Raw genomic sequence first — 72,089 nt, forward strand, 5'->3', positions numbered from 1 at the left:
AAAATGTAAAACATCACACTTAGCTATTACATACTCCAATCCAGAACTTTATGTATTATAGTCCAATCCATCACTTGAGAAGAAAAAAACACATCCCACTTCAATCCAATCAACTAGTTTGTGTTATTCCTCAACCCACTGACCTATTTATAATGCACTATCCGGTTTCACAACGTTCATTTCACTCCAGACCTTGTTTACATTATACTCCACTTCCTTAAACAGCTCACAATCCACTTCCACTCCATCACTTCTCAGCCGGGCTCGTCACGCAGTTTTTCGACAAGGTTCAATTTCATAACATGACCTGTGGGCACGGATACATGCAGGGAATTGTAACTGTGGAGTCACGATAGCACAGTGACAAAAGCACAACATCGATCTAACCAATACTGTACTTCCACTGTGTCAGTAATGGTTCCACTCTCAGTCCCGTACAGACGGTAAATGGCATGCATTTGGGTTTATGGAAAGCCATTTGGCGAGTTGTACTTCTAAAGTTGATTATGGTGAATTCTGATTCTCTATCCTATTACCAGGCAGGGAGGGCTTGGCTGTGGCCTCTATCTCATCCTTCAGCTTTCAGGAAAGGGAAAAACACTAAAATAAAAACAAACAAACACTCGGACCCCAAAAATGAAAGAATTAGTATGAAATGAGGAGAGAGATTTCCAAGCACAGCTTCTGCCCTCGGGGGAATCGATCTTGCAGAACAAGTTGCGAATCGGCAGAATAACAAAATCGCTTTCCTCGCAGGAAATATTTTCAGTCTAACTCTTGCCTTTTCTATTATTTTCTCAAGGAGACCTCCCCCCTTTTTGAATGGAAAGTTGAAGGGGGGGAAAAAACGGGGGAAGTTAAGTTATTTTTCTTTCCTTTTTTGAAACAATGTGCCGCTGGAGCCATTAGATTGCTGGGCAATCTTGGAGAAAGCTCAGCCATGTCTCGACCGAGGACTTCCTGTAGCTACAGCTGAAGGATTTCTCCACCAAGATATTGTGAGCTAGAGCGTCTCTGCGTCACTAGAAATGCACGTGCTGGGCCCTGCGTGAGGAACGTTTGCTTGGAGTCTAGTTTGTGTGTATTTTTCATGTCTTGGCGGTTAGTGTAGCATCTATTTCCCAATGAGGAACCTTAGCTGACGTGTCAAAGTTTGTGGGTGGTGATTGTACTCGGTTTGTTTGGCCACGACTCTTTAGCTTAACTGGAATTCTGCTAATTTGTTCGTTAGATTATTTATTATCTTGTTTTCTACAAACTCCTCACAGCACAGAGATCAATTTTCAGAAATGAAAAATTGGGCCCCGTTATTCTCCCGAGGGGGGAAATCATAAGCTCTCTAAACAGAAAGCCCCTTAAGAGGTCAGTAAACGGTTAACAAATATATAGAGGGGTTTATCTTGCTTAAACTCAACAGAACACAAAATACAAAAACAAACATGCATGGTTTCCTGATTGACTTAAAAGTTGAACTTGTTTTAAAAAGAGAGAAAATTACTCTTGTTTCATGTTTGTTTTCCATTTTGCTACAGACTAAACTATGAATCAAGTTCAAGTCATAATAATGGGGGGTTTTTGAGTGTTTTTTTTTTTTTTTTATTTTATTTCGCATGTGTTGACTAAAATAACAACCAAAATAGCATCACTCGGGACTCAAAGAGCCACAACCGTTAAAGAGTATTAAGTGCTTCCCTGGTTAACTAATAAAACCTCTCAGTGATTAAGCCATCGCTGGCATCATTTCCTTGACTTACTGAAAATAATGCGATCCCTTCATGTTTCAGTTGTGCGTCAGTCTGTTACCACAACTTCTAACCTTTCCACTTTGCAAGCAGGGAATGCTCCAAAGCCCCTGAACTGTAACCCTTCGATTTCCGACTGCTCCGCCACACTTCATATCTCAGAGCAAGAACCACCCTGAGCCCCACTACTGATCCCTTGCACCAAGCCTAAAACTTCCCATGGGCCTTTGGGGCAAACTCACTCTGTAACATGTCCACTTCAGTCATTATATATATATATATATATATATATATATATATATATATATATATATATATATATATATATATATATATATATATATATATAATATATACACTCACCTAAAGGATTATTAGGAATACCATACTAATACTGTGTTTGACCCCCTTTTGCCTTCAGAACTGCCTTAATTCTACGTGGCATTGATTCAACAAGGTGCTGAAAGCATTCTTTAGAAATGTTGGCCCATATTGATAGGATAGCATCTTGCAGTTGATGGAGATTTGTGGGATGCACATCCAGGGCACGAAGCTCCCGTTCCACCACATCCCAAAGATGCTCTAATGGGTTGAGTTCTGGTGACTGTGGGGGCCAGTTTAGTACAGTGAACTCATTGTCATGTTCAAGAAACCAATTTGAAATGATTTGACCTTTGCGACATGGTGCATTATCCTGCTGGAAGTAGCCATCAGAGGATGGGTACATGGTGGTCATAAAGGGATGGACATGGTCAGAAACAATGCTCAGGTAGGCCGTGGCATTTAAACGATGCCCAACTGGCACTAAGGGGCCTAAAGTGTGCCAAGAAAACATCCCCCACACCATTACCATTACCATTGCTTTGCTGCATACCTCGGTTGTAACGAGTGCTTATTTCAGTCAAAGTTGCTCTTCTATCAGCTTGAATCAGTCGGCCCATTCTCCTCTGACCTCTAGCATCAACAAGGCATTTTCGCCCACAGGACTGCCGCATACTGGATGTTTTTCCCTTTTCACACCATTCTTTGTAAACCCTAGAAATGGTTGTGCGTGAAAATCCCAGTAACTGAACAGATTGTGAAACACTCAGACCAGCCCGTCTGGCACCAACAACCATGCCACGCTCAAAATTGCTTAAATCACCTTTCTTTCCCATTCAGACATTCAGTTTGGAGTTCAGGAGATTGTCTTGACCAGGACCACACCCCTAAATGCATTGAAGCAACTGCCATGTGATTGGTTGGTTAGATAATTGCATTAATGAGAAATTGAACAGGTGTTCCTAATAATCCTTTAGGTGAGTGTATATATAGCGCTATGTATAAGAGTTATAAAATTGCTGGCGCTACAACGGTGTTAACAATTCACTTAAAATGCCTTGTCCTGGGAAGTAATTAATGAATGAATAGATATATTCTGGTCTACATATTCTGAATAAATAAATAAATCACAAACAGATCAATGTTTCGATCGATTCATCAGGATTCATCAGGAGTTGACACGCAATAACGTTTAAATACAAGCCAATAACACTAGTACTCCTAAACCAATTAAAACTTAAATTAACTCCAAGGCAAGTCCTAAACTGATTAAATCTACAACATTCAAAATGAGCAAAACATTTTCTCTCTCTCTCTCCTGTTGGAGGCTGCCAAGCTTTGCAAAACAGCGTGGGGATCAAGGGCGAGGCATGCCAGCTTTTTCATGGGTCCAGAGAGCGGCCACACTGATGGATGGCCGAGCTGTGAAAGAAGGAGGGTGGAGAGGCGGGAAACTGATAAGGCCTCTCTCGGTCATGACACAATACGCACGCGTGATAACCTTGATAAGGGGGGTTACAAGTACCGAGTATCAAAGGAGAGGGGCTGCACACTACTACATCACTACTTGTCTGAGAATGTAGAAAAAGGACTTGGGCTGCTTTATGCTGCAATCATTCAAGAATAAGGCTTTGAACTACTGTATGGCTCTGTGGCGAATTAGCGATCCTTCACGGGCTGTATTAATATCTTTCCAAATGTTTAAGGAGTGGCTTAGTTCTTCTATTTAAAAAAAAATATCTCCTCCACCTCCCACTCCTCTCTCTGTGTCACGTCTTTCTCTCCCTTGGTACAGAATAGGCAAATATATTTAAAATAAAATCATCAAGTTAAGCCACATGGGACCAAATAATGATGTTTGGATGATTTTCATCAAAGACGCTACACATTTTCTCCATCCTCCTTCCGTGAGAACCTCCGGCTTCAGTCTAAAAGCAAAATTGAATTTGTTAGGAGTGCACATGAGGAGACATGGGGAGGGCACCAGCTTAGGAAAAGACACTGGACTATTTGAAGGGAGTTCAAATGACATTAGACTTTCATAAGAGCTGGGATCATGCCTGTGACGCATGTTGGGTGTGTATGATGCCCGACACACAGCACGCCCGCCGTCTGTCAGAATTTCAGAAAGGTCTCGTTGCACAGACGATGCTCAGTTTGGGCAGAGCGTTCAGCTGGTGCCATCTATTGCCCACGCTCCCAAGTTTGAATTGAATCACACGTAACAAAACTTGCTTACTACTACTGAATTGAGCATGTGGATTAGTGCAGTTGTTTTATAGGAGCACAATAAACGGAGAAACACCTCCCTGAAACGACAGGACAGTTGAGTGTGGTTTTCTCAGCAGTGTGGCTGCTGGACACTAGCTTCACCTATAGGCTGAAATACATCATTGCAGCTCTCGAGAAAGTAAACGCCAGCCTCCCAGGGCAACTGTCAAAGTGCCTTTTTTTGTTTTGTTTGTTTGTTTGTTTTGTTTTGCTCTGCTGTAAAATTTGTGCCATTTTTTCCTCTCTCTAAATATCTCACTTCCTCTATTTAAAATTGCAGAGCATTCTTAGGTGGAAAAAAGAAAAGGATTTCCCTCACTCTAACTTTCATTGTGTTAACAGATTTCAGCTTTTACAATTACCTTCGGAAATACAGACCAATAATTGCAGAGCTGACATTTTTACAAAGTCACCCTGTCAGACCCCCTTTTTAATCCAATAGCTTCAGTAAAGGCCACTGCATCTCAGAGATGAAAATAGGGAGGTTCTTTTTGGCTACCTTCGTGCTGCAGTCTTTTACATGTAATTGCTGTAATTACATTTTCAGGACCTTTTCAACCTCCAGATCTATCTTTGTACCAGTTGGTAGACATAGTTCTCTCTCCCCTGGTGGTGTGCATGTAGCCAAACCATTTTATGTCTGGGACATGTAAGCACTTCTGTTTCTAGGTTTTTAGCGTCTTTCAGCCTGTATATGAGCGCCTAAATCCTTCAAATATGATGTTCTTAACCTTTTTGGATTCTACCAGGACCTTGCTTAGCGAAAGGTCATCACATTTTGGCAGTGGCATGACTTTCTGCGACCAACCAGTTAGTCCAGTCCGGTCTAGTTGTTGGGGAACAAGTATAAAACACCCGCAAATGTTGCCGTGACTTAACGGAGGCTTGTGAAATCAACTGCACAGTGTGGAGAAAATGGGAGGGGGGGTGATTGTGCGGTTTAGCCAAGACAGTTGAATGAACACAGATAGGAATGAAAAGCCACATTACAGTACTGTGCTATCTCAGAGCTGCATACAGTTGATGGAAAGAAAAAAGAAAAAGCAAGAAAGATAGAAAGAAAGAAGTGGGTGAGAACTCGGATTCTCAAATCTTGGAAAATACTGAAGATTTCCTCTAGACTGATTTTGTCGAGATCCCAAAGCGGTACTGGGAGCACAGTGCCTGTGCGGTGGAGACGCATGGTCTCCAAGCTGGCATTATTGGAAGGCTTTAAACCCCTTGCCCGTGCAGAAAAAGTGTAGCGGTGCCAACCCAATACTGCCACATCGCCAACCTCTGCCATTATGGTATGTTTCCCTAACACAAAAGCAGACACACAGCAGCACTCTGCGGTATTGAAACGACACACAAACACTGTGCCACTCAGCTGGACCATGCGTATGCCTTCAAATCCCCTACATTTCACTTGGAAACAATATAGTCTGGAAGATCTCTGTTTCGTAACCCAGGTGAGGTAACCTGTCACGAAATATATAATCATAATACACATTTGTGGGTGTAGTTTCTGTGCCGAATAAGTAAAATAAAATAAAAATCCAGATTCCTACTCCTTAACCTCATGAAATCCACACACAGAGTAGTATATTCCCGACATGTGGATTTCTTTGGGCCGGTGCTGCTGTTCAGTGTGCGATATGCGTGCACCTCTTTCTATAAATAATCAGAGCCCTGAGCCCCTCTCTCTTCTGTCTATCAGAGCTCCTGTACTCCTCTTAAAGACTTTTTAATCAGACGTTGGTGCTCGTTCTTAATATGAAGACTGACAACCTTCTCAAAAAGTGGCGTGTCCTAAACTGACCCCGATAAACAGGCGTGCATGCTTCACGATTCTCTCGTTATAAAGGCATTTCTGTTAATCTGTGTTTTAATTGTTTTTATTATTAAACATGCTCTGCAAGGAAGCAGGAGATCAAATATATTAATTTTCAGAGTCTAAACTGTCAAGACCCCTTCACTAGGTGATTATAATACAATAAAACACCTACAGTCATGTTCCTTTTTTTATTCGGCTCTGTCAAACTGGATTTGAGACTTGTGAACGATAAGCACATGAAAAAAAGGAATCTGTTTGGTAGGTTTCTCAACAAGGGGCTAGTGTAACATGACCCTCGAGTTCAAGGAAATGGGTCAAAAACAAATAAACAAAAATAAAGAATCCAGAAACTTCTGATTAATTCAATGAAAAGAAAAGAAATAACATCTTTCTGGCCCGTCCACAATAATTGTCTGTAAATGTTAAGTAATGGAGTAAGAATGTTGTTGAAACTTGAAGCACAGACGACATCTGCAGCGTTTGGGATCACAATTTCCAAGATGCTTCGCCAGTAAAATGTTAGATCAAAGTTTCCTAAAGAGCATTAAAATAAATAAATAACTGGGGGGGGGGGTAATACTGCATTAATAAGATGATGACATCACACAGCCAAAAGTAAACAGAAAATACGCGCGCTTGAGTTTGATGTTTTTTGACATTGAGAAACTGATGTCATCTGCAGGCGAAGGAGATGTAGCCGTGCCCAACATACCTAACTGTGTGCACAAAAGCAATCGCAATCAGGAATGGAAAGCTAAGAAGCTGGCAATAAAGACCTCTAGATTTTAAAGAGCAAAACAAAATCCATGCACACTTTTAATCCAAATATTTATCTTCACATCAGTAGAATAGGCCCTTCTACATTTTTTTTAAACCGCAGACCTGGATTCAAGTACAGTTGTCTAATTTGTAATTCATATAATTGACACATTACATAGAGGTCAGTTATAATCCAATTACAACACACACTAGATTTGCTTACTGTCAATTACAGTATCACAAAACCCATTAATATAGCTTTGTTTGTTACCTTGCTTGGCATTGTAATTCTGACACCTAATTGTAATTGAACAAAAATCAAACCACAACCGCCACCAAAACTGTGGTTATTTAAATTTGTAGAATAATTGACACAGAGTCTCGTACACCTTGTAAGTTGTCTTGGATGAAAGTGTGCGCCAAATAAATGAAAAGTAATAGAAAACGGGGTGAAGAAATTGCCCTGTTCGGTCACCTTTAGTTGGCTATGCCACAGCATGATATTTTGAAACCATTTCCCTGCCCTCGTCCTGTATCTGTGCAATAATCCTTTGTCATCTCAGTCAGGGTAACGGACAAGCGCATCCATCTGTGCTCACGGGCTTATCTGAACGAGCAGCGTGGCCCTTCATGTGATTGCTGACAATTAACTGTCGTCTCTGGCTAACTGAATGGATCCACTGATAAGTTTGCAGTGGCTCTTCGTTCTTGAAAGAAAAAAAAAGGAAAAGAAAAAAACAAAATATATGCAAAAAAAAAAGGCAAATTTGGTTCATTTTGTACAGTCTGATTCATGAAAGTCAACCCCCATGTTGCTTCAGGAGGAGAGGTACAGAGGGCCACACTGCATCGTACAAATCCACACAAAATTAAGTAAATGCTCCCCTATCTTAACAAGAGTGCCATAAGAAAATAGAAGTGTCTGAATTCAGATGCGCCTGTGATAGTGGTTAATGTATTCAGTAGATGTCACTTATTAGCGCCAATCCTGAGAGAGATTACTTTCAGTTATTAACAAACATTGTTACAAGAACCAAATCCTCTCGGATACATGGGTAGTTTTTCGCTCATTAAAAAAGTTTGGATCATGCCAACTTCGTCATGGCTTCCAAGTGGTTATTAATCACCCTGGAACAGAGGAGACTTACGTGGGGACTTGATTCAAGTCTTCAAAATCATGAAAGGCATCGACCGCTTTAAACCAGAGGAGCTTTTCCAGATCAGCAGGGACACACGCACCCGGGGACACAAATGGAAATTGGGCTTCAAGGCATTCGATACAGAAAACAGGAGACACTTCTTCACACAGAGAGGCGTCACAATCTGAACAAACTCCCCAGTGATGTGGTTGAAGCTGAAAATTTAGGAACATTTAAAATTAGACTGGATAGGATCCTTGGATCACTTAGTTATTAATGGACACCAAACGAGCACGATGGGTCGAACGGCCTCCTCTCGTTTGTGAACTTTGGTTTCTAATAAACAGCATGGTGCATCGAGCTTCGTGCAGGAGTGTCTGTCAGCTCTGCACATTGCTCAAGGCCTTAACCAAGCTAACACTACTGTTTCTTGGTATTTTATCAGAGTTTATCGCATCTCCATTTCAACTAGGCTGGTTTTAATGAGGTGCGGGTCATAAATTCCACACGATATAAATTGGCGAAAATATGATTAAAAATGGAGTGAAACTGGCTTAAGGCGAATTAAAATTGCCAGTGGTGTAGGTGACAACATAGCACAGTGTGACCTACATTCAAAAGCATCCACGTCATGGCATGGATGGAGTATCACATGAGATAATCTGCAGGGACTGGGAGACAGATGTTTCACGCACATTGAAGCTATAGATGTCGTAGTACAATATGACCATTATCCAACCAACCCTCCTGCATTACTGAAGGGCACACATTACACACTGACTTTGCCATTTTTCCCCCAAATATACAAGGCTCAAAAGTTGGTGTCAGCACAACAGAATCAAGTGCCAATCCAGGAATCTGTGTGCTGGTCTCGCAAATGACCACGTTTACAGAAGAAAGGGTTGCAAAAGGAAAGAAACCAAGTTTGCTCACCTCAGTTGTGTGGAATATCTCAATACAGTCTTGGGGTGTCCATTGGTGTCCAGTGCTGCAGGACAAGAGGATCAGGGCTGTTTCAGCTCAACTGGACACGCCTAGAAAGAGCAGCGCAGGCAACCATAGTGGTCCACATGGATGATGCTATATCTTTGCTCCTGTTACTACGATTATTAATTATTATTACTACACATTTATTTTCATAATCTATCAAAAGCATGCATATACAGAAAACAAAAGCATCTCAGTGTAAGCTGTTCAGTAAAAAGAGAACTAATAGGATGCTATCAACATTTGTACTACATATTAGCCAAAAGATAAATACTATGTTTGCGGTTTTGGTTTTGCTGGATTTGAAAAATGACACTGAAGAGAGGATTTAGGCCTCTTTATCACTTGATGTTGAAACAAGTTAGCTGGCGTCGTTCGAAGCGTTACATTGTGAAAGATTGCGTTAAGGAAACTATAAAAGTTGTTTTTTTGTTGTCGTTTTTTTGTTCGCGGCAGGAAAATTGCCTCCAGTCAATATGTTGAGTGTGTAAATATGCACCGTTATCTGCTCCGGTGCAGCTCCCGTCGCCGTGTCGGGCGCAGATTCGGTGCTCGCGTTCTTGTTGCGCAGATTTCCGCAGTTCTGCGCAGATTTGCGGGATCCCTCTGATCCCATTGGCGGAGCGGCGCAACACGAACGTGGCCTCTGTGACGCGAGTTACATTTCCACACTTTTCTTACCCAAAATAGCGAAAGCAGCCAGTTCGCTGGGAGAGCATGCGTAGATATATGATCGAAATTAATCCAGAAACCAAAAGAAGAATTGATGAATGAGCCTTTTCTAAGCATCGTCGAAAGACATAGATGTCATTGTCCATTGAACCCAGTGTTAACAGATTGGGGGATCTGTAAGTGGACAGGGGGAACTTTGGGGGTAATTATTTAACCTGGGGGGGGGGATGTGCACAGTGGATTGGCAACTCTTTCACCGTTGACTTACAATGGTCTCTGGGAAGCTGAACATAAGTCTTATTGATATTGATATTCATTATTTCATTTGTTTGCAATGCATATGTAGGACACAGTCAGTAGTCATAGTTATTCAGTTACTACCGTTAACAAAGTGCGACAAATCTTGCAAAATCTCCAGTGTTAAAAAATACAACAACAAAGAAACTAATCTGCAACTATCATTTTCTCATGAAATGTGTTACGCAGCGATTTCAGCAAGTATTCACACCACTATTGATTAAAGCGCATGTTAATATCCTCTTTTTAGAAAGGAACAAAAGCAGAAGCAATGCATACTATCAGTAGTAGACATAAAAGGTTGTGTTTGCCACCCATACAGTTTTTTTTTGTTAATTACAAGGAAAGCAATATATATATATTACTTGGACAACCTGTCGGAGTCAAACTGCAGGTTTCCCTCATTTGTGAAGGTGATAATGTTAGGAAATGACCAAGGCACAAGTCAATGTGTTCAACTTTATTAAAGAACTGTTATAAACATATATTTTGGGAATTATTCCGTGGTTCCCGTCAGTTTTTCCAAATAGGCCAAAGGCTGTTTATCTGGGATGTAGCCAAAGCGATGCCAGTGGTTAGAAAGCCGCGGTAATTATGTGCTTGTTTACAGATCTGGACATGCTAATATGGCACTGGATGCTAGAAATGTTGTGGGGAAACCATATCAAGTCTTTAAATAGTCTTATGTACTCCCTACATATCCTGTTATTCTCTCTCCTTTTAGATTTTTGGGACCTTCTCCTGATCAGACCTGTTCACTAATACCAGCTCTTAAACAGGAGAAGTACAGGAGTGTTACAATCACTGAATGACTCAGAAGTGTTTTTCTAATCTTTGCACAATGCTAAACTGCATCTGCTGCTAACTTCTTGACTACCTGCTTTGAGGCTTAATTTTCTGCCAGCTATTTTACTGGAATAATTTGTAAGCATCCATTTCCAAGCAGAAATGCAAAAGAGAGCAACAGTAAACGCCCAGTGGGGAATGAAACGCAAGCAATCAATTAGAACAATGCATAATACACCAAATCAAATACTTTAAATACTTTTTTTTTTTATTTAGCATTTTGACTACATCATTTCATGTTTTAATTATATCAGCCAAGCGGGAAAATGAGCTCATATCCGTCTTATTTTTTCAATGTAATTGAATCTAGGATATAACAGAGAAACACATGTGAATGAAACACTTTATGGCCATATACTCAACTATATTGTTGTCCCAATTGTCTTTCCAGAATTGACAGCATGGTCTTGCAACAGACATGACAAGAATCTGCTTCACATCAGCTCAGACAAACCCTTAATGGACTGGACAGACCAAAATTGAGCCTCACCCTTCCCACTGCCCTCCACTCACTCACCCAGTGCTGTCGTTTCCACTCACCAAAATCAGCCGGTAGTAAATCAGGAGCAGGGATCTGACACGGCTGGAGTATGGCAGAGAATCTTGAACATGCTGGTAAAGCCTGGCACCATGTGGAACAAAACTGCAACTACACCCCCGTGAACCAAGCCGTGACCCACACCGAATGAGCGGCACTATAGAAAACTGTGAAACACACTTTTTACAGGAATGTAATTTAAAAAAAAAAAAAAAAAAAGTTAATTCCAAATAATTTTCCACCAACAGACGTTTACAGTGATCGACACAGTACGTACAAGTTTTTATTTGAATTTGTCAATTTTGTTTTACTACTTACAGTACACAGAATCAAATGTACAAGGCAACAAAGACAAACAGGACAACACTGAGCATTGCAATAATACTATCAATTATAATCGGAATACCAATAACAGTAATAAGAACATAATTGTAACTGTCGAATATGGACATGCGGGATAGCGAGTTGGGTCGGCAGCACAAGCTTGGCAAGAGTATCACAAGCACTGCGTTTCATGAGAGATGTGTAGAATCTATCCTTCTATGTAAAACAGATCAAGAAAGAAAATGACATGAAAGGAAAGGGTTAACTGTCCCGAATGGCACAAAACTGAGGCCTAGCCTGGCCTCTCGCACTACAGGGTTACTAACCAGAGTTTCTGTAAGACTCACTGAGATGGAGTCAGGTTACATGAGGTACGTCTTCAATGCAAGTTGTGTTGTTGTTGTTTGTGTCATTCTGCGAAGTAACAGAGATGCAAAAGAATACAAGTCACTTCCTTTTAAGGCAATATAGTTGATTTTAATCATATTAAGGTCTATACTGATTTTGTCCCCCCACATACACTTTTTTTTTTTAATTATATAAGCCTTTTTTAATCTTGCAAAAGAGAAAAGGAAAACCAAAGGAGAAACAAACTGCTTAAAACCATTTTGACTTTAAACAGTACACTGAGGACTAATTAAGGCACTATCCCCAACAACAACAAACTGATTCTTGCCATCTTTCCACTTGGATATACTACGCAAGCTCTTCCTTGTTGAAACTGGGCCCAGCCCTCTTAAAACCTTATGCGCGTGACAACACTGAGCACAAAATGGAGCAGCCAATAACACACCAGAACACCTGTCCTGGTGTGTCACACAAGCCTTGATGCACATCGACACGCAGAAGGCTGATATTTATACCTGTGTTGCGGGGAAAAGAGCAGAGTGGCCGAAACGCTCAGTTGCATTATGTTCAGGGGGGCCTTTATGACATTCAGGTCCCTGTAGTAACTGCAGACAGAACAGCACACAGAGGCACTAGGGAGAGAAAATCAACTCCTCCAATAAGACTCCCAAACAAAAGTCTCAAAACATTGACCTTCGATGCCCAACGCACCTGACCCTTGTTGTTTTCCCCCACCCATAGGCACACAACCAGTACTTTACTTGGCCGCTCCCTGTCTTGGGCCGATATGTAGAGGTAACAGAGGCTGTAGTGTAGCTCTGGGCAGAGGAAGGAGGTGATGGGCCGTTTACAGCCCTCCGTCTCCGCAGGCGGACATGTGGACAGCAGACAGAGGACGTGCTCTGTCCCACAGTGTGCAGTCCGTCATCCTGGTTGGGCGGTCAGTGTCAGCTTTCTGGGCTGAGGGACACCAACCACAGCAGCAAGTCCCCTGGGTAGTGTTTTTCTTTTAAACAGACTCAAAACAGGAACGTGTTTGGGTCCACGTACTTTCTCTTCAAACCTAATCCATTGAATTGTAACTGGCTGACAGTCTTATAAAATAATGAGAGAAAAAATACAAATAAAAACACCAAGCAGACAAACCAACTGAAAAGAAACCGTGCTCTTACCCATGTATTCGTTTAGAAGCGGACGGCATTCATACACTTGTTAAAGTCAGTCAGTCGATCCTCTGGTTCTCAGTCAAATCTGACAGTGGTTTTTCACAATGTCTGATCTTTCACAGGCAGTGCATCACACCAAGAGCAGCTCGGCCATGGCCTGCCAAGAGCTCTGACCCTCCCTGTCCAAACTGTGCTGCTGCCCCCTTCCCAGACTCCAGGTATGTTGTGACACACCAACCAGGGAAAGAAAAAACAAGAACAAAAAAAACAGACTAAAAATAGTTCCCTAAAATCAGACTGACTGTTAACAGCTGGGATAAAACACTGGTCCTCCCACGGGGGTCTGACAATATAGCAGACAGACTTGCAAGTGCTCCCTTAATAAGAGCAAGCAGCTGGGAGCAATGGAGAAAGTCTTCTGCTGTTCTGCTTTGAGTCTAGAACTTTATTCGGATTTAATTAGTTGTTGTTGCTGTTAATAGTCTAAACAACATCTAAGCACAGCTTGGGCACCTCCTTGTGACAAAAAATGTACATGCGTTTACAATTAAAAAATAAATGTGAAGACTGTAACTGTTTTATCTCATTGACTCCTTGATTACTTTTCTGCACATGTATGAATACACTGAGAGCTAGGCCTGATTGAGCTCCGGTTCCAGAGGCAAGAAATGACAATTTTTAGAAAATTACACTGTCAGCATTCAAGAGGGTACAGGGATGTCTATTGTAGTTCAAAGCTGCACTCAAAACAATTAGGTAAGTTGTAAGTAAAATAAGTCGAAAACGGGGCAGACTAAACTAGGTTTGAGGGAATTATCCAATATCTAGGTCAGAAACAAAAACTGTGCAAACGGTAGGGAGCATCAGAGGTAGTTTGCTTTGGTTCAAGAGCTGTGCGCCATTTTGAACAGACAGGAAGATATTAAAGTTGACGTGGCACGTGCTCTGTTTGGACCGGGCTCAAGCTGTGATGGCCACGCCTTCCTTACTTTCATGAGATCTGTACCATGTGAGGAAAGCACTACTCACACCAGCCATATACTGCTTTATTGTCAGTAACTTAAACAAACACAGGAGCATCTATTATCCATCCTCCTACAACAATGGTTTTGTGGTTTATATATATTATATATATATTAATTCAAGCTTGGCACTTAAATAGAGGGGATCCCTTTGGCACTTGTAAGAAAGAGCAGATCTCAAACATAAAAACTTCACCATGAAACCAAAGAATCTGTACGTGTCATACTCACTACATCCAATACGAGTGTAATCTACACAGCATGCCTTGCTCATTTGGTACAGTACACTGTCACATACCAAAACATTTCCTGAGCAGAATTGTCCTCTTTCTGTCAGTCAGTCTGTCAGTCTTTTCTAGAACCATAATTAATTACAGATTACAGACCCACATTTACACACTGCAGGTTGTGGCAATTAGCGATGAACAGCAGGGAGCCACATTAGCATAAAATTTATAACACACACACAAACATACACATATATATATTTCTTTATCTTGGGGAGGCCTTCATCCTGCTGTAGCAACCTGAAGATCATGTGTGTGTGTGTACATTGATTATTTTTTTTATAATTCATTTTTACATTTGTTCTTTCATCTGATGTCACTACAAGGGAGCACACCAGAAAGGCATGAGGAAATGGGCGTCTCCAGGAAGCATCGAGAAAGAATAAATCTCATCGAGCCCCAGGTGACACTGCATGAAGCGTTGGTCACCTGCACAACCCGCCACACAAGCAGACCGAGAGAGATTGGAGTGAAGGCTGTACAAACTGAAAGCACGTTTAGCTACTAAGCAGCCAGTCAGACCCCACTGAAAACTGCAGCTGATATCATCTCTCTCTCATTCTGTCCTATTTAAATATCAGCATAATATGAACATTAAAATCCATCTTAAAAACCCTCCCCTTCCACTTCACCATTTAAATCAACAGACCCCCCCGCCCATACAAAAAAATAACAAAAGCCATATGTGTTATCTAAAGGAGGAAAAAAAATCATAATATTTGCATATATATCAGAGTTTTAAATTATCCTTGCATTACGTATTTAGTTTATATTTATATATATATGTATATATATATTATATATACACAGAACACATTGCATTTACACAAAAGACCACCAGAGGGTAGCACAATAAAGAGAACAACCAGGAGAAACGGACCTTTTTTTTTTCTTTTTTTTTTTTTTTTCCCATTTACTGTATAGCAGAGGTCCAGGATCGAGACGACATTCACTTTGGCTGTGATGCCGGCGGGAGGACAGGCAGGCCACCATTGGGGCACGACAATCCACAGATTCAAGAGTTTCTGCAGAATACAATACATCCACTTCCCGTTTGAACTGAGCTGAAGGATTCTTTAATGCGATTCAGCCCCTTTTCCCCAAAAGAAAAAAAAAAATGAAGTAAAGAGTCCATCCGATGTACAAATCCACCCTCCTGCTCATTGTGTTCTTGGCGGGCAGCATGCACCAATAAAAGGCGGCCGTCCATATCCTGATAGCTGCATCTTAAAAGTCACCGGTCAGCGCTGGCGCAGAGCTGCTAAAGCTGAAGGTCACTGAGAAAGTGCGTCTGTGTGGGGGGAGAGTGGAATTGCTCTTCCAAGTGTGTTCTCCAATCTTAAAAACAAAACCTACAGAAACATCCTTTCTGCAGCCTGGACCACGAAGAAGTGGTTATCTTAAAATCCTTATATACAGACATTAAAAACACAAACGGAAAACAGAAGGCAGCTCGTAACGCAGGCGTGTTTTAAGTAAGCTATGGGTGTGTGTGTACAGCAGGCCGATGGAGAGGATACATTGCATTCACCAGGCAAACAGCGTCTGGGGACATTACTAGGAGAAATCCATCTTCTAACCAGGTCTATACACCTTAGGTCCTTGCTTAACAAAAATAACAAAATATATTCCCAATTCACAGAAACTGCCACCCAGAACAGGGGCACAAGTTACGTGTAACCTGTCACGCCCCAGAACGCGAGGCACACACACCCACCTACCCACACACCAATAAATGCACTTATTTGCAGGACAGAATAATACATACCAGCTAAATTATCCTTTCATGATCAGAGAAACTAGTCTTAAAAATAGATATAAACATATAGAATTTGCTCTGCTTCTCTCCCTCTCGCTGGGATCCCTACCCGGCCGCACCCTCCCGCCGCACACCTAGGACACCTCGTTGCCGAACACCTCCATCACCAGTGGGGTGAGCTGGGTGGTGTGCTCGGGCTTGAAGGACAGGCAGCGGTACTGCTTGGAATGCTCCTCGTTCAGGCTGCGCAGGTCAGCCAGCTTCTGGATCATCTTGGGGTAGAGCAGCCGCCCACGCCGGTTCACGGTGATGTAGGCCTGCAGCACCTCGGACAGCTGGTCCTGCAGGGCCTCGATGCGAGCGTGGTCCATCACCCCCGGCCGGTCTGAAACAGAGACACATGCGGGGTCACCTACACTGGGGAGTCCACTGTGGTCCGGCTGGCCCATTGCGCAGAGAGAGACAGAGGGACGCACAGGGAGACAGAGAGAGACAGAGGGACGCCCAGGGAGACAGAGAGAGACATAGACAGAAAGAGGGACACACAGAGGGTTTGCAGTCCAATCCCAGTTCCCCAGCTCCCCCCCCATTACAAGGTAATTAAAGCTGTTTAGAATGGTCTATTAAACAAATTTAAAAAACAAAGCTACACTAAACTAGCAACACTAGGAAATCTGTATGGGACTGGGCATATGGAACCGTAAAGAACCATAAAGCGGACGACTGTGTCAATTGTTCTCCAAATATCCTAACTGGGGGGCAGAGTCTGACCTGGAGAGAGCAAACAGATGGCCATGAGCAACACGTGTTCCTCTTCACACAGGTTGAGCTTCTTCAGGCCCACCTGGAACTTCACTAGTGGCTCCAGGAGATCCAGGGTGTGTCCGGCTGTGGGGAGAAAGCAAGGGGTTAAGTCTGGTAGTCAATCAGGAAGCAAGTAAATTAATAAACAAACCAAAAAAATGGATATCAGCCCCATTACCATCTGATACCTGGCACAAATCGGATATCGATGTACAGAGCACTTGTCATTGCGCACCACATTCCTCACCACCCAAACTCGCGTATTCACCTTCCCTTTCTTTGAGGAGTCAGTCCACCTTCATGGACGTGACTGGTCCAAGGATCTCGGTAACAGCAGGGAGCAACAGTGATGCCCACCACACGCACATTCCCAGGAGGATTGTTATTTTTATTTTATTCTATTTTTGTGGAGAACATGACTTAACCAACTGCTTTGAACAAGAAAAGCTGCAGTGATGTCGCAACGTGGCCCAAAGACCAGCTGTGTGCCGTCTCACCCCGGGTGACGTCGCTGATGCAGTACTTGAAGTCGGGGGAGCCGCAGGTCCAGGACATCTCCTCCAGGCTGAAGGACTGGTTGGAGCGAAGCATGATGATCTCGATGGCGCTGGACTTGAGCAAGGCGATCTGGTCATCAGAGGTCAGGTCTCTGGAGGGGGGGGGGGGGCAGAGAGGGAGATGAGCACACAGGCAAACAACAGCAGACTACTACTACTATTACTACTACTACAACAACAACTGCAAAAACTACTACACCCCCACCCCCACGAACACAAAAAACCCAACAACAATCATGCACAAACCCACCTGAAGCCGGGGATCATCTTGGCGAAACCGATCACCTTCTGAATGCTGTAGCTGACCAGGTCTGCCAGGTGGGGCAGCATGGAGAGCTGGGCGGGGTCCTCCGGGGACTGGGGGCTGCTCTCCTGGTACATCATCAGCAAGTTGCTCAAGTTCATCAGATTCATGTCCATCGAGTCTGGGGTGGGGGAGGGGGAAACAGGCAGCTAATACCAGCACCCGAAGGAACAAACTTCAGGTCTTGGGGGTGCAAAGGAAAGATTAGATACCGTGCAGATTGGCAGAGTCTAACGTAATATGAGGTTATAACTGTTGGGGATACAGATTAGAAACAATATCAGAATAGAAATGCGGTTTTTAGTTTTTTCTTCTGCATTGGGAATATGGTCCAAACCTGAGCCCTGAGCTCAAGCACTGGGATGAATCTGTGAAATGTAAAAGGGCAATGGCCTGCCACGATTGGCTCACCTGGCGATTGGCTGAAGGAATCTAAGGAGGTGTCCGATAGGGACTGGAGGGAGGCGGCTCGGCTGGCACTGCGCGTCACTGGGCCAGCCCTCACTGGCGGCTGCACAACAAAGTCACCACTTAATGGCATACTGCACCTTTACACATCTCACAGCACCGACCAGACCCCAGCTGAACACACTAAACAAATCCCCTGAATCAAGATTAAAGGACACCGTGTGCCTATACCAGCAGAAAATGAGAGTCCAATTTACAGCTCGGAGAATAAAACACAAGCTTATCAACGTTTACTATAGTATATATCATGATAAACCAAAAAGTAAAGTGTAGGAAAAGCACAGAGAGGTATATAGTACCATAGTAAACCACAGTAGTGCATAGCCAAGGTAAAGGTGTAAGTGCGGGACTGACCCGGAACTGCTTGAAGTCGGAGTAGGAGTCGTCGTAGGTCTTGCGGTGGGCCTCCACCAGTGTGGTGATGACGGAGCTGTGTTCGTCGCTGAGCCGTGGCCGCGACATTTCCCTCTGGGCCTCCTCCTCCTTCCTCTTGAGGATCATATCCTTCTTCCTCTGCACCTCCTCGTCGGTCAGGATAACTGGTAGACGGATGGACACAGACAGACAGACGGTTAGACCTTTGCCTTTGCTTTGCTTGGTCTTTTAGCAGGATTTATAAACTAACAGGGGTTAAAAACCCGTGACGGTCTATTTTGAAGTAAACGGGACAATAGTACACCATCTCTTTATCCTGTTAAGACTGAAACCTTAATATGTAATATGTAATATGTAATATGCAAAACAATCCGCTTTGGCCTTGGCGAGGATGTAAAGCATCTGTTCTCGGGAAAACGATTATTATTAAAACACTGGGTATGGTTTATTGACACACAGAGTTTTCCATCTTTGTTTATCTGCTTTGCCTGTGTTGAACAGAAGGGCAGCACCAAAAAACAAAAAGCTGTGACTGTGGAAACGGAAGAGGCGATGAGAAAATAATGACAACTTCAAATAAAAACATCACATCTACAAAATCGACCTGAAACTCAGCACCTGGTACCCTTCCACGGATAATAAAAGCACCTTGAATGAGTCACTCTCATTGGAAATAGTTATCTCGGCGATGTACCACGGAGGGCTTTATAAAATAGGCAGTACGGCAGAACGAACAGAAGAGCGAGACAGTTGAAGACAGTGTATTCCCTTGACTAAACCGTTGTCCTGGAGTCTGGAGAAAAGCTTACAGTCACTATGGACTATTCTCTGGTTTATATTATTTTCTGGAACAGATAAACACAAGGGACAACACAGTGTATTCACACAGCACTCTGTCCCTGCTGTAACCCTTTTGTTTTTGCAACTCTTCAAACATTACCATACTTCAATACAAACAAGGCTGTGTAAACAGATTGCCCCTTCCCAATGATTCTGTAGAGCACAAACAGAATTGTTAATAAGGACGATAGTTATCGACAGTGATCAGGGACAGGTGAGGCCAGTTGCCCTGGGTTAACGGAGACTTGAAAGACGGAACAATGCGAACAACCCATCGGCCACTGGGAGGAGAGCTAGTGTGTGTGTGCGCGTGCGCGCGTGCGTCTGACCAGGAGAAAAGGGGTCATTATTGGTGGATCAGTGTGTTCCAGTACATAGCCCCCAGTTATGCTGATGTTTGTTTACGTTCTCAGCTCAGCTGCCAAGGAATTAGTCCAAACTCTTTTCCTTGACCATTATTTATTTCTGTAGACTGGTGGTAAATATCATGGGACACCCTGGACAATGTAACTGAGTTCATAACATGGGAGGGGACCAGTTTTCCCTGGTTCACTGTGCATACCATTTTATTGTTCCCCTGTCAGAACCTGCATTCAAATCTGCAATTTTTTTATTATTTTTTTCCTAACAAAAACATTACAACATGCCCTAAATTTTGTTTTTCCTTCTCCTTACTTTACAGACTATCAGGGCAGAGTGAAGTAGATCTTAAGAATATGACACATACAGACAAATCACGGAACAGTAATTGCACTGCAGGAGAAGAGTTTGCATTTTTCGACACTGGATGCTAACCCCTGAAAGTCTCAGCCTAGATCTAAGCTGCATTCTTACAATGGCTTTTAAACTAGAGCACTTGACTGCACCCGTTCGAATGTGACACCCTTTTAGACTCCGAAAGCATAAACAACATCCTTCCCTAACGATTAAGTAGTCGTTACGTTCGGGGATAATGGCTACCTCCGAAGCAATATCTCCCGGAGAGCAAACATTCAAATGGTTTCTTTGTAATTTGTTCCAGGTATAAGAAAGGTTCAATTGGTGGAGTGTCAACACAGCTTGGTGCCACGAGTCACACAGAGCAATCCCACTGTTCCAACAGGAAGCGGAGATTATAGCTGGCATATAATGTCATGTCAGAGCCCACTACTTTTACAGCACTATCTACCCCATAAACAAAGTACAACTAGAAGAACAAGCCATCCAGTTCTGTTGCAAAACCACCTCTGTACAGGTGGAAGACTGTTAGCACAAGACTATCAAACCAAAAATCTACACCATGTCTCTTATTTTGTATTTGTTTAAGACTTGAAATTCATTAATATGCTGATAAAGGACACTCTGAGACTAGTACGGGATGGTAATTCCATTCAGGGGACTGAAAAGTGAACAACAGTCACTGCAACAGAGTCAGCCATTCATTAGGGCGCCCACACACGCCTGTCACTGCTGGCACCTCATCAGCACTCTCTCGGGCCACCATCCATCATCGCACTGCCTCCGCCCGGGCCCTGTGCCACACTGTCACTCGGTGCTATACAAGCCAACGCCTCCCCTCTCCTGCCCGGTCGCTCCTGCCCACAGGCCAGCCACGCTACAGAGCCCTGCACCTCTACCGAGGACAAGCAGCGGTATAGGGCTGTCAACTAGTTACAGTCATTAAGTCTGATGCCTTCAGATTAATAAGCTCAAACTGCGCCTCTAAAACTGCAGCTTTAGCTGTATTTAGGAAGATGGTGGGTAATCTCACAGAGGACATAATACCATACTCACACTCTTTCATCATGCCGATCTCCACGCAGCGCTTCAGCCGGCAAGACTGGCAGTGCCGCCGGTTGTCCTTGGTGATGGTACAGCTCCCGTTGAAAGGGCAGATGAAGCTGGCTTTCCTCTTCATACTGCGTCTGAGGAGGGCACACAGACATACAAAAACAGACAGTCAGGCAGGCTGCAGGGAACCAAAAAGAAACCTGAAGCACACTAAAGGTACACAGTACAGCCAAGATACGGCCCTCCACCAGACTCCATCGGCCAGCGAAAAAGACGCAAAGACAGCTGGTTCACAATGCACACTGACTTTACCGCTCAGCCTTGGCATAAATGACTGGTGTTGTGTTTTTTTCTTTCATTTACAGACTATTTCAGCACTTAAGACATAAATAAATCAAATCGATCAATAAATATATAAATCTGATTAGTGCATGTGGATTACCATAAACTGAGGAATCAGACACTATGATCACGAACTCAACAGAAAGGCCATAAAGAAGGAATACAAAACAGGGACAGCAGCTGTGAAGCAACACTATAATGACAGAAATAAACCTGGGCACTAGATTGACCCATCTGGAGCAAAGTGCCAGTCAGCATGATGGACAGCGGCCAGTCACAATTCACTAGTCTGTCAATTACTCTGAGGAGGACTGAAATTAACCTGACGGGTAAAGACCTAGTGGTTCAAAGGCAGAGGAAGAGGGTTCACAACTACAAAAGGAGAAGATAAACAATCAAGACACCAACAGAGAGGGGTGGGAGAGGGGAGGGAGAGAAGAGAAAAAAAAACAGATCCTGCAGGTTAGTCACATCAGCTGCTGGCAGCAAACAACAAGCCCGTCACATGTGCGGTGGTGCATCTTCATTCATAACAGCGCTATTATGCTGCGAGTGAATGAACTCTAGCACGTTGCACAACCACAGTTCACAGAAACCATGGAGGGAGGGAGCGGAGGTAGAATCTTGTAAACAGCTCAACAGGTCAGAAATTATAGGAAGCTCACACCATGACACCGAGGGACAAAGTTGACTAGGAGCACAGAAGCAAGCTCAATCCAATCGTGTGCCTTATCGGACAGGTTAAAAAGCATCAACAAGCCCCATCGCACGGATCGATCGGGGTACAAAACTTATAAGATTGCCTAATGCCAGTGTAGCTCCGGTCTACACATAGGTAGTCCCTAACACTCATGGAGAGCAGAACAACCCTTCTGATTCAGAGATAATAAAGAATCGACTAATTCTTGTGTTTTTTTTTTTTTTTTTTTTTTTAACAACAACAGGCGCTACAACGGGAAACATGCAACTGTGGAAATTTCCCCCACTGTGCAAAGAAAGTCTCTCGAAAAGCACAGTAGATGGCAGTAGAGGGTTCGTACAAGAACACAAAACCATAGTAACCACAACCTGTAAAATCGATCATGAATATTTACACAAAGAGAGAAATGATGAGATCTGCGTAGACCTGGCATTAAGACATGTAACCTAATGACAGGGGAAATAGGTAATTTTCTACAGCAAGCAATTTACCTTTGCTTATAAACACAAATATGCCACACATATACATATATTAATATAAATAATGAGATATAGAAAACTTGTGATGTACAATCACACAGCCGACTATTCTGAGCGGCTCTTAAATGCTCTATTATTTGACGGATCTGAATTGTGACATCACACAGCGGTTACATTTCTGGCTCAGAATAGCAGACTTGAAACATGTACATCTGTGAGGACTTTGTCTGGCTTTATGAACGGGGAACAGAGCAGAGCTGGAGGAGGTGGAAGCTCGAGTGCTTCAGATACTGTCAGATAAAGCTCTTCAAGGAGATCCTCCGTGTCATCTGCTAGGATATAGATTTTTGGTTTTGGTTTTTTGTCACGCAAACAGCTTTGACTATTTGTGTTGACAGACGTGACATGACAGTTAAAATATGAAGCCATCCATATACCGCAGGTACTAAAATTGAAGTCTACAAGCCATATCCTGGATACCAGCACGGTGTATACATGCACACATTTGTATGTGTTGATTTATTTATGTACGTATATGTACTTATTTGATTTAAGGTACATATATGTACTTATAATTACAGTAATGTCTTTGTAGGAGAAATGTTTCTGTTAAGAACCTTAAGTAATAAGTGTATCTGACTAACTTGAGCCAACAAACTTAGTGTTTGATTCCGACTGCTCTCCAATTATGATGTAACAATTGGTTTCTGTGGCCGTGTAAGATGGGATTGCCGATTGCACCATTTCTCGTGCCATATTTAATAAATGCGTTTGTGTTGGAGCATCATGTTTGCCATTTCAGCATTCTCGTACATCATTTAGAAACATGTATGAAGTCGTGTTGTTCTCGGGGCAAGCAATATTCATGATAATGGGATGTTTTATTGTATTTTTATTTTTATATCATGGGGTTTTGCACAGCAGCTGGCTTTGGTTACCTGGTTTTGGACAGACATTAGTAGCTTTATGATTATGCAACAAGTATTTGGAATAAATAATATGTAGAAAAATGTAAATCTATTAAATTCTATTGAAACCTATAAGCAGGGGCCGATTATGACATGCTGTGACATGCAAGTTTAAGAGGCCCCACAGCATTAACTAAAAAGTGTAGTATTATGTTGCAAGGACAATGAAAATACAAATACCAAAGCTTTACACAGGTTACTGTGCAACCAAAAGATCATCTATCTAAAACATACTTAGCAATAATGTGAAGCCCTAAGCTGTAGTTTACTTAGCTTATGCCAAAATCCATTTTCATAAGGGGACAGACGGAGAGTAATAGAGTAAATGGGAATTTTACTCTCAGCAACAGCAGTATACATGTGTTGCATTCCAAGTTGTCATTACAGATGACTGAACGATTGTACCTCAATGTGGATCTGCCATTCGTAATTTATTTTTTATTTTTTTGCAACTACTGACAACCCTCGCAAACCATTTTTGTATTCAAACTAATGTCAGCAATTGTTTTCACATGGATTAAATAGTGACACATGCACACACACGAAGATGCATGGTACCACAGATATCAGTATATAGAGATTTACCATGTATTTTGTGCTATGAATGGTCTGTTTTGCCAAAGGATTTCACAAACTAAGCATGAAATCAACATATATGTTCAAAACAACATTTAATTAAAAGCACTTTCATATCAGAAAAAAACATAAATTAGACCTTCATGAAAGGTTTCAAACGATCCGTAAATCTGGAAAATACTAATTAGACTAAACTGATGTATTCGAGACAAAACATTCTCAGATGGTATAGAAACCAGAAGAGACTGTGGTTTTTCCAGGGCCAGGATTATAAACATACAGTTAAATAGAGAAACCACCTATAATTAGTACATGCTGTTTGTTTTCCCCTGACAACTATAACATTAGCACATCTATATGAAGGGTATACACGAAGTCATAAAAAACAAACCAGTTTTTCTTGGAAAAGACCACAGGGAGCGCGTGCAGGCAGTGCTTAGTGACGGGCATGATGCTGTGGGGGTCTGTGTGGGCTGAGATGGGCTGAGAGGTGCACATTCACACATGGAGGATCAATGCAAAGTTCAGAAGTGTCCAATCCCTGTCCCTCCAGTCCCTTGTTTCTCAGCACTGTGTCTTATCCCTGTCCACCTCAGTCCCTGGTCTCTCAGCATGGTACCATACCTGAAGAAACCCTTGCAGCCCTCGCACGTCATGGCATTGAAGTGGAAGCCAGTGGCCTTGTCTCCGCAGACTCCACAGATGCGCGGCGCGTTGCGGTCAAACTCATCGGCGGAGGCCATGGCTGAGGTGCTCACTGCCATTGAGTCCATGGCTGTGGAGAGAGCAGAGACATGGGGGGGTGAGGATAGTGCGGGGAGGACTCGTTTCGCCACACTTCCATAGAGACACAAAAGATGTGTGTCGCAGAACAACAGACCTGTACCAATTGGTTAAGAGCTGGCAAATAATCCGTGACAAACTCTGGGTTAGAAGCAGTGGTGTAGCAAGGGCCATACGCCGTTTGCTCATGTAATCTTAAGGGAACCTTACGTACGCACATGTAACTTTGCCTATATAACAAAGATTTTGTGTATAACCTCCTGTAATTCATAACGAATTCTGTCATTCCCACCACCCAAAAAACTAAATACCAAGAGTAATATTAATACCAGTCCATACACTGCTCTGTGGTTCAGTCCATAATCTTCATCTAAATTTAGCCTTAGGAGGATTCTGGTTTTGCATCTTCTGATCTTTGTACTATTCACATCCCCAGACGAAACAGAACAATTGCAACCTTTGCCAGTTCGGACATTCAAGTGAAAGAAGCTGTTCTGCAAATTACCAAAGACTCTCAGTTAGTGAAAGCAGATGTGAAGGAAGGCCATGTTTTTCAGTCTTTTTGTTTTTTCATATTTTTTTTCAGCTTGGCCATTAACAATCGGAAAGTGTGAACAGTGGAAAAAAACTATTAACTTCAGCATAATTAAACAGTGCAACAGCATCCCAGGAGAGGTACTGGCGAGACATGGAAGGAAATAATCAATGATAATTTAGAACATTTTTTTATTTTAAAAGGAAAAAGCCAGCTAAGAAAAAAAAAAAAAAAAAAAAGGATTCGGCAGGGAGTTAAATTATTAAACACTCAGAAAGTCACATCAGTCACTCTGTGAGCAGCATGGGGGAAAAGGATTGTAATAATCAATAGCCCCTCTTGTATTTATCACTAACCAAGTACAGATTCCCTTTAGAAATTAGGTAGCTTGTCATGAGAGAATTAAAAAAAAAAAAAAAAAAAATGGTCTGCCCCGAAACGCCAAACCGTACAACAAGCTGTGTTTGAGTCTGGGCCCTTTTATGCTCAGTGTTTCACCACGGCAAGGTTGATCACTTGTTCCTCCTGGGGCTCCAATTGTTCAGCCTGTTCTTCATCATTCCTGTTCCCTTTCCTGAAATGCAGTCACACAACTAATAAAATTACGTCCCTGTCTGCAGGTCTCGTAGGGTTAACCAAATCGGACGAGAAAATTGTATGCCTTCTCACAGCCCAGTTCCCTCTTATAACACACTGGGCCTCCGGGATCTTCTCTTTGGGCTCTACAGTCTCTTTAATTCACAACAAAACTACACAATGTTAATGGAGACCCTTAAATTCAATTGGCATGTTATAGGCCAACACAAACCATGCGTCCTTTCAATGCTGATTGGGTTATGCTGATTATCATTCTACAACTTGCCTGTAGGATAGCTGGACTCGCTTGAAGATCTGTATGAGCTTCTGTAATTGTATTTTAAAATGTGAAAGCCACGCAGGAAGAAGATTTTAAAAACTGGTAGACAGTCCTGGTTGATATCATGCATTAACTTTATCAAATTTAGAAAACTGATCGATTTTATCAGAGAATGAGCCCTAATCAGTGAGCTACTAGAGGCCCCATGTAATGATTATAGGGTGACCCAGTGACTCCTGACACAATGGAAATATCAGATTGCCTTGCACTTTGCACTCCTCAGACACCTCCTTCTACATCATGCTCAGAGACATTCAAGCTGCCCTCATGTTCCCTGTGTTAAGCATTAAACTTATTACACTAAGCAGGTCGTTCTGTTTGTACAAGCCTGAGGATATTCCTACAGGGTTCTCTGGGCATATTTGGTTCAGGTTTCTGTGGAGAAAGTGTTACTGAGGACTGTAGAGCAGTAGATCACCAAGGTATCATGATGTATTATTTTAGTCCTTCTCTTTACAGGAACCTTGAGATCAGTTTAGCAGGTTGCCTCTTTTCACACCTCCCCGTGCTATTATTAGGATGGAAAACAACAGCAAAAAGAACATAAGGCCCAACTGGGGTTCATTCTCTTGTTTCCACCAGAGTGATTATTATTATATTTATTCATGTATTTATTGTTATTAAGTTGGTGCCTGCTTTTGGAAAATGCAAGTCCCAGAGTGATTTGACAGTCATAGCCAGGATTGGGTGATGTCAATTTTCACTTAAAATAAACCCAAGAAGTACCTCGTGAAATTAGTTAAAGGTCAGCCGCCAGCGTCGTCACAGCCAAGTGTCCACTGGGTGTCCACAGAATGACCGTCACAGAGGATTTCTCTGCTGGATGGCAGCTCTGATCACTCCAGCGCTCAGCCATGTGTTGAGGATGCGGGGGGGGGGGGGTTAGCGAGCAGGTCTAGGTCTGATCCTGCCAGTAAGCTTGCCCCCACACTTCCCCTGTGACGTGAGCCAGGGCTGTGACTCACCAAGACCAGCACCACAGCTCCCTCCTTAGACTGCTCACTCTTGCCTCTGCAGAAGCCACATCACAAGCTTTTAATCTGGAATTTAACCAGCCACCAACCCCCACACTGTCTTTTTGCTTTTTAAAAATCACCCTTTTTCTTGGGCAACAGTCTCCCCACTCGTTTCCTGGTAAAATCGGTAAATGGCAGCCAGATTCAGAATTCTTCACGCCCCAGGCGGAGTCGGAGGTGTGACACTGGGCCTCAACCGCACACTCCGGCTACATCTGTCGACCCCTGAAGACTGGATGGGGGGGTGGGGATTATAGATTAAAGATCATATGGCCCAGGGTACAGAGCCACTGCCAGTCGGACTACGACACTGATCTCTTGGCTGACAATTCAATTGGGTAGATTACTGTTAAACCGATGCGAGATAAAGCGGCCAACACATCCTTCACACTGGTTGGTCAGAGACTAAGTGCATCACAGGGCCCTGGGTTTCCAAAGCCACTTTGCTAATCCTTACCGTTTGCTCTGTAAGGTGCTGACAGAGCCCCCCCTGCATGCTCTTCCATGGCAGCAGTGGATGCTCTGCTTTCTGGATTTATGGAGAATTCTCTATTGCTAAGGCCCCTGGTGCCAAGGAGGCCATTGGGAGGGCCTCCTTGCGTTAAATCTTTGCCACATCCGAGTGCAACCACAACCACAAGAGATATTTTGGCTCTTGATCCCAGGGGGGTTCTGGGGGGCTATTCTGCATTCTGTCTCATGTCTGATCTATGTTAGATTTTGACTCCAAAATAAAACTCACTGACTTGTTAGACACATGAGGGCAGGAGGGGAAGCAGTGCCAAGGCAGAGCAGAAGCTGTTGAGTGTAGGAGGAGAGGATGTGGGCAAGAGACGACCCTAATGGGCAGATAAAAGATTAAACAATCAACCCCCCACCCCTCCCCGGACCCTTTGTCAAGATGGGCAAGATGGGCAAGATGGTCCACTGCATTTTCTAACAAGATCATCAAGCGGCTCCTCTTATTCCATTTATGGACAACGAGGCCTGTGCCGTTTCCTGCCGCAGTCTCACCCACATCCGACAAACGTGGGAAGAGCGGGAATTACAGCAGCTGCACCGTATCCACATTCGTGTTTATCCATGCAGTTGCCGGGCAGGTTGCGTACAGGGCAGAGGACAACTCTGCAACCAACGCAAGCTGCCTCTGTTCTAGACCTAGTCTGAGTTCATGTTCTCCTTCCCTGCTTCCTTTCCCTGCTTCCTTTCCCTGCTGCCCTGGCACTGGGCCCCCTCGACAAGGCTGTGGTTGACACGGTCTGTATGGCATAAACACAAACAGGCAGTAATGATGACAAGCCTCACCGCTAATAAGGCTCTGTTGACCGCAGAGCTATGCTGTTAAGTAAAGAGCATCTATTCGGAAGTGCTCTTTCTGTGGTTTGGCCCCTCGCAGAGCCAGGGCGTGTCACACGCGGGCCATAGTACTCTGTGCAGGAGAGGCACTGACCTTTTATATGGGAACTATAACCCCCTGTGGTGCGTGCCAAAGTCCAGGGGGGTCAAGGCTTGCACGCATGACCAGAGGTTCATTGGGCACCCCTTCCTCCCTCCCTCCACAAAGCCAGCAATCATTAACCACACTAAGGGCTGATCAATTAGTGCAAAAGAAATAACAACACGGGGACACGCTGATGCGGTTTGTGTCCAGATACCAGAATGGGCTTCCCAGGCAAAGTTCTCTTTACATGCGCATTGGTATTCCTGGTCTCTAGTCTGCATTGTCAGCACTTTCTGAATGAAAGCCATCATTCTTCTGCAAGCTACCTGCCTTATTCCATCGGGAAGGATTTGTTTGTAATTTAAAGGAGCCAGTATTGATATTTCAAGCTAGGCCCAATCAAATTTACACCAGATTCAGTTAAGTCAGTAGAAAAGCAACCCCCAGGCTAAATGAAACCCTACATATACTGGGGGAACCCTAAACCTAGTCTGGACCCATCCAGAACCCCAATTGAATATCTTAACTTCGTCTGAATTCAATTAATTAATTCCAGAATTTATTTTATGGTGACATTTTTCTTATACATCCAAATCTGCCATTAAGATGGAGTGGCAATTAATTAGCCTAACTAATGACACTGAATTTTTACTCTGCACTGTGATACTGCCTTACAGTGCAAAGAAACCTAATCCTTGGGGCCCTGCATTCTTGATGACTGAAATCCAGTTTAAAAAGCCCAGTCACCCAAAACACAGGCAGTCCTTATACTACTATACTGTGTTACATCAGTAGGTCTTCTAACTTTAGGTGTGCCATGGAACTTTGGAAAAATCACATCGGAGAAAAAAAATAAATAAATTAATAAATAGTTCCTTATTCCTATTCATAAGAAGTCTTTTTAACTAAAGGATCAATACAAATGCAAATTAGTAGTAGTAGTAGTAGTAGTAGTCATAGTAGTAGTCCATTTCCAGTGAGAATAACTACTCTCCCATCCTCCTGGACAAACTGTCAGAGGACATCTAAGGTCAGAATAGTTTCAGTTAAGGACAGATGAACACCATCATGGACACCAACAGCACCCAGGGCAACACAGTAAATGATTCACAAGGCATGCTCGTATAGAACAGCTGACTACTTCAATCACGGCACTCGCAAAAAAACACTACACCCTGATCACTCAAATGTAAAGGCACTTTTGTGGATTTCCTTTTTCATGATCTACCAAAACAACTCAACAGGTAGCAGTGTAAGGAACCCATTCTGTATGGCTGCACTGTTTTGCTCGGTGTCTTTCCTGTGGTGGGGGCAGATTGCTCAGGTTACAAGTGATTTGCTTTGACCGGCTGGAACATTTCTCTTCAATATGAAGTAAGCCATTTAGTGACGTGGACACTGCAGCCTTGGCAATGCATGAATACAAATTAAGATATTTTACCTTGCATTTATGTGTGTGTGTAAAAAGTATGAATATTGAAATGGAGAGCCCTGTGAAAGAAGCCTGCTCTTTATACAGAACAACAGGATGTGAACTCAAATGCAAAGTCAGAAATAGAAAAAACACTTGAGTATTTTGTTGGTGAGCGAGCAGTCAATTTAAACTTGCAGGGGACAATATACTTTGAAAACAGGTCAATATTTTGGATGTTACAGACGGTCATCACGATATTTTAACAACCAGTAAAAGCCCAAATAACAATGGAATGAATGCAAGGTCACTCTTTAATTTGAGACTTTCCTGTGAGGTACACACAATTTATCTTTTTCACCCACGCATGAAAGATGGAATATGGTGATGATCCTGGTATTTTGCCCAACCCTAGATCAGACACTGGCATGACTGCCTCTCCCGAAGCATACGGTACAGGAGGAGATTGGAGGGGTATGGACTGGTTCTGCAGCCTTTCCCACTGAGAGGAGGAAGCCCAGGAGCCCTAAGAACCTTAGTCATGAACACGTAATCAAAGCCTTATATTATAAATGGTGAGATCTGGCACTGTTACCGCTTAAATACCAGTGCTCATACGTTAGACAATTTCATTAGCAAGCATTAAAGAATTTAGGTTAGGCTAAGAATCTTAAAACCACATAATTGGCAGACACACTGAAGGAGTATGGTTTTATTACTGCAGTTGACACTTAGGAGTGGGTTAAATATAGGGTTTAGGGTCAGGAATACAAAATATTCAGCTGCAGAGAATGGCAGAAGCCACTCAGTAGGGCATGAAAGTCTGTGCAGCTTTTGCAGTGTTGAAGCTAGCAGGGCCAACTCAGCCATCATGCCAAAGCTACATTAGTGTAGATGTGCAGAGAGGAGAGACACACAGACGACAAAGAGAGATAGAGATAAGAAGATAATGATATAGATATACAGTGACCCAGTGCGGGTGGGAGCTGGGGATGGAATAAATATAAGCAAGGCATGGATCCCCCTTCAGGAACCTTCGTGCCCCAACAAGCTCCCAGCAAGGTCACAGTCTCAATTACACTGGTCAGTTGAGCTACACCGGGCAACCCTAGAAAAAGCCAACGCTCTCCCTACTTCATTGCCTTGCAGAGGGGAAGTGCAGGAAGTGCATTGGGAGTGCAGTCATAGCAGAGAGCAAACCGCAAGTTTTCATTTGCTTGCTAGAATGCCACCCTATTTTTCATACTGAGGACCCCTGTTCGGCTACCCAACCAGGTCTGGGAAACCACCATGCTTACAGATCACAACCCCAGGCTTCCAAAATATGACTATAAAACCGCTTTACAAATTGGTTCCCAAAGAGTAAACGGTAATTCTCCTGCAAACACCAACTGTGTAAACCAAAGCAGATGACCTGGATCATTTCAGAATACAAATCAATTTCATGCTTACATAGAAAGCAGAGCACATGAAAGCACAGTGGGGTCGGAGGTCCGATCAAATGAGCGCAGGGACAATCAGGGAGGCTTGCGCAAGCTGCGGCTTGTCCACTTTCATTCATAAGCGCTCGGCTGAAAAAACACATGCACGGTGTGACCAGTTACGCCGTCCGGGGCGCGTGTGCTGGTTAATGCTATTGACCTCCTACAGAGCAGCGTTCTCGATGACAACACGCACAGCTCAATCGGGCAGAAGCTTGAAAGCAATGGAGACAGTGCACCACAAAGCCACAGCACTGCAACCCCCAGATCTACTGGAACTTGTCAGTTATTGCAGAAGGTGTATAAGACGCTGCTGGACAGTCCCTTGAAACAGGAGCTTAGTTTTAAATCTCAACAGAGGGACAGACACTAAGACTGAATCCAGAACCTCTAGATCACACCCTATTGCGGTGCAGCTGCCACAGAAAGCAACTACAGTGAAGACAATTCCTGCCTGACAGATCTCTCAAGGTTTCATTGCATCAAATCACATCCCAATAACCTGTACTCACTGCTTTGTCTTTTGAGTCGGACAGAAAGCAGTTAATCCCGTCAGCAGTTTAATTGGTAAGTGGGTTCAAACTCCCAGAGGAGGAGAAAGGAAAGGGAAATCTAGATTCCTAACAATCCTAAACAAGTCATTTTTCATTAGTCTTTCGATTACAATTCCATTGCTATTACTGTAAATGGATAAACATGCAGATTATTGTGAAACTGACCAACATGACTTCAGAAGCAAATGCATTGAAGACAGGAGAACTAAACTCAATATTATAATCTGAGATGTAAGAAAATAATCTTATTCTGGAGGACAACAGTAGAGCTACAGAACAAGAATTAGTCCGTAAGAATGACTCTGAATAAATATAAAGGTACAAGTGTTATAATTCAGTATAAGTCTTTCACTCATGTAATACGCCATGAGTCCCCATAATTAAAGACCAGATCAAAAACTTAACCAAGGACACTTCACGGACTAATAACAATGAGAAAGTTTCCAGGAGCACAAGCTCGATTATTGCTCAAAAATGGGCAGCCAGGATGCCTTTGATCAGAGCGATTTCAACACTGTCTCTGTCTGTAGTTACTGACCTGTACAGAGGTTTCCAGTCGAGCTTTCCCCAGAGCCCCCTATTCCATTGGCACGCGTGTGTTGCTCTGGAGAGGAGCCGGAGACCGTGCCGTGCCCAGTGTGTGCGCTGCTGTGCCGGGTGTGTGTGCGCGAGAAGGGGCCCTGGTGCGGAGTGGAGTCCGGAGTCCTCGTCCAGGGATCAGGCGGCGGCAGTGTGTGTCAGTCCTGCTGTTTGCTCAGCGCTGTAGCGCTCCAGATAGCCTGGCTGCAGGGAGTTAATGTGTAACTGGGTCGGCAGAGGAGTCAAAGGGAAGCTAACGCTCGAATGTCCGAGAGGGGCCTCGCTCTGAAGGGTGTCCATCAGGGATACAGCAACAGAACTGTGTCAGTGCCGTGCAGAACACAAGGAGGACAAGGTCTTCCACCAACCCTCCCCACAAAAACACCACTAACACACAGAAGCAACTTATCATTGTATTTTTACAGCTTTACCACCGAGTAAATATTCTAAAAAAAACACACTGCTTAAAAGTAATGCCTAGCTGCAGTTTTAAACTATGTTCAATAAGGTTCACTTTACATTACTGTAGTATCTGCGCTAAAAACTATTTTGTTATGTAGCTATAGTCAACACTATATGAATTGTAACAATCAGTATCACACAGAAACCTTGCACACAGGAATACACGCTACAGAATTCAAACTGCTGTGCCGTACCATAATAGATTTAAAGTAAGCTTTCCTTATTATAGTATTTCTTCTCCTCCTCCACCCACTTTTCTTCTTTCCAACTCTGTAATTAACCAATGCAATAGGCCATGAAGATAGTATTTCTTCCTCAACATTTTTCTGTTTCATAGAAGAAACACTGTCCGTCACAGGATTGCACCTTAACCCACGAGATATTGTTGCATTTCCTATTCAAAAACAGAGGCTAAACAAAGAGGAGACACTGTGAGAGCTGTGTCATGTAGTCGTGCGAGGGCCCATATGCCAAACCACAGTGGACGGGTCCTTCAGTCCAGGTATGGATGTGTCATTAACAGTGTGCAAGCCGATTGCACACGTATGAGAAGTGCAATTTTCACGATGCGCAAAACCATGAAGCTCTCTACCACTGACAGTTCCACTGGCAAATTCGCTGCGTTTTCCCTCAGTCACTTTCATAATTCCACTAATTACATAATTACAGCCTTTGTTTTCTTTTAAAGTGCCCAATTAGAAGCACAGCCGGCACTAGCCAAGCAGGATGCAGAGTTAAGTGGAACAAGTCTCAGCACACCCAGCAAACTACAGGCTGTGGATGACTTTTCTCTTTTTCCTGCGTTTTAAAAATAAAAAAGAAATAAATGCAGTCGCTCACAGGTACTCAAGGAAAAAGGTTCAGAACAATCATCTCCAGGCCCACATTTGCTCTCTCCACCCCCCAAATAGATTTTTTGGGAGCTTTTATTGCAGAAATGACAGAACAAAAAACAAAAAAAATCCAGGAAGACCCAATGGAAGAGGCTGCAAAGAAACAGGTGGCTTACCTAGGTCAACTCTCACGGCAAGTTGCACAACGGAGCCAAGGCCACTAAGACAGAACTGTATAAGGGTGATCGTTTATCTATATGCCTTTTACCTCACCTAGTTCCTTCACTCATTTTTCCATACCTTTTCCATTGTCCTGAATGCTGAACCTTTTGCTGCACTGAAATACACTCCTGAACCCAGACCTTCGGACCAGTCATGTTCCCAAGAACAAAGATCACGTTGGCATTCATAAAATCAGCCTGCCGTTCAGGGATGCCTGCTCTGCGATACTGCCTGTGACCACCAGAACTGGTGGAAAAGCCAATACACATCACGTACATTGGAGGATTTCAACACATTACTTAGGCTGTCCCTCAAATGGCTACCGGCTCCTTTTGGTATAGGTATAGGTAAGGGTGTCTCCTATTAGATAAATAAATAGATCAATAAATAAATAAAACCTGAGAGCTGAAGTACGGAAATCTTTTTTGTGTGCTTTTGTAATCATATATTAAAATAATTACTAAGTCTATACATACATTTCACAAATAATTATGTTAAATAACCAAACAATATCTACACTTTGCTCACTTGTCACCTCCCTAACCGCAAGGAATTCTGGGACTTTAGCACAAAACTGTCACCTGAAAGATTACTCTTATGTACACTCAACTGAAGGGAACCCTGGAGGGCATATAGAGGTCCCTTCACTCATTCCAGAATTGGGACACCCCTTAATGGACTTCATCCACCCCACAAGGATAAGGTAATGAAGGAGTGGTTTGGGATGCTGCCTTAGTACCCAGGGCAGGGACATCTCTGTTGCCGCCAGGTGTGTTATCCACCTATGGCCTGGCCTTGCTTATGGATGTTGAGCGCAAGAATAGCAGCGCTGGCACAAACCGAAAAGTGCCCGCGATGACAGAACGCACGGCCTGTTGACAAATGTCTCACGGCACTGGTGTACCTGCTGCACTCAGTCAGAAGGCTTAAAAAAAGGCCTGGATGAGCCCTCACATTTAGCATGCCATCTGCGCCTAGTTAACAGCCCAGCGAAAGTCTATTTGAAACAGCAGTAAGCCATATTTGCAAAGTGTGGTTAAGGTTATCTCCTGGCCAATGTAATGTCTCTTGCAAATTTCAATGTCTTATCGCCCAAAGCATTTGGAGAATAGAAGTACCTGGTATTGTTTAAGATTTGGCTTGACATCTCCAGAGTTTTAGAATAATTAAAGCAAATAATAAAATAAAAAAAAGATTAAGTAAATTAGGAGTTCAATTAATGGTTCAATTAGGTAACCAAGGACTTGGTTTGAATGAAAATCAACAGGACAGCAGAGCCCCCAGAACCAGAGCTGACGAGCCCCACTTCCTGTCTCGGCACACTCTTTCCTCAGTGTACCGTCCTTGTCAACAGCAAAGACTCCTTTACCCCAGTAAGTAAAAATAGACAAGGCACTGTACATTTTTCCATGACCTAAATTTTAAAAATACCCATTAAGCCAAACCTAAAATTCAAAGGTTATGGCACAAAATGGCAACAAACTTATTTTATTTGCAAATATAGATTTCCGTAGTTCGAAGAGCACAAACTTATTATATAAACTTACACAGACACGGGTTCAAAGAAATACAAAACATTCTATTAAAGCAAAAGCTAAACTAGTAATAAATGAGGAGAAAAGTCATTTGTCAGAGATGCCTATAGCATATATGACGAATGTACTTCGGGGTTTTGTGACTATTCAGATTTAAGATTAAGGTTGAGCTTCATATTAATTTTGTTAGTCTGACACAAATAACTAATTGTGATGGTATTTTGTGTATAGAAAATAGTGATATAATTATCAAATACCCCAAAAGATTCCTTTGCAATCCCTTGAATTCCTTTCTTGTTCTTTAGATAAACAGGGTCTCTAGGCAAGTCAATCTACTAGTAACTCCTCTTAAACTTAAGATTTAATATCTTTAAGTGTTCTTTGGTAATTAATCAATTAGTGCTCGCAGATTTAAGCCCTGTCACTCTACTCTATGAGACCCTCCTGCTGAAATGGGGAGTCCTGGTCTGCTTTGCGTCTAGCACAGGCGCTCGCCTTTTCAACATTAGCTGGTACTTAATGATAAAACACTGAGGCTAATCTTTTTTGTTATCAACTAACCTGGCAAACAGAGAAACTCCATCCAGGGAGAAAACACAGCAAGAGGAATGTGGCTTCAAATCCATCCCAGAATTACATTTCTATTCTTTCATAACAGAAATGTATGACACCACCGCCGGCCTTACACTACAGCCCTAGAACGTGAAATTCTATCAAATCTCAGAGTAAGACGCATGATTGCACACACTTATTTAGTTTTATCAGAGTCATCCATGGCGGGACAGGAACCTTGACTCCATAAGCACTCACAAGCGTCTTGTTTTCACCCCAGTACAACCGGATTCAATTTCAAACTCAAATCCCCAAGCAACATTCCCTAGCACACAATTCCTATAGATCAGGGGTTTTCAAACCGGTCTTGGAGTACCCCCTGCCCTGCTGTTTTTTTTCCAACCTAGGTCTTAATTACTTAATTGTCTGGTATATTGCTTTGTTAGGTCAATTAAGGATTCAATTAAGCAATTAAGACAACAGTTGGAACAAAAACCAGCAGGGCAGGGGGTACTCCAGGAACGGTTTGAAAACCCCTGCTATCGATGGACAGAAGAAGTCCTTGCATTCATCAGTCTAGCAAGGAGCTCGGCCTGTCTTATCACACGCAGGTAAAAGTTTCTGAACGTTTAGAACGGAGAATAAACTATATCCAAATAAAGACCGTAGTGTTCTCGGCTCAGCTGACTGATAAGGTGCAAGCCAGCGGAGGCCCCCGGGGAAAGTCTTATTCTAAAACTAGGTTGTCAGACACAAGACTGATGCAGACACTTTTAAAAACACTGCAAAGACTGACAGGTGCCTACACCAGACCCTAGGGGTTGCAGTTGTGTGGAAACCCAGGCCAGCTTCAAGGCAACGCAATCTAGTCAACGCTCGGGCAGTTCAGCACACCTCATTGGAAAATACTGATCACAGTCTGATGTCATAGCCCAAATCAGGACTATATGGGGAGCAACTTGAGCTCATAGCAGAGGCTTTTACCAGCAGAGCAACAGAGATACAGGGACTGATAGGAGCAGTTAGTTCACAGACTTTGTAGATTTCACACCAGTGTCAGGAAATTATGAGGTAACAAAGGGTGAAAACCTAATGAATATGCGCTGTGGGTAGCCGTGGCAGTGGCTTTGGTGGCTCTCGACATGTAGCTGGTGGGACGTCAGTGTGGTAATCAATGCCCCCACAGACAGCACCCAGGCCAGTCCAATGAATCCCTGTGTCTGTTATTACGGATATTGGATCAGTACAGGACCGTTGCAGCCGCTGTCTCCACAGTCCTCAGCAGGCCCAGAGTCATGATGAGCGTCACAGGCCCAACTGACTCATTGGTTTACAAGAGCAGTCGCCCACGCATCGCACCCTTGCAGCATATAGGCAAATATGCTAGTTAAAAAAATAATTGGATGGCCAACATTAAAATGACACAGATTTATTTGTTAGCACTGTTAAAACAAGAGCCAAGGCATGCTTCTGCCATGCACTCCCTACAGATGGGGCCCGCATTACTGTAAGAGAAACCAGTTCATAAACTACTCTTGGAACAGATGAAGAATTGGACAGCATTCATTGAGCAGAAATATTCCTCGATCCCCCCGCGACACACGACTGAAAAGAACATGTTCAACTTACAGAGACAGGGCAGTGATCAGAGTGTTGTCCGAAGAGGAAATTATCTCCCTGAAACGGCCTTCTGGGTGCTCTGTGCTCAAGAATGCAGTGCCCACTCCAGCACTGATATTAATAGACATAGATAGCATGTATGTATGCATGTGTATATATATATATATATATTACACATACATACACACACAACTGCAGTTTCATATGGCTTTCAGTCACTTACATGCATACACGGGTCAACATACCTTTTCATATTAACAGGGGAGGATCTCAGACTTTCTTCCACAGCTGGAAAAGCAGTGAATCTGGCAAGTGCAAAACCCCTGGCAACCAAAATGTTACCCCACAGGTTGCCCAGCCCTGATCATGGGAACAGCATTTTGTTTTGCTCATGCATTTCCCTTGGTTGGAGTATTGGGTGGGTTCAGTTTAAGGGAAAGGGATGTTGCAACTGAGCCTGTTGCATCGTTGTTTTCTCTGCAACCTTTTATTAAAATAGTTCCTTCCCTGAATGAGTAATCCCCAGACTGAGTACAACAGGGTGAGTAATCTTGATCCGTCAAATAGTATGCATTTAAATAATTATACCTAATAAACTTACGCACCTCCTCGCTGCTACATAAGCCTGTATCAAATCGGTTCTCAGTGTACTGGGAAACTGACGTGCTTGGAAAACGCATTGGAGGAATAGAAAATATGATTTGGTAAACTCCCATTAATCATGTTATGGTATTATTTAATGTACACGCTCAGTAATGGTGAATAGTGTGTAGTGACATTGAATAGGTGCGTAGAATTCAATGGCAAATTGATTTCCGAAGTACGTGAAAGAAAAGGCGGCTGTTCTGACAAATCTTTGGGGCAAAATGAAGTCCAAAGCTTCAGCTGAATGAATTGATTTAATGATGTTCCCACCGATAATACAACGCAACCTGCTGTTGGCACAAGGCAATGGAAAATGTGGTATACAATACATTTGGTTTTAAAAGTCACCATCAATTTTATATTTGTTGACTCTGGATTTAAGCAAGGCTCTCCTACAAGCGGATATGAACAGTTTGTGCTAGAACACCATCAGGTACATTACATTTTCATTTGTTGTTAGTTTTTTACTTACTTCGGGCAAAAATAGCTCGGGGTTTCTCAATCATGACTCCCCGTAGATCTCGTAACAGGAAGCACCGTATTACCTACAGGGTTCAAGTTGGCCGAGTTATTTGTTCAGAAACTGGGGCAGGTGTCTATTATAGACTGTTCTGGAAGCTGTGGAATTTCTCACAATTCTAATAACCTTATCTAATGACTGCAGAGCTTTCTCAACATGACACAAAAGATTGATGCTCACAACTGAAGTATTTCCCTGTGTGATGATGGCTTGTCAATAAGGGTGGGGCTTAATTTCTACTGCAGGCAACAACTACAGACTACTACAAAATATAACTTTTTTTTTTGTGTATTCATACTTAAAAGCCTATTTATTCCTGTCCATGGTGTCTAAGAGGATGTCTGCTCAAGGTGCTGATGCGATTACAGATGTGTTAACTAAAAAGGAGAGTTTCCTTCCTGAACTGGTATTCCCCATTTAATTATTAAGCTCCCAATGTCCTTTGTAGGTATTTAGATAAAAGATAGCTTTCGGTTCAGAAGGGTCAGGATCGATCTTCCAATAAACACCCGTGCTCTGTTCCAAAATTGGCCTTGGTTGTCTGTCAGCTATGTGTTGCTAATTTAGGGCCCTGTAGTCCCAGTTGATTGAGCAAATTACAGCTACAAGAGATTTCCCTTCCGCCTGGTCCTACAGTCACAGGGATGAGTTTGCAGAAATTAAAAATATGATTTCCTTCTCTTTGGATACAGTTATCGTTGTGACAAGTGGAGGGGCGTTGTGTGTGAAGCTGGCGTTTTGGGTATTTTGGTTTTCTTTCTTAATTCCTTTATGCAGTCGTCAAGTATTTATCCTTTATTACCTCAGAGTATGGAACTGGCCAATCATTAATCAAGTCGTTTTCCTCAAGGTTGCTGTTTACACCTAGAACATACTGACATTGCCTAGAGTTGAGCGAGTTCCATGGTATTGTTTTTCCAAGCCTCTTCACAGGCATAAACACAGAACACATAAGAGCATTCTGGAAGCTGTAGGTACAATTATTATTTTTTATTATTTTTAATCCATTACAGCCTAAATTTGAGAGATTAATATATAGTATAATCAACTGACTGACCTCCAGACTCTGTGCTCTTGGTAAATGCATTGAGTGGGACTTTGGCGCAGAAGTGGGTTCAGCAAAGGGCAGTTTGCAAGTTCTGTAACACTGATTTATAAAACGCTAATGAGAGCACTAGGCAACCCACACAAAGCGCAGGTTTCTCAATTAAGACTCCACAACTCACAAACTCTATTTGTGAAGGCTCTCTACAGCCTGTTATTAAAAGCATTTTGCAGCCCAGAACAGCGCTTGAGCACGAACACAAAAAAGTGACTGCAATTACCCTGGTCCCTGAGCAAAACATTTGGTAAGGTTTCATTGGATGGAAAGTTTTTAGCAGCAACAATACATTTAATTTTTCTTTTACTAAATTACACAGAAAAAAAAAGATTTCACAGATAAGAAACCTGAGCTAGATGATTATGCCCTTCTTTATTATTAGGTCTATAGGCTGATGTTGATGCAAAACCCTTCATGTATGTATGGTTGTAATCTCCCAGGATTCCCAAGTGCTTTTCAGCAGAGTGGAGTGGCTTCATCCCTCCCCTCTGAAGGGTCACCCGCTCCTAAACAAGCAGCTCAAATACACAGCAAATAAGGCGGAGGAATGAAGAATTACTGTGCTGAATAATCCAGGACACCACCACATACCCCGGGGAGTCTTGACCAATCAGGGCCTCGGGATAGGATGCCACCTGCTACGCCCCTCTTCAACATTGGTTTAGAAGCTGTGGTCGGGAAACTTTTTTTGGGTTGTTATTTTTGTAAAGTAAATAGAAGTGTTCAATCTAGCCAGCCCGATCTGGAATCTACATTGAAGCAGAGACGCATCTCCGAGCGTCTGTCAGATCCGCACAGCAAAGCAAAGCATGAAACCTGCCATGCCGAGAGACCGATCCCAGGGGGTTTGAACATGCTACCAAGCTCAGTATGTGAGGAGTTTGTACGCCATGTGCCCTGTTCTGTTACCACTCAAGGAACAATTTGGCTTTTACTAGGATTGGGAATGGTTGAAAAGTATTCCAGTATGTTCAGATGTTATACAGAGCTCTCCACTCTGTATTTTCATATATATTTTCATATTCACATACAGGTGCATCTTCCCTCATCTGAAAATGTGCTTGAGAATTCAGGTCTTTGATGTACAGATCAAGCTAACAAACTCTTTGAACTCCAGAGTGAGAGAAACATTTTTCTATGCCATCAGTCCTCTTCCTCGATTGAATTGGTCTAAAATACATAGAAAACTGATGCAAATCAGTCATACATCATGCCAAAGTTTAAAACAAATAAATGCACATTTTAAAAAGAAAAACAGGAATTCAGGTTTTAATTGTGCTCCCTGAGAGAGAAGGGAAAGGCGACGGCAATTTCCAACTGCGCACAGGAGTGGGTAGAGAGCAGGATTTAAAAGCAAGTAAAAGCCTCCAATTACAAAACTCAGAAAAGCTGTAATGCTGCAAAACTTTCAGATAAGTGAAGCACTCTTTCTGAAATCTTCCCTCGCTTCCCTGAAGCAAAGGAACATCATATGATGGGCCATTAACAATCCTGTAGCTCTTGCCACTTGGTATTTTGACAAAGTTCAGCTTGCAGAACCATGAAGCACCTCACTCTCAATATAAACTGCTCTAGAACTGGACAGACATGTGAAACGAAAAGCAATCTTGATATGAGAGCAGGTGAGGGGGGCGGGAGGTTAATTCTGGAAAATCTCTATTTTTTGAGATTTTATCCCGTTTTGGAAATATTCATCATTGCTGTGCCGGTCCTACATTTTTCTCAGTATGATGTGAAGTCACAAAAAATACATTAATAAATCCATTTAAGTCTTGACAAGCAGCTCAAACCACGGTGTCACATTATACAAAATACAATTTCAAAAGAAAAGAAAAGATTAAATCATGTGTAATTTTCCACTCCCATTTATGGTTCAGTAACAACAAGGATGTGCATCACAATACATTTTAGAAAAAGGGCTTGTTGGAGAAGCTTCTTTCTGTGAGATTACATCTCTCAGAGGCAAGACAAATTGACCCAGCCACAAGCCTCAGCTGCACAAAAGATGCAGACACCTTGAAAGGGAGTGTGGCAACCTTCAAAATATTTTGTATTTTTTATTTTACAGTGGATGGCTATGATTATTCCCATCCTAATTACTGGAGCAGGATCACAGCTGTGACTCTGCACTTCTTCAGAAGGGATGCGACAAGCTACATGTCCCTAGAAGTGGTCACAATTCATAGTCACCGCAGAAGTCAGGCCCTGTCTGTCACACCGTAAGCGCAGTGTGTGTCACTGGGCCCAGATATTACACCAGCAGGAGGGTGTGAGGCTGCTGGAGCCACTCGAAAGCTGAAGCTGCAGGACATATTGCACCAGTGACACTCTGAACAGTTGTGCCACCACACCCTGACAACAGTCCCCGTCCAAACCCAGCCAGGGTTGAGGTCCGAAGTGCGTGTGGAGGATGTTTCAATGTATTTGCAAAAAAATTTTAAATAAATAAATAAAAACCTCCCCATTTATCTATAAGGGGTTCTACATCCATTTTACCATTGCCTTAATTACAGAGAGTGAGGTTAATGTGATGAGAACATCGACCGTTAGCAAGCGAAGCGTCCCAGAGACGGGACCCATGTCGGGATGTGCTCACATACCATGCATTGTACACATCCTACACATTACTCCTTGGGTGCAGAGCTGTACTGGGGTTGACATAAATATGAAAGCAATTACCGAAGGCCTCCCTGCAGAATTACACACCACACCTCAAATGCAGTGTGCCACTAGGGTGTCCAAATCAGTGAAGAAACTGTTCTGTATTTAGAGAGAATATAAATAAAATTAATAAAATCCACACACCACATTCTGTCTTGGGCTCTGCAAAGTACAGCATATATCCATCCCCTCAAAAGACATGGCTGGCCTTACACACACAAAGCCAAGAAAACAAAGGCTTAAAAAGACCTCTAAGAAGAACTCTGTGAGTAAGTGTCAGATAAAGGTACTGAGCTAAGCAGTTGTCTTCAGATATACCCATTCAGCCAACCTTGAGCACTTTCCAAAGCTCCTGCACTCCCTGACTCCCTCTCTTAAAGCAGCACTTCAACCCTGTACTCAGTATTTCTACAAAAGACACATCAGAAGCACCCTGCAGAAGAAAGCAACATGAGTGATTGCTCTTTTATGCCACCCTAAATCCTCAGATCTTCACAAAGTAGCATTCTCCACTTTGGTCAGGACAATTTCTGTACCTGTGATCTTATTGTTTTGGGGAAAGAAAACTGCAAAAAAGATAAGTGCTTCAAAGAAATACATCTCCATCGTTACACTATATTGGGATATTCTGGGCAAGTGTGTGCAGTGATGACACTGGGTCACAGAGCTGGGGGATGAAGCCAGTGTCACACAGAGTCCCCATTGCGCAGGGGTCTAAAAAGATGGCTACACTATCTTCTGGCTTTGTGCTCCAGCCAAGCTTCGTTGGTCTGATTAGCTGATAAAGCGCAGGGCGGCTTCACGGCAGCACCAGTTGGCGTGCAGCGAGGCGCGAGTCACACCGCTCGAGCCCCGAGATAAGGAACTCATGCCAGGATTAGATCCAGCCAGGCCACACACAGCTAGGCCTCACGCTAAATATAGGTTATTGCGAGAGCGGCATGGCAAAGGCAAAGAATCAGGAACGGTAATCTTCGAGCATGACAGACAACGGCAGACAACGGTAGGCATTGGCAGACTCAATGAAGCGTTGCGCCTGAAAATCTTTTTTTTTGTTTTTGTTTTTTTTGTTGTTGCCATCTCTCTGCTGCTGTGGATGTTTGGGTTAATGACTGCAAACACTCGCTTCTAACCCAGAACCCAAATAGCATACTTGGAAAGCTTTTGTAACCTGTCACATGCTAAATATGGAACATACACAAATGTTGACACTTGCCTACTTGGTTTTGAACACATTAACTTTTTGATTTTGTCCTTGTGTTTCCACACCTTGATTTGTGCGGAGAATGTATTTATTTTTCCATTGCAGTAGTATTATTATATGTAATATTATTATTAAACGAGCCAAGTCCAGACCTGCACATTATTGTATAAATGTAGCAATTATAATGTCACGGAGAATGTGAATATACACACACCATTAATTACAATTGGCAAAAAAAAGGAACAAAAGGAGAACTGATAGGTTTGCAAAATCGTGGATATGTCAAGGGAATAAGGACGAAAAAGGTATTCTGTTTTGGAAGAAAATGTCAAACCATGAAATTTGTGATTATGGCTTTTAATTAGGTTTGCAAGAGAAATAATGAAATGAGAACTAATTCACTAGGATAAAACGCAAAACCATGCTTCAGTGCGTGACAGGCCCACGAGGTGTTGCAAGAAAGGTCATCCTGCTGTACAAAAATAACATGCCTCTTTAGGTCTGACCCCTGACCCCCTCTGTGCTGTATGGCCATGTGGTCAGCTAAAGGTGGCTTCTGTGTTGCTTGGCGACAGGCTCAAATCAGCACTGATCAGCGCTGCAGAGAGCATGCCTGGCTCAGCTCCCAGTTACTCCAATTCATTACAACTGCACTGAAATTAAGCAAACATACTAAACTCCCACTCTCAGCTGATTGAAGGGGATTTGTGCATATTACATGGCTGCAGTAATACAGCAATAATATTATTATTTTATCTTCCTCATCCCCCACAACTGTAATGCTTAAGGTTCTCACAACATAAATGTCTTGTGTGCTCCACAACAGTCACATAAACCACATCCTGAAAGAATCGCAGAATGGCTGTTAATTTCATCAACTTTGACCAACTGCTGACATTGCCTGAAGGCTTCAAAAAATTCAGATTCACGCAGAATCAACTTTTGACCCTGTTTAAATGCATAAAACTCAAATTCCCCCCAAACTCCACGGCTGGTTCATTACAAGGCTGTTTACTCCTTTCCTTGCCTCTGTAATTAATTGCTCAGTGCTATGTGCATGCTGACAGGAGCGAGCCCATTACCTAAACCAGAAAAGTGGCAAAATGTTCCTCAAATGTTCCTGAAAATCAATAAGGCAATACTGGGGTACAGCGAGAACACTATTTCCTGCTTGGTTTGGTATGTCTTTGTTTTGGTTTGATAAGATACAGGAGATTAATTAGCTTTACAACATCGAAGCACAATAGCCCCGTGTACGACAAGAAAGTCGATGCCTTTCAAATTTACTAACAGTCTCCTTATTTTTTAAACTCAACAATTCTTCTACTAATAATATATTCCGTTTCGATTTGCTTAGTCATCAAACGATTAGGAGATCGGAAACCATCAAAGTGCAGCCCTTGAAATACAAAATGTATAGTTTTGCAGACTGGAAAGAAAAATAGATAAAAGCAGATCATAATAACAATGGAACTGGGTGAAAAGCATCTGAAAAAACAGTCTGCTGCCCGTGAATGCCAAATAGTCTGATTTGGGTCTGATATCTGAAATGGCAGGCTGGCCTGAGCAGAGGAGCTGTGCAGTGCAGGGCAAAGGGGAGCGCTCCTTTCAGGAGATGAGCATTGAGGAGGGATGAGTTGGGAGGCACAAGGAGAATTGAGCTGCAAAAAGAGGGGTGTGGCTGTGTTGTTAAGGGGGCTGGGAGGTCCCTTCAATCCCCTGTGGTTTTTGAGTACCAGTGCTCATAGGTTAAAAGTCTGCTACATCCACTGAGCTGAGAGAGAAGAAACCAGCTAGCAAAGTACCAAAGACTATCCATCACCACTGATCCAAGCAACCCACACGAATATAGTCCCACAATACTGAGTGCTTTTTGGAAATACTAAGGTTTATTTTTATTTTTCTGGGAACTGTTCAAGCTGAAGTGGCCAAAACCTTGCAAAACCGGTTTTCTATTGCAGTGACAAATGAGACAGTATTTATTTGCCATTCTCCTGTAATGTAAACACAGACACTGAAGATCCACTCTCTCCCCCTCTCCCTCTGGATTTTTTTCCTTGCTTGAATGCTGGTGGCTGCAGCAGAAGGGCCCCCTTCTCAGCAAAAGCATGTCTGTTTTTAAAACCTTCTCTATCCAAGTCTTAAAGATAGTTCTTTATGGACCAAATCAAAACAAAACCAAAAATAACAAAACAAAAAAAAAGACGGAAGGAGAAGTGAACCAAACGAGTCCGATGATGAGACACACTGACAGTTTGTTTGACAAGTCCCCTTCCTCAACCTAGACGTCAGTGAGTCAGTGTGTGAAATGAGATTCTGCAGTCGCTCTAGCCTGGGGGGGATAACAAGGAGATCTGGTTGTCAGGAGCTGGGGAGTAAGGAGGTGCGGGGTGTGGGTCTGTAAGAGTAATCTGTCACAGCCAGGAGCATGTGACCATCCCACATCCTCCACACCCTCCCGCTGTGTTCTCCTACCACTGCAGGTTTAACAACACGACAAGCTAAGAGGTGATGATTTTGAACACACATCTGCCAATTGGTGAATCCAGGGGGCCAGCTCTTGCACCTATTCCCAGTGACAGGAAAATGGCACGGGCCTGTACTATTCTGAGGTGTCCCAATTAAAAGATTACTCCCCTCTTGGTAAAAGGAACACATTTTGAAATGAACAACAAAAGAAAGATGGAGCCTAAGACCTGGGAAGGACACTTCTCTAGTTGCTACTCTAAACCTCTGTCTGGAGCTCCGCAGTGACAGTGTGAAAGAAAGAATTGGCTGTTTACTCTGTGGATGGCTACTAATTGGGTAGCAAAATGCATCTTGATCAAGATAGCTCCTTCCACACTGCTACCAACACACAGCCCTAGAGAGCAAAGAGACGGCAAGACAGTGAGGTTGTCGTGTGAGTTTTGGGTGTTTTCCTTGGAGTCGTTTCATCTCAGTGGGAAGGCTGCCCATTTTATTATGGCAGGGTTCCAGGGCTCCTGCCTTTATTGGTGGTAGTGGCCCCTGGGCTGCGATGGAAAAGGCCATTCTGTTCAGGGAGTTGTCCTACAATGGGGAAACCTTCACCCCCACCCCCCTGCCACTTAACCCAGCATGGGCACAACTTGGCACACTGGGCAACCTTCCGCTGTCCACACACTCTCCCCCCGCACTACCAGAGAGGGACCATGTCAACTCTGCCACAGACGCATTGCACATTGTGGATAGGATCGAGGCCGTGCGACCGACAGATGAGGGACTAGGACACAGACAGTGGTTTAGTTTGAAATCTACCTCATGAGAAATAACAATTTTTCAAGTACAAGGTTCAAGGTCTTGAACATAGGCAGCTGTGGCCTCCTGCCTAGATCAGACAGACCAGGGATTTCAGACTACAACCACCTTTTCTAAAACGGGGATTTCCAATAGCACATTCTTATAGGAGGAGTCACATGGCAGACAGTAATATTCCCAATTCACATGTGACACACAGACAACCAATTAGCTTCCCAGCTTACCACACAAACACCACAGAGCAAACTTTGTACCAATTGGTTAGTCCAATAAAGCATTTTACGCATTGTGACCTTTATGCAGCATATTATTTTATCTGTGGTGGAAGATATTGCAAAATGCCTTGAAGTTCCCCTTTAGCCAAATCTGGCACGCACAGAAAATTACTCGTATTGCATGAGAAAAATGAGGGGAGAAAATGTGCAACCCTTTTCTTTTCAGACAATGCAGCCAGATGACGAGAAATGATTCTGCAAGAAATGGGACCGCCTGAACAGGCCTGTCACTGCGACCTTGGCAGAGAATGAAAAGAGGACTTGGGGTTAAAAACAGACACTATGAACAAAGGCTTTTCATTTCTGTTGTTTTTCCACTTCTAAGTCTTCCGATAAACTATGGGTTTAGTCTTTCTGAGGGAGGGAGGGACAGAGAGAGAGAGAGAGAGAGTGATGTTGTTTCCCTGCTTATTCTGTGTGCAGCCTAACTACATGGCACCGACAAGGATCGATAGCTACAGTGAAACGTTCCTGATCGAATAGCTTCAGCTCTCAGCCAACTCTGAATCCATATTAGGAATCAGACACAATCCCAACCACACTCCCCTCTAGATACGAAGTCGTGCTATCGTACCATATCAGTAAATGTGCCTTGCCAGTGGGTTGATCTCCATGACCAGAAAAGGGGTCAACTATCCAGAAATACTGCTTCACAACTAAATTAAAATTAAATAAATCAATAAAGAAAAACACTTCAATCAACTACAACTGAACAGGCATGTCGGTGGGGCCGTAATCATTACTCCCAGAACCCCCTGTTGGAATCCTATTTCCTGGAACAGAGAACAGGGTCACGGCTGTGACACGAAAAAACAGATAGTAGGAAAAGAGAGCCACCCGTTTCAATCTTTAACTACCACGAGTTAAGATTCCACAACTTAACTATGAATTATATAAATGTTTTAACTGGTATGGATCATGGTTGTGGACTGACTGGACAAGAGCGGCCATCTGCTGCTTCTTCTGGTGGGATAGTTTCAGCACAATTGATAGCAATCGTAAACCTTTTAGAGACTCGAACTAGGCATGGGTGGTCCATACGGAGGGGAACATGGACTTATAATGAGTTTGAATTCGAATTTTCAGTGGCAATAACCCGGACTCAAATAGCACAGTTCTAATTTGACATGTTTTAATTGTAAAAACTCACACATGCTACTGCAAACACTGCGATTCCTGCATCCTAACACAGCTTGCCTCTCCAACACCGGGGTTACAAGGTTGAAAGGTATGGGGAAACCAAAAACAGGACTGTTAATGTGAGATAGCCAATTACAAGAGAAATTGTAACAAAACCCCACAGGGGATGCAAGATTACAATCTGTAGCCTCTCTCCAAGCCAAGGCATGGGGGGCAAAGGATGTACAGTGTTCCACATCAGTTGTGTAAAGGATCTCAGAAGAAATTGAAGCAGTCCTGCCACACATTGAAGCTGGTTTTCCCTTTCCATACAAAACATCACTTGCCACTGTACAAACTTAATTGAATGATTGGTTGTCACTATATTAATAGCACCCTTTGAAACCCTCAACAGAACAATCACAAGCAAGCTCTCGTGCTAGTAAAATAGCACCAGAACCGAAAATGTTCATTAATGCAATTTTATGGAGGATCTTATGTATGCAAAAAATGTAATCTGTAATAAGTCTTTGGCGATTGATAAAAAAAAAAACGTTCTGTAAATTCAATTTCACAGACTGAGATGGAACCTTCCTACGCAAGTGCAATGTGATGTTATCTTCCTGGGCTTCCTGCAGTAGTTACAGACGTAAACCGGTGAAAGATGACACCCCCATCCATGTATTAAATACCAAGAATATATTTAACCCATAGAATCATCAAAATGTACTACAGTTTCACTTCCTGCACTGTGGATTAGACTTCTCCAGCTTCATACAAGACCGATCCTTAAGAAAATACAATAGACACACTTTTTGAGCTAGCAAACTTTCACACATTACTATTGATTTATATGGATCCTTTGAAGACACTTTTGTGATTTTCTTCTCCCCCCAAGTATTTAGTCATTATTGATGATCGTCATTACAACAGGAAAATTGCTTTCGACAGCAAAGATTGATTTACTTATAATTACGGTGGGGGGGAACTGAAAAGAATTTTTGGTTCCTGCAGTCATCCTGCATTGGCCACACGATCAAGAGACAATAAAAGAACACTTCTGGGGTGAACTGGAAGAGTCCCTAAGGAAAGGAGAGCAGCCTCCCTCACTGCCATGGAAGCTGCACTGTTGGGGATAACAGGCCCAGGATCCCTCCAGCCTTGTATCAAAATGACCACAGCAGTCATTAAGCCTCTGGTTAGACTTAAACCCCATTAAATAAAACCACCATCTTGTGTATTGCGTCAATTGATTCCAGGGTGTTTTGGAAATACTGCGTATGAATAGGTATATCTCAATAGTACACACAGAGCAAGAGACACACACACACACACAACACTTATTTGCACCAGATATGACTGGTAGAAAGCAGAAACCCAATGTAACTGAAATACTCTTAGTTGTTTTGCATTGATATACTTAGGTCATTACCGTGTATTCCTCCCTGACCTGAAAACTCAGCAACCCCTCCCTGGACTCAAGCTGACTCCAAGTGAAGTGTCTCAATCCTACACAGGGAGGGGAGCTCTAATGTCAGCAAGTTCTTAAAGACTGTTAGCAGGTGCTGCACAAACAAAAGACTCTCAACACCACTGAAGCTCCAGGTCTGAGCACAGAAAGTGGAATGCACATTCTCGGCATTCCCGGCCTCTAAAGCCAGCTTAACGCTCTCCGGCTGCTGGAGGCACACAAACATGGGAGGAAAGAGACGTTCCTATTGGCTCTGATCAGACAAGGATGGCAGCGCCAGATGTGGCGGCTGCGGCCAGACTGGGGAGGTGAAGATGAACTTGGCGTACTTGGATGCAAACTGGTGGCACCGGGTTCAAGCATGTCCACAAAGGAAGGAACAACCGAAAACAAACACAGCAAAAACAGCCCAAATGAAGCAAGGCTACAAAACTTGCATGTGACTGAAGACCAGCCACACGCGCTCATCGAATCCCAGGCTAGATTCCGTCTCAGCACTTGGAAACCTTATGTTCATATGATGCCCAAGTAAATAAAATATTTGTATTTCTTTATTTTTTATTTTTTTAAATGCACAGTGCACATTCCTGTGATGCTTTTGGCTACTTCCTTGCAAGTTAGTACATGGGGCCATCCAAAATCAGCTAGAAAACCCTAAATGACCTTTTAGCAAACAGTAAAAAGCTGAAAAAAGCTAACAATCATGCGTTTCTTGCCCTCCATGTAAAAAGAGCTAGTCTAGCGATGACACACAAATCAAAAAGAGACTGGTGGTTAGCAGTTAACAAGCTTTTTGTCTCCATTAGAAGGAGAAAACAAAAGCTAGACATTTACTGTATTGCTCTATTAACTGTGGGGGTTACAAGATAATAAACAGATGATGTTTAACAAAACTTTGGCTTCCTTTTCTATAAATATATATCTATATAGTACTGTGCAAAAGTTTTAGGCAGGTATGAAAAAATGCTGTCAAGTAAGAAAGCTTTCGGAAAAAGACATATTAATAGATTATATTTAACTATTAACTACATGCAATGTGAGTGGACAGAAGAAAAATCAACATCAAATGTGTGACCACCCTTTGCCTTCAAAACAGCATCAATTCTTCTAGGTTCACTTGCACACAGTTTTTGAAGGAACTCGGCAGGTAGGCCGGCCCAAACATGTTGGTGAACTAACCACAGTTCTTCTGTGGATTTAAACAGCCTCAGTTGATTCTCTCTCTTCATGTAATCCCAGACAGACTCGATGATGTTGAGATCAGGGCTCTGTGGGGGTCATACCATCACTTCCAGGACTCCTGGTTCTTCTTTATGCTGAAGATAGTTCTTAATGACTGTCGCTGTATGTTTGGGGTCGTTGTCGTACTGCAGAATAAATTTGGGGCCAATCAGATGCCTCCCTGATGGTATCTGCCTGTACTTCTCGGCATTGAGACCATTCATTCTGACCAAATCCCCAACTCCACTTGCAGAAATGCAGCCCCAAACTTGCAAGGAATCTCCACCATGCTTCACTGTTGCCTGCAGACACTCAGTCGTGTACCGCTCTCCAGCCCTTCGGTGAACAAACTGCCTTCTGCTACAGCCAGATATTTAAAATTTTGACTCATCAGTCCAGTGCACCTGCTACCATTTTTCTGCACCCCAGTTCCTGTGTTTTCATGCATAGTTGAGTCGCTTGGCCTTGTTGCCACGTCGGAGGTATGGCTTTTTAGCCGCAAGCCACACTTCTCCAGACAGTAGATAGAAAACAGTGGGACCCTGGTACACCTAACAATTCTGAGCTGATGGCACTGCTGGACATCTTCCGATTGTGAAGGGAAGTAAGCATGATGCATCTTTCATCTGCTGCAGTAAGTTTCCTTGGCCGACCACTGCGTCTACGGTCCTCAACGTTGCCCGTTTCTTAGTGCTTCTTCAAAAGAGCTTGGACAGCACATGTGGAAACCCCTGTCTGCCTTGAAATGTCTACCTGGGAGAGACCTTGCTGATGCAGCATAACTACCTTGTGTCTTGTTGCTGCTGTTTTATTCCTCCTACACAGCTGTTTCTGTGTCAGTTCATGATTGTGTTTCAACCTACATATTGAATTGATGATCATTAGCACCTGTTTGGTATAATTGTTTAATCATACACTATATGCCTACAAAATACCTGACTTTGTGCAAGTGTACCTAGAAGAATTGATGTGGTTTTGAAGGCAAAGGGTGGTCACACCAAATAAAATATGGATTTGATTTAGATTTTTCTTCTGTTAATAGTTAATAGATTAATATAATGCATTAACGTCTAGTTTTGAAAGCATTCTTACTTTACAGCATTTTCTCACACCTGCCTAAAACTTTAGCACAGTACTGTATATATATATATATATATATATATATAAACATTACTGAGCCACAGAAGGAATGTATGCTTCATTGGGATTACTTGATTGATTACTTTAAAGGCAGGTAAAAGGTCAAGAAAAAAAGACTGCAAAGAAAGGCCACAAAGCATATCACACCAGTACATACATGCACACAGACTGTACCAAATTAAACTACAGGGCAGGGGTGACCAGCCCGGCTCCTGGAGAGTCTTAATCTGGCAATCCCAGGTCACCAATCACCAGATACCGTTAAAGACATGGACACTTAACGCCACAATAGATCCCAGCAAACTAGCCCAGGCCTGGCCTTTCATGTACACATGCAGCAAAATGAGCTGTATTTTTTTAAAATATCAGATTAATTTGTTTCCCTGCATGCATGTCCAGCGTCAACTGTGAGCTGCCAAAATAAGGGAGAGTTGTATTACACACTAAGTATGATTACATAAATATGTTCTCAATCCAGTTATATTTCTAAAGCAATGCAGGACCAGTAGGGGTCATGCCACTTAAAGGTCATATAACATATATACTGTAATTTCGATAATCGTGGTGCAGTACAACAGGAACGGTATCTATATCGTAGTGTACACCTGTAATATTAGTAGCACTTGCAATATTAGTCCTCTATCCCTGCTAGATAGCACTTCAGCTTATTCTTCATTGTTTTCCTCCTTGCTCCCTTTCCCGTAGCCCTAGTCTGTAACCCTACATCTTGACAGCACTTAGCTTTCACCGTCCAGGATGTAGGAAGTCTCTTACTGTACTTGTGTAAAGTGTAATTGTAATTTGTAAAATGTATTATTTTGAATTGTTATGTTTTAGCTAAGTTGAATTTGTAATGATTGATGCCTTGTACTTCTCTGTATTTTTGCACTTATGTTGTAAGTCGCCCTGGATAAGGGAATCTGCCAAGAAATAAAAATAATAATAATAATACAGTGAGGGAAAAAAGTATTTGATCCCCTGCTTATTATGTACATTTGCCCACTGACAAAGAAATGATCAGTCTATAATTTTAATGGTAGGTGTATTTTAACAGCGAGAGACAGAATAACAACAAAAAAATCCAGAAAAACACATTTCAAAAAAGTTATAAATTGATTTGCATGTTAATGAGGGAAATAAGTATTTGATCCCCTATCAATCAGCAAGATTTCTGGCTCCCAGGTGTCTTTTATACAGGTAACGAGCTGAGATCAGGAGCACTCTCTTAAAGGGACTGCTCCTAATCTCAGCTCGTTACCTGTATAAAAGACACCTGTCCACAGAAGCAATCAATCAATCAGATTCCAAACTCTCCACCATGGCCAAGACCAAAGAGCTGTCCAAGGATGTCAGGGACAAGATTGTAGACCTACACAAGGCTGGAATGGGCTACAAGACCATCGCCAAGCAGCTTGGTGAGAAGGTGACAACAGTTGGTGCGATTATTCGCAAATGGAAGAAACACAAAATAACTGTCAGTCTCCCTCGGTCTGGGGATCCCTGCAAGATCTCACCTCGTGGAGTTTCAATGATCATGAGAACGGTGAGGAATCAGCCCAGAACTACACGGGATGATCTTGTTAATGATCTCAAGGCAGCTGGGACCATAGTCACCAAGAAAACAATTGGTAACACACTACGCTGTGAAGGACTGAAATCCTGCAGCGCCTGCAAGGTCCCCCTGTTCAAGAAAGCACATGTACAGGCCCGTCTGAAGTTTGCCAATGAACATCTGAATGATTCAGAGGAGAACTGGGTGAAAGTGTTGTGGTCAGATGAGACCAAAAATCAAGCTCTTTGGCATCAACTCAAGTCGCCGTGTTTGGAGGAGGAGGAATGACCCCAAGAACACCATCCCCACCGTCAAACATGGAGGTGGAAACATTATGCTTTGGGGGTGTTTTTCTGCTAAGGGGACAGGACAACTGCACCGCATCAAAGGGACGATGGACGGGGCCATGTACCGTCAAATCTTGGGTGAGATCCTCCTTCCCTCAGCCAGGGCATTGAAAATGGGTCGTGGATGGGTATTCCAGCATGACAATGACCCAAAACATACAGCCAAGGCAACAAAGGAGTGGCTCAAAAAGAAGCACATTAAGGTCCTGGAGTGGCCTAGCCAGTCTCCAGGCCTTAATCCCATAGAAAATCTGTGGATTGAGCTGAAGGTTCGAGTTGCCAAATGTCAGCCTCGAAACCTTAATGACTTGGAGAGGATCTGCAAAAAGGAGTGGGACAAAATCCCTCCTGAGATGTGTGCAAATCTGGTGGCCAACTGCAAGAAACGTCTGACCTCTGTGATTGCCAACAAGGGTTTTGCCACCAAGTACTAAGTCGAAGGGGTCAAATACTTATTTCCCTCATTAACATGCAAATCAATTTATAACTTTTCTGAAATGCATTTTTCTGGATTTTTTTGTTGTTATTCTGTCTCTCACTGTTAAAATACACCTACCATTAAAATTATAGACTGATCATTTCTTTGTCAGTGGGCAAACGTACAAAATCAGCAGGGGATCAAATACTTTTTTCCCCTCACTGTATATAAACCACGGTAAACCATAAAACTGGGATAACACCCATCCTTAGTCCAGACACTCCCAACAGCCTTAGCCTCCAACCCCCAACGCTGGGCCCCTCTGGAGACAGGCTGGGCCATTCTCAGAGATTCCCTGTATAAACAACTCATCGCACAGAAGGGCTGACAGGAGAGCTCGTCCCCACAGCCACTGCCCTGCAAACATCTTCACCAATCTTACCACATTCCACATTTACCCAGGGAAGACAAATGAGATCTGCTGTCCTTGTGTCCCGTCCCGTCCCCTGCAAAAAAACTAACAAATCTAGTACTTTCCCTTGTGTTGAAACCTCGCCCAACACTGTAGTTGGTAACAGAGATAATAAGGGGATGCTAAACTGCATATAAAACTGAGCAGCCAGGACACTGGGATCATACGGCTGCATTGCAACGCCAAGCACAAGACCGAGCAGGCACTAACACGACAGCACCCAATTGCTCCACCTTCAAGCAGAACCTGATACAGATACTCAAAAGTGAAACTGGATTTATATTGTAGGGGTTGATACAGCAACCAAATGCCATTTAACTAAATAGGTTAAAACAGTCAAGAATGCATTCCAAAAAACTGATTTGATTTGATTTTATAGATGTTCTGATTTAAATGAAAATCTAGTAATTTACACAGAGTATTTTAATGCACAATTAATGGTGCACTTCTACTTACTAACTACCCAGTCAGTAGCAGAAGTAGTAGCATGCCATTACGAAATGGCACATTCTGCCAGCCTCTGACCAAACACAGACAGCGGAGAGTATAATTTCCAGCTTTCAGCACCTGTAGGGTTGTACTCCAAAGTGTCATGAAGGGCAATGGACGTCATACCAAAGACAACAAAATAATGATAAGTTATTTCAAAGCAGCTGTCAAGGGAGAAGCGGCAAGTGTTCCCGTTTAGCTTAACGGTGATCAAAGCTGGTCTAAACGCCAGCTCCTACCCTTCAGGGCATGCCCTGCATCAAACTCAGACAATGGCCTGCACTGCAAAGCTTTCCTTTACACAGAAAACGTATGTGTATTAAAGCTCTCCTTGGAAGACCTTGTCCACATTTGTCATGCAGCTACTGTTAAACACGTAAGTTGCGTGGGCAAACTGACAATTCTACTGTGCGAGTTCTGGCTGTAATTCCATACTTTACTATTTTCAAAATAAAATTAGTCCTGTGGGAAGTCACAGTCTTAAACACTTCGATTAAGGGTCTGCTGTGTAACCACATAACTGGAGCTGATCTGCAATAGCCTGACAAGCATGGTTTGTGCCAACTGCATACAGAATGAACTAGCTCAGTTAATTTCACTTATAAAGATTAAGGACCTATCCCACAAGATAAACTACTCAGGCACTACTAACTTCTGTTGTAACAGCGTAGAGAATAGCACAGACTGCAGGTGTAACAGCACAATAAATATCTGTAGGCCTAAATACGTTTGAACATTGTCCTGCCTGTTACAAAACAGGTTTATGGTTTTATTGTGCCAAGATATGGGGGGGAGAATGCTCACACAGTGTGATCAGATAACATTAAAAATAGCTGTTAGTCTCTCTCCTGTCCTGAAAAATAATAATCTATTGTCTCAATTACACGATTCAGGCAAAAGGACTTCAGTATGAGGGAGGAATTTCACATATACATTTCTTTAAAGGTTAAGCATTCATTTATTTTACTTTGCTCATCTTGAAAGCACAACCTTCATTTGGGTTTTGTAGTTTTTGGGGGCATGTTGAACTTTGCCGCGCAACTGGGGCTCTCAGACATCAAATGAGTGCATCTCTTTAAACCACAGCAAAGTCGTGAAGTTTCATTCATTCAACTGAAACCACAACCCCACTGCATAATACAAGATTCATTTCACAAGCGCCAGCACTGACGTCCGCTTTGTAGGTTGCGTGGAGTGGTAAAGTTGTTCCACCTTTAGGTCACATGTTATGTAAAATGAAAACGATCACAGCACAGCGCGGAGGATGGGCTGCACTAGTTGCGCTACTTTGTATGCTTTTACTTCTGTAAAGCTGCAACAGTTGTGTTGTATCCTTTCAAAATATCTCATTTTGCACACGTTTGTAGATGGTCTTATGAAGCACGTTTTACTGTAGGTGGTTTAATGGGGTGACAGGAAAGTCCACTCACCTGATATATGATCATGACCTTGTGCTGTGCAGCAGGTCGCCCGCTCGCTCCTGGCGGCTGGCCGGTCGGGACTTCTCTGTGATCTGGGTGGTGCGCTTCAACAGGAGCCTAAAGTAAGACAAATTAATCATTTATTTTAAAACAACACGTGCATCCACTTGCCAGCCTTGATCTGAAAGTATGTAATTCATATGCAAGAGTAATGACAACACGGTCCTGGTTCCGCGTACTAAATCCCGCCGGGCGTCTGACTTGACACATGAGCTGACACAATGTCAACAGGAGCTGCCGAAGACGACAGACCAGCCCAACTGTAGGCAAACAAGTTACCTTGCAATCACCACAAAGTATCAGGTATCGCAGCACAAGGGGAAGACAAAGCGCCAGCACAAGTTCAAACACTCACGGAGCCACAGCTTCCCAAACTCCACCGACGTCCGACCCAGCGACTCGGAACTTCCTCGGCTCGACTCGCCGTCAGTCGGCCAGTGACCGCGGGGCACACGGACCCGCTCGGGAAAGTTCACAAGTCTTTCTCAGTCTGGATGTCCGAGCTGACCCTCTCCCTGCCGGCTCGCAAGCCGCCTGTCACACATCCATTTCACGCACAAATGAAACGTGTGGGAGGAAATAAAGGACGGGATCCAGTTTAGAAAAACACGTCTCAGGACGTCGGCTGCTGCTAACGAGGTCTAGTGTTTGTGTGGTTTATTCCCCCGCTCGATGTAGTAAATATGCAGGCTTACTTATCTGACTGCTTGTTGTGGTCGAAATGTCACACTTCACCGCAAAAAATATCCCTTGGAAACTCAACGCGAGTCCGTGTAAAAACTATTTCCACAGCCGCCCCTATATAGATGCATATCGCTTCTCTTTCGGCCCGCCCCGCAGCTGGCCGACATGGCACGTCCTGAGCTCATCCACACCCGCCAAGAGCCAATCGCAACCTTGGACCCAGCCTCTCCTCTCTGCTGATTGGACGATGCGTACGATTGTCGCCTCCCTATTGGATGAATTGAATGCTTATTAAAACGTACGGGACAACACCCCCATTCCTCATTAAAGACTCAGGGGTGTGTCATGACGTCAGAGACGGCGAAGAGGTAAACAACTGGGTAGTTGTAGAGTTTAAAGAGACAATGTAGCATTACCGCCCGTTAGAATGCTGAAGTGAAATCAACTGATTTTAGGTAGTCGTTTGAAGCTCTAAAACGGAGACACCTAACGACCTTTACCTACAAGAAATATATTTTTTTAAACGCACAGATTACGGAGAACAGTGCGTTTAGACTGATATTATAATCTCAAAATGCCATGTAACTCTTATAATTGAAGATATAAACTGTGTACAGTTAAATATATCAATATATTGTATTAAAAAATTATCTAAGGTGCAGCAAATACATATGGAATATAGAATTCATAGCTGTTAACTATCCTGTATCTAACTATCTCTGAGAGAGAAAAATGACACCAGTGTTTGGTGCTTCTTTGATTTGTTTGGTGTGCAAAGTAATCAAACATGCAATCTTCAGGTGTGAAAAAAGTGATTGCCCCCAACACAGTTGAGCTGTTTGAGTACTTTTGAGTACTGAGATTGAGTTAACAATCAGGCCTGATCTGCACGCTAAGGTCAGTGTTCATGACTTCACCATCAGAAGGACACTGATCAAAAATAGGATTGATGACAGAGTAGCAAGGCAGAAACCACTGCTCACTAAGAAGACCATGAATGCTCATTTCAAGTTTGCCAAAAAAACACCTGGATGATCCTCAAGAGTTCTAGAACAATGTTCTATGGACAGATAGGTCAATAGTGGAAAGTTTTGGCCGACATGGACTCCGATATTTGGCAAACACCAAACACTGCATTCGACAGTAAGAAACTCATACCAACGGTCAAGCATAGTGGTGATAGTGTCATGGTATGTCGACGCCTTACCATCACCAAAGGAACCATGAATTCTTCTCTGTGTTAGAGAATTCTACAGGAGAATGTCAGGCCATCTGTCCATGAGCTGTAGCTGAACCGCAGCTCGGTCATGCAGAAGGACAATGATCCGAAACATGCAAGCAAGTCTATATCAGAATGGTTGAACAAGAAATTAGTTTTGGAATGGCATAGTGAAATTCCAGACCTAAATCCCATTGAGATGTTGTGGCAGGACCTGAAATGAGCAGTTCATGCTTGAAAACCCACAAATATCACTGAGTTGAAACAGTTCTGCATGGAAGAGTGGGCCAAAATTCTTCCATGGTGCTGTGAGAGACTAATTCATAAATACAGACAGTGTTTGGTTGCAGTTATTGCTGCTAAAGGTGGTGCAACCAGTTATTGAGTCTAAGGGGCAATTACTTTTTCACATGGGTACACTAGGTGTTGCATAACTTTCTTTAATAAATAAATAAAATATCAATTTTGTGTTTCTTTGTGTTAGTGTCCAAAATATGCAAATATGCAGAAAGGGGGCAAATACGTTTTCAGGGTACTGTATAATACACAGACACACACACATATATACATACATAAACACATTTATACACACACACACACACACACACACACATATATATATATATATGGACACGCACATCATCATGTAGAATTAGTCCTTGAATTAAATATCCTGGATTTATGCCTGAATATGATCACAGACCAAACCAAAAGGAATTCAGACATGAAACAGAATTCAGTTGGATGGTGGATCGGATGGGTGGGTGGGGTTCTGGTTAGTATAGAACTCAGTCTAACCCCTCCCCCATTAACCTCATAAAGGCCTGAATTTAATCAAAACTCAAACCTACCTGCCAATCACAAATTACAACCCTAGTACATCATGGGAAGCGGGAGGAAGCTTCTGGGAAAACTGCTAGAATCAACTGGTGAGTTTCTCGTGCTGTTACAATCCTTGTTTCAATCCCAGGCTGAGTTAGCCTATACAATATCCCATTTCTTTTTACAATCTCACAGTTGATTTGTGGCACTGTCCTTACATTTGAGATGTTACCAAGGTCATGTGAGGCTTTTTCTTGTTTTTCATATCTTCAAAGCTGCCTGGGTTTTTGGTTTGGCTATTTGGTCTACATCAGCATCATCACCTCACGCGGTAATCAATGTGAAATGCTTTTCAAACCAAGATCGAACATACCGAGCAAGAAAATAAGAAAAAAGCGCTTGTTTGGGATCTTGAATAAGGTTTTACCCCCCATAAAAAATTATCAGATCAACAGTGCTGGTCATTCAATTATGGAAAGTTGTAATCAGGATTATTCTGTTAATTTCTCCATCACCAGGACTTTCTCTTAACTGTGAGAAAGCCCCCCCCTCCCCTTAACCAACAGTAATTTGCAGTTCTTCCTCTCTCTGTGAGATAGAATATTTCACAGAAAAATTATAGACCCCTTGACTGTTGCTAATGCTCTTCACTTCACTGTAATTGCAAAGCAGGGCATTACATAATCACATACCTACAATCCTAATTACAGATGGCAATGAATGTTGCAGCATGCCTTCCCCATGCATAGACTCTCTGGATTAATAGACATCTTAAATAGATTTAAGGCGGTTGAGAGCACATAAAAGTCAAATTATATAGATATAGTTCATGTCCTTGAGAAAACATAGCCTATATATCAAAGGGACAAGTTATATTTGCCTAAATGGAAGTTTTGTTAGAAAGTTTACAGGGAGGTGGGCAGATTGGAGCTCTGTGTGTTCTGGACTCAATACAAAATCATAAAAAAATGTAATTGTAGATGTTATTGTGGATTTTACAGCTAGCAGCCTCAAACTGATTTATTTTCACAGTATTTCCGCTTTACTTACAGAGGACAGCTTTAGTTAAATAGTTTAAATCACATACATTAGCCAGCTAATGCATAGCAGAATTCACAAAACCAATGCTTAGATACAGCCTTACTAAGCTCTACATTGTCAGCAATACAAAAAGGTATTTTTGCCCTGAGGTGCTAACTTCAACAATTTATATTTACACATATTGTACAGACCTAATAATGAAACTGTACTTTTTGCTGAAGTTGTAAAAAGATGTGAGGAATTCAGACACACGTGATTCAGAAATTAAGCCCAGACCTTGAAAATGTCCAACAGTGCCACTGGAGCATGTAAACTGTGCACGGCTCTAAATGTGTGCATGCATGTACGACTGAGGGATTGGGTACCTGTAGGCGTGCGTGTGTCTCTGTGTGGAGGCGAAGTTTGTATGTGCCGTGTGTGTCCATGGATGTGGGCGTGGGCGAACACGCATGCTTCCAGACCACAGCTCAGACCATCTCTAAGTATAGCTAAGGCACATCTATCATCTTGTGATTTAGTGTGGTATGTAATATATTTAGTGTATAATCTGGGTGGAATAACACCACAGAGCATGGGAATTTAACATGCAAAAATGAAAATAAATAATAGTAATAAAAGAGCATCGATACACACACTCATATAGGCCAACCCTGGAAATGAAGAACATGTGTGCATAAGATAGGTCACAGAGGTCAAGATCTTATTCATTCGCTTGCTAGTATCCATTCCATCCTGGCATTTTGTCCAGCCATTTCTAAAGGCATCCCAGAAAATCATCTTAATGGTCCATTTATCCTACAATACTTTCACACCCAGCCAGCGAGATGCACAAGACCAAACTGCCAGACACTTCTGGGTTAGTGGGTGCTCAGTATTTTGGCTTCTTGTTTGTATATCATCTCTATGTCCAGGCTGCTCATTTGAATACAGAAGGGCACAGTATAGGTGGTGTAGGAGCCCATACCCTGTATTCTACCTTTTCACACAAAGAAAACCCTATAGCACTACAGTAGGCAGAACGATGACTGTTCCCATGATTTATTTTCGTTATACTTGTATTCTAGCGACTGCAGACCAAAATCCTGCATTTGTGTCACAGTTTGGTTATGGTAATAGGATAGATAAATACTACTCTCCAAACTTCTTAGGTGTAATTGTGATGCAGGTCAATGGGTGAGGGAGCAACAAATCTAATAGGCACCATGTGACCATTGTGGTGCAACCCACCAATCAAGGTTGAGAACAGCCCAGGAATGTGCGAGAGAGTGACATTTCCTTACGACTGAGACATCCCACTACTGCCAGCTCCCCAGATAAGCTGTTATGGAGTCACATGGCTGGTCTAGGGCCACTTCCTCTCCCTTCTCGCAGCACTTCCTGTGCACGTGATCGCACAGCCCTCAATCCACACATATCATTTTGCAGTGTGTATGTGTGTGTGTGTGTGTGTGGGTTGGTAGGTGTGTGAACGTGACTGGGTACACTTTTGAGGCACAGAAATTAAAGGGCAAACAACTACAAAACAGAAAAAGTAATAATATTTATAGTTTCCATGCATTTTGTTCAGCCTTGCTTCTACTAAATGTTGCAACATAGATGTTTGCAGGGATATGTAAACAGATGGATGAGTCACAAGAACTACATTCGAGCCCGAGATATCTCCTGCTTATTATTTGAATATATGTATAGGAATATTGTCAGGAATATTTTATAAATCCTTCAAAATGGCAACCTGGAATACTGTTATCTGTAAAAAGTGACCAGGGCTGTGTAATAATTAACAATCAATTAATCAAACAAACAAACAAACAGAAAAACACAAGCACTGATACAAACAAGTACTGTAATGGCTATTTCCATAGAGTGACCTTCTGACCTTTAACTAAATACATTTGATTATGACCAAAGTGGACAGTTTCATGTCAAGCATATTTTAAATGGGAAAATCCCAAACTTAATCAGGACTCCAATGTACTGGTGGATATGATGCATTAATCTTTCTCTGTCTCCCTGGCTCTCTCTCTCTTGTTTTTTTTTATCTGTCTGTCTCTCTCTGTCTTTCACTCTGTCACTCTCTCAGAGCATGGCTTTGAGAAGGGTGTGTGTGTGTGTGTGTGTCAGACTGTGTGAGGGGAGGGGGAGGGGTGTCTGTCACAGTGCACAATGCAGCTCTGGGAGGTGTGTCTCCCGGGTGAACTCTGAGTGGCTCAGAAGGAAAGGGGCCCCTGTTCCCTCTTCTCCCTCTCCTCCCTCTTCCTTCCATCCGCTCAGCTTGGCTTGACCACTGGCCTAACCAAACTCCCCACAGCATAGCTAGAAAGATATTATTTACAATTTGAAGAAGGAGGATGAAAATAAAATAAAAGCACAGTACTTACACAAGCTATTTTGTGACTTGTTCATATTTTGGAGAATGCATTAGTGTCATACACAGTTATTACTCAGAGGCCATGTACCTAATGCACAGTACAGAATAATGCATGCTCTGTGCTGTTTGCACCGTCTCTGCCTGACTTTGCAACGCACGTGTGCAATTGAGTAACTGCCATTAAACGCCAAATTCCATTCCAGTTAGTCATCTTAAGCGCAAAATGTAGACCTGGGTGCAGTTGGGGACACTGACATGAAAGCCTAAAACACATTATACGGCGGGGTCATACGAGATGTGCAAGTCACTCCTCTCGAGGGGCTGGCACCCTGTGACAAGCAATCGCAAGTGTGGAATTGAAGTTCACGCCGCTACTCGGCGACACAGGCCTTCCTGATTCATTTAAAGATTTGGCGTGTGAACAGCGGTATTCAGCTCGCTGGACGCTGAAGTCTTTCAGCTGGGGCTATTTTGTCGACCTCCCCCATCCAAGTTAATGGCTGTGTACCATTCCCTTAGCAACAATAAAGCTGGGCTGAATTCAATTACAACAGCCAATCCTAATAGCAGACAGAACTACCAAACCCCAGGGTGTAGAAATCTTTGGCAATTGTAAATCAATTGTTGGCCATTTAATAATTTAATAATAACGACATAAGAAAGTGGGGCACTACTTTCTGGTCGGCCCTCATATAAATAAAAGCTTTTCTTACATGGACCCCAGTCTAAGATGCACCGATATGATATAGCCTACATGTAAGCACTACTAACTTACTAAAACTGCAGTTCAGTGTCAGTGTGAAGAACAACTTGTCTGTGAATGGACTCCTATTATATTAACTCACACCCAAGGGGGACAGTGAGGAAAACAGATGGTCAGAAATTGCTCAGGCCTTTATTTCAATCCCCCCCAGCACATCAGGCCATGAGTGGAGCTCTTGTTCATACATGATGAGTTCATGAAACCTATCAGTGCGTTCGGGGGACATGAGCCAGCGTGCTTGCTGCTGCATCGCACCCCAAGCGAAAAAGGCAACACTGGGGAGAGAGGGGGAGAGAGACAGCACAGGGGTATAACATAACAACAAGAGAAGACAAGGTAAGAGACAGAGAGAGAGGGAGACAGAGGGAGAGAGCGAGACAGAGGGAGAGAGAAACAAAGAGAAAATGAGATGAGGGGGAGCGAGACAGAGAGAGAGAGAGGTGGAGGGGGAGAGAAAGACAGACAGAGAGAGAGAGAGAGAGAGAAAGAGAGAGAAGAGAATGAGAAAGCGGTCGAGATGACCATGAAAGCAGGCCCACTTTTGCCCACCCCAGTTGATGTTACAACTCCTCCAGTGTGGCGTGTGGCATGTGGCGTGTGTGTGTGTGGTGTGGAGCACATTAACCTTGTGTGTTAATTTAATAATCCACTCACCAGCCAGCCACCGCCTCCCCCCCTCACCCCCACACCACCTCTCAGCACTGTCTACAGATAGCCCTTCATTGAGATTTATTTATTTTTCAGGTCAATGCTCCATGCTTTTCCTGTTTGTGCACTTCTGGCTGCTAGATTAGGGGGAGAAAGAGATCAATCTGACACAGAACAAGCTGCAATTTGTTTTTTATTTCTTTCAGGATAGGGGTGTTATTGATCTGGTGTTACAGAGGTGATGTTAAGATCAATAGAAAGGGGAGAGAGAGAGAGAGAGAGGTGATTCATCCACAGCATTTAGTTAGGAGCTAGTGTGGAAATTTCCGACATTTCACCAGCATGTCACTGCCAGGTTTTGTTATTATTCTTCGTTATGAACGGTGATTCCACCCACTGAAACTTAACAATGATAGCCCTATTTCCTATAAATGATCTGTTTTATTATTAGTAGTATTATTAAATCTCCTGTGAAACAATGGTGTAAAACTTGGCAAATTAGGTCCCATAGTGAATTAAAGGCTTGCTGCTTTTTGGCACACATCCGTTCTTGAGGCACTGCCTGCAGTCATCGCCTTGTGCTAATGTGTTTGTTCATTCCGTGCATGAAAAGGTTTTATCGTGGGGTGGGGGGTAAACAAATAAATAATCACTATTTCAACAAGCAGGAGCAGCGCAGAGTTTCCATTTGAGCATTCTGCAGAGTGTAGATCAGACTGCACAGGGTACACATGTTTTATTTAAGACACGGTTTCTAACACCTCTAGATACTGCAGGTAATGAAGGGCACAGCTGACCACCGGATGCCCCAAACACACTGCACATCCAGCAACGTTTTTGATAAACCACCCTACCTGATGAACACAACAGGTTTGACAGCTGCTGTGAGTTGCAACAGTTCAATATAATTTAGTTATATATACCTGGCCACCTGCGAGACTGTGTCCGTGGTGGGGGTAGGTTATTATTAGTATCAGTAATAATAGTATTATTGGGTCAATTAAAAGACACCTTTAGCCAAGTAAGCATGTACAGTTTCAAAGGCACTAATGTGCAACGTTCTGTGTGGCAATATCACCATAGCAAAATGAATCCACACGTTGCTGTGAATAAGTCGGCAGGAGGCAGAAGAGATGATCGGAATGTTCTACAATTGAAATCTAAACAGGTTTTCTGTCACTGGTTTTAACCACACGCTGAACTGATTGCGCCATAGTTCAGAAACTGGTCCTGCACAACAGGAAAAGTTCAGACTGCTGAGAGAGAGAGAGAGAGAGAGAGAGAGAGAGAGAGAGAGAGAGAGGCAGAGAAAGAAGGGTTAGTACAGATAAAGTGCCGCCTCATCATAGAGATCAATGTCAAACATTTCACAACCCAGGAAAACAACACCCCCCCACAAACACACACACTCCCCCAATCCTACAGCCTTCACTGGCGCTTATCTTGAATTAGCCGGGGTGGGACATTTTGCACAATAAAGATTACATAAAAACACACATTCCTCCTGGAGGTCACAGTGCAAAGCTAGCATGCCGTGATCTCTGCAGGAATTTTCTGCTGAAAAAACACACGCACAAGAACCAAATCAAAGATGTGTGATTCATTAACCTGTGCAAGACAACTGGGGTTCAACTCCATTCCCCACTTCTCCCACCCTCACCACCACCCGCCTATTTCTAATTCCAAGGAATTTGTCATAACAATTAAGCATAAGGTGGGAGATCCCTGAGTTATCATGGTTCATCACTAATGGCACTAATTCACAAGAACGGGACAAGGCCAGGGACAAAGAAAAGAGACTTTAAATATTAACCACACACTCTTGTGGTTAATGATAGGATCAATGTCCGTCTCTGTGAGTCTTGAGGTGAAATACTGCCTGGTGTTGGGAACAGGCAGCCAGAGAGGCTGAAAATTATCTGGATCAAAGCAATAATGGCTTAAACTGGGTGCAGTGAGGGAAGCTTCAAGAAAAGACAGGATGGAACTGGGGGGAATGAGTGAAAAATCAATGGAGGTGCATGATGAGACACCAGGTCCTTATCTGTTTCCATTTCCTAGCTAGATTTCCTCAAATTTCTTTCTGCTAAATAGACTGAGAAGCACAGTTTTGAAATGCAGTGTAAAACTGGCACCCGCTTTAATTCAGCCCTCGCCAAGGTTATACTTAGCAAATTACACACTCGGATGCCAAGACCTAGGCAAATGGCCCTACCCAGGGCCTCCAAAAAAACAAACAGGAAATCAAAGAAAAAAAGAATCATGTAATCATATACTGAGGTTATAGAAAATTATCAGAGAAGGGGGTTCCAAACACGTTCTTGGTTGGATTTGGCATTTTAAGTGTTTTAGGAGGCTACAATGGAGAAGGAGAAGGAGGAGAAGTGTTTTGTTTTTTTTTGGTTGTTGTTTATTAACTTGCTCTGTGTAAACCCAATACTCCTGCATAACCAGCCATGAAGACTATAACCTTAACCCTAGCCCAGCTCTAACCCTAAATACTACCCTACCCCTCCACATCATTGTAATCCAACCATTACCTTCAGATGCTTAAAGATTACTCTACTAGAACTACATTGTAATCCAGTGTCATAAATAAATGGTATCCGAGTCAAAGCTTACCAAAGACGAACATCATCCCTGACCACAACCCAACTGTACAACGGCTTTACCCTTGGAGAGTTTTAATGGAGAGACCAGCCCAAAGGAATGCTTTGCTTACCCACAATTCTCACAAAGAAGAGAAAATGAAGTGCTACAAGTCAACCTCAAACCTGTGTCAAACCTACCCATTCAGAAAAATCGTATGACTGAGCTAGGTTTAAGTACAAGGAGTAGGATGCACTGGGCTGTTTTGAAGTTTTATTGCACATTTTATTGCATTTGGGGTTAGAGATTTAGCGCTTTGGTTGTTGAAGACGAACACTTTCGCCACTGAAGGAAAATGTTAAATTCGAAATTTACATTGGGCTGTCAGACAGTGTACTAAAGTGGTTAGACATAGGGTGAAGTCTAGTATATTTAACCTTTCACTTATATTGAGTTATATTGAGTTTATCAAGAGAATCTGACTTGCAGAAATGGCTCAGCTTCAATCTTGCTCTGACTGGAGTTGTCCTTATTGGAAGATGCTGATGTGAGTATGTTTACCCTCATTGTAAATGAACCCAACTCAATCTAAACTATAACAACAGAGACACATATTCACCTGTCTCAGCCACATTTAACTCAAACCCTCCACCTGAATTTCCTCTGACTCCTAAACCCTAAAGTTTCCCCACCCTAACCTCACCCCATCACTACACCTAAGCTACACCCTTAACCCTAACCTCAACCCAGACCAAAATTTGAGCACCAAAAACTCAATTTTAGACATAACCCTGACACCCATAAAAGTCTATATTTATGGGTTATTATCCGTCACCCTAACCCTAGGCTGGGTCTCAAAATCCACCTTAAAACGCATCAACTCAACTCGAAGACAACCCAACTATAATTCCAAGATGAACTGCAGACTTAAGTGTTATTCTAATTAAAGCTTAGCAAATTCTTACCCTCGCACCCTTTGTGATCATGATGTGAGGATCATGTCCACACCGATGTAAGAATAACAACAAACAAACAAACACACAAAAAACAAACCCAGAACCCCCAAAAAAGATGCATATGAATCCCCTTTGGTTTTCATCAACAGAGGGGAAAATGTATATATATATATATATATATATATATATATATATATATATATATATATATGTATCCCAGAAATATAGAAGAAGAGCTGCTATTCATTATCCAGTCTCTGTAATTACAAAACTCGGGACGCCATGACAGTCTCTCTGAGGATAAATGAATCTGAACTTCTTAGTGATGTTCTACAATTATAGCCTGTGCACCCTGCAGTTCCTGGGGTATTTGGAGACAACATAGCACTCTGTGGGTTCACAACCCCTCCATAATAGTATATATTTGGGGATTTCATCTCATTTCCTCAGTGGGAATTCAATTCTAGAAACAGACCGAAATGCAAAACTCCGGATTGCTGCCCAGCGGGGTTGCCGCTTGGTCCCATGATTCAAAAACCATTCGCATTCCTTTACCTGCCATCTTTGCAACCACGGTGTCACTGACCACTCTTACCGCCATGTTGGGTCCTACATTCTGTGGCCAAAGGTGACAAAATAATCCTGTTCAAGATTCCAGATCCTTTTGATTATGTATTTATTTTATTTATACAATTCCAATAGTGCCACTTGGCACCAGGCATCGGAGCGCTGTACAACACATACTCATATAAAACCGAGAATAGTGTAAGAAATATCAATCAGTGTCATACCAATCCACAAGAAAGGGGACAAAACTGAGCCAGGAAATTACAGACCAATCAGTCTCAAAAATGTTTGGGAAAAATATTAGACAGAAAATAGAGGCTCATCTTAATGAAAATCATATTCTTGATGATAGTCAACATGGGTTTAGACGAGGCAGATCATGTCTTACAAATGTATTATTTTTTTGAATATGCAACTGCAGCTGTAGATCACGTGAAAGCATATGATATGATATACTTACAAACAGAGGCTGTCGATTAGAGGAGTTGCTTCTAACTGGAGTGAGGTTGTTAGTGGAGTTCCTCAGGGATCAGTACTAGGGCCTTTGCTTTTTCTAATCTATATTAATGATCTGGACTCTGGGATAGTTAGAAAACTTGTCAAATTTGCAGATGATACTAAAATAGGTGGCTCAGCAGATATAATCTCAGCAGCACAGGTTATTCAAAGGGACTTGAATAACATTCAGTTGTGGGCCGACACCTGGCAGATGAAATTCAATGTGGACAAGTGCAAGATATTACATGCAGGTAACAAAAATGTCCACTATAATTACACTATGGGAGGAATAGAACTGGAAGAAGTAACGCATGAGAAAGACCTAGGAGTTTATGTGGACTCATCACTTTCCCCTTCCAAACAATGTGGGGAAACAATGAAAAAGGAAAACATAATGCAAGGGCATGTTGTCAAAAGGGTATCACTAAGTGGATCAATAAGTTATTAATGGACACCAAACGAGCACAATGGGTTGATGGCCTCCTCTCGTTTGTAAACATTCTAATGTTCTTATGTTCTTAATGAAAAAATCAAAAACATCAATATGATACATCTCATTGTACCCAGATTTGTCCTGTTAGTAGTCAGCTACATCATGATTATGTAAATACTATTCTAAATAACCATGTTTAAAATTGTTTCCTAAACCTCCATAGGTTAGAGGCGACCCTAAAATCTAAGGCAGCACATTCCATAAAAATGCTGCTGTAGCTTCAAAACTACAGCCTCCAAAACCAACTCTATGAGGGGGAATATGGAGAGATCTGTTAAGAGCACAGCACACCAGTAGCAGTTCAAACATTAAGCAATTCTTTAAGATAGACAGGACCTATTCCATTTAGGGCTTTATATACTATACACAGAATTTTTAAATCTGTTGTCTCTCGGAGAGGGAGCCAATGTAGATCTCTTAAAAACGGATTGATACAAGGCGAAGAGCAATATTGTGTATTCTCAGTAAAGAGAATTACAATAATCAAGTTTAGGTTTCATTATTATAGCCGATGAAACAATGATTATGGAATTCACAGTTGTAATTGTTAATGTTTTTGCATGAATGTGTTTGATCATCTAATGCATCTAATGTAAAAGATATCATGAGTGAAGTATAAATGGACGCAATATAATAATTGACTAATTAGATAACTAGTATTAACTAATATTAATGAATCTTGAGTGATGGTTTGATTGATCACAGGTGTATGAGATGGTATTTAAATGTGTTTGTATATTAATTATTTTATCTTGAATCTTGAATACATTGATCTCAGTTTGCGTTCATAAAATCACTTTTTGGGAACATATACACAAGTGTGCAAGTATATATTATTATTATTATTATTATTATTATTATTATTATTATTATTATTATTGGCTGACGCCCTTATCCAGTGGCTCCCATTTCAGTGGCCCTGGGTAGCCCCAATAACCTGCTACATTTAGTTCCAACCGAGCTCCCAGTGACATAATTGAACTAATAACTGGCCTAATCAGGGCTTATTAGTAATTTTTAAACAACTGGAAGAGTTGAGTTAAATGTGAAAGAATATATAAGTATCATATAAGCATCAGAGTGTAACTTTTCCATATCAATAAATGTAGAAAAGATGCTGTAACACGAATAAATAGAAGGCAATTAGCAGTGATGTGCAGCAGGCTGATTAGCAATAATGAGTTTGCTTTGACAGCTGAGTATGAAACAAACGTCACATGGGAGATGCAGGGGGTGTAGGTCAATGGCATAATCATCGAACGCTATCCAACAGAGTGCTGAGCTGCAAACACATTTATTAGCATCTAGACCCAAAAGGGGGCGGTGTGATTATACTACGGAAGAATATTAGATGTCAGTTAACTGCCCCCTCCTGTCCAAGCCCAGTGCAGGCCGTGATGTCAGAGTCGCTGCACACTGAGACGCATTAGATATGAAGATCAGTGTAAGATCAACTCCCAGCTGGTCATGATTCTTCCCTCCTTCCCAGCCTTTTATTTATTATGTATTATATACAGGCAAGCCCCACTATAAAATTCATCCACCCCAAAACATAGTTCTTCCTCTTAAACTCATTATCCACATCACATCATGAATTACTTTGTAATAAATATTACTCAGTTTCTGTA

The 72,089-nt window shown here is 42.5% G+C and overlaps 1 protein-coding gene across 4 annotated transcripts; it reads right to left on the bottom strand.

Moving 5' to 3' along the window:
- Window positions 1–11,639: 11,639 nt before the first annotated feature.
- On the bottom strand, window positions 11,640–58,657 carry LOC136752756 (vitamin D3 receptor A). 4 transcript variants are annotated; one of them, XM_066708332.1, is made up of 11 exons: window positions 58,509–58,657; window positions 58,169–58,347; window positions 57,763–57,870; window positions 25,102–25,252; window positions 21,416–21,546; window positions 18,782–18,966; window positions 18,371–18,470; window positions 17,906–18,080; window positions 17,596–17,747; window positions 17,066–17,182; window positions 11,640–16,679 (listed from the first exon to the last, which is right to left on the bottom strand). In XM_066708332.1, exons 4-11 carry the CDS (start codon window positions 25,248–25,250, stop codon window positions 16,429–16,431), a joined length of 1,260 nt encoding a protein of 419 aa, XP_066564429.1. In that variant the 5' UTR covers window positions 25,251–25,252; window positions 57,763–57,870; window positions 58,169–58,347; window positions 58,509–58,657; the 3' UTR covers window positions 11,640–16,428. The 4 variants fall into 4 exon arrangements, with proteins under 4 accessions (XP_066564429.1, XP_066564430.1, XP_066564428.1 ...); XM_066708333.1 differs by lacking the exon at window positions 58,169–58,347 and having other exon boundaries at window positions 58,509–58,652; XM_066708331.1 differs by having other exon boundaries at window positions 58,169–58,652.
- Between the last annotated feature and the right edge of the window lie 13,432 nt (window positions 58,658–72,089).

Source organism: Amia ocellicauda, chromosome 7 (genome assembly GCF_036373705.1).
Source record: "Amia ocellicauda isolate fAmiCal2 chromosome 7, fAmiCal2.hap1, whole genome shotgun sequence".
Lineage (NCBI taxonomy): Eukaryota > Metazoa > Chordata > Actinopteri > Amiiformes > Amiidae > Amia > Amia ocellicauda.

Coding starts and splice junctions, on each gene's coding strand:
- LOC136752756 (XM_066708332.1), bottom strand. CDS start 25,250: ATGGACTCAATGGCAGTGAGCACCTCAGCCATGGCCTCCGCCGATGAG. Junction 18,081..18,370: donor TTCCTTCAGCCAATCGCCAG/GTGAGCCAATCG, acceptor CCCCCACCCCAG/ACTCGATGGACATGAATCTG. Junction 17,748..17,905: donor AAGATGATCCCCGGCTTCAG/GTGGGTTTGTGC, acceptor CCCCCCCTCCAG/AGACCTGACCTCTGATGACC.